We start from the raw sequence: 72,089 nt of genomic DNA, 5'->3' as shown, positions 1-72,089 counted from the left end.
ATTCTTATATTGCTCAGAAGTGGCTCCAGAGGGTTGAGCACCCAACTCTTGGTTTTGACTCAGGTCATGATCTCAGGGTCGTGGGATAGAGACCCCACCTGCTCAGGGAGGAGTCTGCTACAGAGTCTCTTTCCCTCTGCCACACCCCCTTCAAATAAATAAATAAAACAAAAAAAAATGTCTTCTGCTCAGTGGCTTTCTCCAGCAAGTGGATGTACACCTGCTCCTTCCTTGGGCACTCCTGGAAGGCCAAGGACTCTATTTGGGCCTTGCTCTGGATGCGGCTGATCTTCTCATCTGCCGGTTTGTCTTCCTTTTCTGCACGGACTTTCAGGTGCTTGGTATCTCTGGCCTGCCTTTTCAATTCTTACAATGTAATCAGTGTACTTTGGCAATCCTTCATTGGTTAGGAAGCATTCATTACTGAGTAGCCTTTGATCAACTCCTTTAGTTGTTCAAACACCTCTGAGAGGTCGGAAAAAGATTTTTCCATGGAGTTCAGGTCCGCTGTAAGTTGGTCCTTTTCTTTCAGCATCTTCTGGATCTCTGTTTTGGCAAGTTCCTTCTGTCTCTGGGCCTCCTTCCTTGCCTGGTACACAATCCCCCCAAACCTGTCCACGTCCATGATCTTTCCCATCCACAGGCACTTTACACAGACCCGTCACCCTGCTGTTCAGCACAGGCTCTCCTTCTGTGTCCCTCGTGTGGCAGGCTCCCGGTCCTCCTGGTGTGCTGCAGCATGTCCACGAGCCCACCATGGGCCACATGGGCAGCAGCAGGTCCCCGGGCGAGAACACATCAAAGTGGATGCAGCACAGCAAACCCCTGGGGCTCGCAGGTGGCCAACCTCCTCCAGCCTCGCCTCAGGCCGACTCCTGGACTTCGGGGCAGATGCATCCACATCCCATACACTGTCTCAGGGGCATCCACCAGTGTCTGAGGGCAGTCCTTCAGGAGCAGCTGGACTTGAGGTATGTGGGATGTTTCTTCAGGGCCGGGTTTTAATTTTTTTTTTTAATTTTTAAAGATTTTATTTATTTATTCATGACAGACACAGAGAGGAGAGAGAGAGAGAGAGAGAGAGAGAGAGGCAGAGACACAGGCAGAGGGAGAAGCAGGTTCCATGCAGGGAGCCCGACATGGGACTTGATCCCGGGACTCCAGGATCACACCCCAGGCTGGCGCTAAACGGCGGGGCCACTGGGGCTGCCCAGGGCCGGCTTTTTAAAGATGAAGTCCATTGAGAGATGAATGGATAAAGAAGCTGTGGTCTATGTATACAATGGAATATTCCTCAGCCATTAGAAACGAGAAACATCCACCATTTGCTTCAACGTGGATGGAACTGGAGGGTATTATGCTGAGTGAAGTAAGTCAATCCGAGAAGGACAAACAGTGTATGTTCTCATTCATTTGGGGAATATAAATAATAGTGAAAGGGAATAGAGGGGAAGGGAGAAGAAATGGGTAGGAAATATCAGAAAGGGAGACAGAACATGAAGACTCCTAACTCTGGGAAACGAACTAGGGGTGGTGGAAGGGGAGGAGGGCAGGAGGTGGGGGTGAATGGGTGACGGGCACTGAGGGGGGCACTTGACGGGATGAGCACTGGGTGTTATTCTGTATGTTGGCAAATTGAACACCAATAAAAAATAAATTTATTATTTAAAAAAAAAACTACAGCTACTTATGATAAAAATTAAATAGTAACTCCAGTGATCCTGAAAATGAAGAATTAGAGAAGATTAAAAAAAAAAATAAAGAGGAAGTCCTGCATTGCTTCAGATGAAGCACGTCGGCCCTGTTCCCGGAACCTGGGGTCCTGGAAGTCCTCCCTCCTCTCTCAGGTCTGAGGCTGGTGCAGGCCCGGCTGAGGGGACCCGGGCGCCGGCGGGAGCCCGGGAGCCAGGAGCGCATGCGCCGGGAGTCGGCGGTTCCCTTGTCACCCGCGGCTCCTTCAGCGCCTGCGCCGCCCGCACCGCAGGCTGCCGTCCTCTGGCGGGGAGGTGAGTCCTTTGTGGCAGCGGGCCCGGTGCCCGGGGCTTGACCCGCAGGCCTGGCCGGCCCGGCTAGAGCAACCTGAGGCGAGGGAGGGGGAGGCGGCTCCGTGCCACCTCCCGCCGGTTAGCGTTGACCTAGTCCGGGTTGGAAGGCCCGCCTGAGGCGCGGCTGGGGCGGGGGAGGGCACGGGGGTGGGGGGGGGATGGAGGTGGGCTTCCCTGCCTCGTCTTCAGTCTCTTTGACGGAGGTCTGAGGCCGGGTCTTTTCCCCATTTCTTTGTGCCGGTGGCATCATCTAAAGTCAAATTCCAGCCGTGTAGGCTACTTCGGAACGACTCGGCCATTGAACAGGCCGCTGGCCTCTTCCTTCTGGAGAGTTAGGGACAAGGCCCCTCCGAGACTTCCGAGGACTGACTGGCAGGGGTGGTGTTTTTAGGACCTGGAAGTGCCCTCCTGGCAGACTGGGGCTTCTTCTCTGGGCAGGTCTGCCAGGAGTCCTTCTCCGAGAGGCTCGTTTCCTTAAAGCAAGAAGCCATATTAAAGAAGAAAGAGAATACGTTATTTGAATTTCCTTAAAAGATTGGCAGAGGGGTTTAATGTAATTGCCAAGCAATGAAATGTAACTATTAACTTCAAGGTAAGTTGCAGGGACGTGGTGATGGGAAATACATTTGGAAAAGATAATTCTGAACACAGAGGAAAAGAATAAGCACAACATACTCTGTAGAAATCTCCTTTAATAGTCAAAGGGATAGGGAAATCATGCCACACTGAGTAGTGATTATGCCTGTGGAAAGAAGTAGCAAAAAACTGATCTAAAAATATTGTTGTGAGGGATCCCTGGGTGGTGCAGCGGTTTGGCGCCTGCCTTTGGCCCAGGGCGCCATCCTGGAGACTCGGGATCGAATCCCACGTCGGGCTCCCGGTGCATGGAGCCTGCTTCTGCCTCTGCGCCTCTCTCTCTCTCTCTCTGTGACTATCATAAATAAATAAAAATTTATTTATTTATTTATTTTATTTATTTATGATAGGCACACAGTGAGAGAGAGAGGCAGAGACATAGGCAGAGGGAGAAGCAGGCTCCATGCACCGGGAGCCCGACGTGGGATTCGATCCCGGGTCTCCAGGATCACGCCCTGGGCCAAAGGCAGGCGCTAAACCGCTGCACCACCCAGGGATCCCAATAAATAAAAATTTAAAAAAAAGATTAAAAAAATAAAAATATTGTGAATAATAGGAGAAATGAGATAATGCATTAGAGAAAGTGAAAAGGTAAAAACCAACATTAATCTGGTATGCATATAATTCAGAATTGTGGGAGGAGCCTTGAAGATGATGAGGACTTTAGATCCAGGTAACCCATATGTAGTCTGAGAGTCTGGCCTCAGCTTTTGGAGTGGTGACCTCTGGAGTATTAATGTGTTAATTGGGCATTCCAGTAGTAAACTCTTGAAGCAGATGGAGTGGAAGTGAAAAGCCTTACATGTTTCAAGACCGTGTCAAGAAACTTATATCTATCAGAAACACATTTTTTTTTTGCTTTATTTTATTATGGCTCTCAAATATTCATTTAGAATTTATTTTAGTGTTTAAGTATTTGTCCTGCAAAACAGATATTGTTTTCCTAGAGATGGAGGTGGGTTATTTAGTTAGCTATTACCTTCTTCTGAGGTCTTGGAAAAACAGTCATACTCATTGGAATGGGAATCGTTCAACTTATAATATTTTGCAAAATAAAAATAAATAAGCTTTTTGTCTTATAGTGAAAACATTCAGATACATAAATATTATTAGGAGAAACTTCACCAATCCTTAAAGCAAGAAAGTTAATTTTCCATATTGATTTTTTCACATCAGTTATAAACTGGGGCAAATCCTGCCGTATGATACTTATGTCTAGTTTCTGATATTAATTGGTTATAACTTTGGGAACAAGGATGTTCTTCAGGCAATAGTAATTTTATTTCAGCATGTGTTGAAAATATCCACATGAATAAATATACATTTAATAAAATAACAGTATGTTTCTCACAAAGCTATTTCTTGGTGTCTTGACAACCAAGCTTCTTGAAGGGAAAGGCTAAGGGTTGGTGGATAAATTACATGTGATAAATATAGTCTAATGGGTAGAGTTCCCTAAATGTGTAGATTCTTTCTTCACACTGTTCTAAGGAATTTTTGACATCTTTTTTTTTTTTTTTTTTTTTGTAGTTCAGATCACTGTTGAGTCCAGGTTCAGCAAAAACAGCCAGGCCAACAAGTTAGAAGCACTCCCAGCTGCTTGAGCTTGCACATTGAATTCAGTCACTGGTTAATGCATGTGTGTATTGATAAACTCAGCTCAGTCTAAAATTATCTTTTTCCGTATTTGGTCTAGTTTCTTGATAATCCCTTTCTATATGCAACCTTCAGACTTTTATATTTATAAAAATTACATGTGTAATATATGTAATAATGTAATACTTTAATGATAAAGTAATAGTACATATATAAATATACATATTTAATTCCAAAATCTGGTAGTTACTTTTCCATATATAGATATATATATAGCTTATAGATATATAAGCTCATAAACCCTCTCCTTTAAGATTTGACTTTGTATTTGACCCTCAGGTCATTCTGGAAACTGACTGTAGTTAAAGGTGTGAATGAGCTTTAGTGTTTTGTGTTGGCCAGAGTGCTGGTGGGAGTTAATGTATTAAATGGGGACCAGATTTCAGTGGGGAGATCAGAATCACCAAGTGTCAGAGACCAGGTAATGGGGCAGAGACCTTAGTTACTGAGGCAAGAAGGGAAAGCTTAACTTAAAAAAATAATATTTTAGAGAAAGAGAAAGAGAAAGCACAAATGGAGGGAGGGCCAGGGGGTGAGAAAGAGAATCCTCAAGCAGACTCCCTGCTGAGGGCAGAGCCCCACTCAGGGCTCCATGTGAGGGCTAGATCCCAGGATCTGAGGATCATAACCTGAGCCAAAACGAACAGTTTCTTAACTGACTGAGCCACCCAGGCACCCCTAGAAAGCTTATCTTAATAGGTACATGACTTGGATGATAAGCCAAATATGTGACCTTGTGAGATATTTGGCAATGATTACTTGACCACCAAGGTCCGTAAATCCATGTCAATGAGTAGTCCTTTAAGATCCAAACTGATCTGTGTATGCACAAATCTAGGTCTCTGTTCCCTTTTTCATCTTTCCTCAAATGTCACCTACTCTCTGAGACCATCCCTGCTATCCTATTTCATATACACATCCTACCCAGAGCTTTACATGTTCTATTTGTCTCCCTTAATATAAAAGGAGCTCCTGGAAACAGGAAAGTTGAGGCAGGCCACGGATCCCAGGGCACCAGGGAACACAGCCCAGGATCCTGCGTTCCCCTGGGACAGGCGGAGGCCAGGAAGGCACAGGACAGCAAGGATGCTCCTGCCACTGGGCACCCTTGAGCTGTGGAGATCAGCGCTCCCGAGATCCTGGGAGCATCCAGGCCAGTGCGGACTGGGAGACTGCGGTAGTTACTGTGGGAGCTGACTCCAGGGCTGGAAGGCTGGCTGCTACCACTGTTGTTGTTCCTCCTGGTGTCACCCTGTGCCTGAGAGGGTCGGGCTGCCAGGAAACAGCGGCCCAACAGGATAAAAAACTCCCATTGAGCCATGCACCTGGCAGGGGGCGGGGCAGCTCCTCCAGGTACACACACCTGAGAATCAGCACAGCAGCTCCTTCCCCAGAAGACCAGCTGGAAGGACAGGGAAAGAGCAGATTCTTGACCAAGCAGCGCTGGAAAGCCCCAGGGGAAGTAGAGGGATTTACAGTATATAGAATCAGAGGATACCCCTCCTTTTTTTGTTTTTGTTTTTGTTTTCATTTTCATTTTTTGTTCTTTGTTTTTGTTTTTTTCCTTTTTTCCTCTTTTTTTTTCCTTCCTTTTTCCATACAACTTGTTTTTAGCCACTCTGCACTGAGAAAAGTGACTAGAAAGAAGAACTCACCACAAAAGAAAGAATCAGAAATAGCACTCTCTCCTACAGAGTTACAGAATTTGGATTACAATTCAATATCAGAAAGCCAATTCAGAAGCACAATTATAAAGCTACTGGTGGCTCTGGAAAAAAGCATAAAGGATTCAAGAGACTTCATGACTGCAGAATTTAGATCTAATCAGGCTGAAATTAAAAATCAATTAAATGAGATGTAATCCAAACTGGAGGTCCTAACGATGAGGGTTAATGAGGTAGAAGAACGAGTGACATAGAAGACAAGCTGATGGGAAGGAAGGAAGCTGAGGAAAAGAGAAATAATTAAGACCATGAGGAAAGGTTAAGGGAAATAAATGACAGCCTCAGAAGGAAAAATCTACTTTTAATTGGGGTTCCAGAAGGCACCGAAAGGGACAGAGGACCAGAAAGTGTATTTGAAGAAATCATAGCTGAGAACTTCCCTAACTTGGGGAGGGAAACAGGCATTCAGATCCAGGAGATAGAGAGATCTACCCCTAAAATCAATAAAAACTGTTCAACACCCCGACATTTAATAGTGAAACTTGCAAATTCCAAAGATAAAGAGAAGATCCTTTTTATTTTTTAAAAATATTTTATTTATTTATTTATTTATTTATTTATTTATTTATTTATTCATGAGACACACACACACACACACACACACACACACACACACAGAGGCAGCGACACAGACAGAGGGAGAAGCAGGCTCCATGCAGGGAGCCCAATGTGGGACTCGATCCCGGGTCTCCAGGATCAGATCCTGAGCTGAAGGCAGCGCTAAACTGCTGAGCCACCTGGGCTGCCCTAAAGAGAAGATCCTTAAAGCAGTAAGAGACAAGAGATCCCTAACCTATTTGGGGAAAAGTATTAGGTTAACAACAGACCTCTCCACAGAGACCTGGCAGGCCAGGAAGGGCTGGCAGGATATATTCAGGGTCCTAAAAGAGAAGAACACGCAGCCAAGAATACTCTATCCAGCAAGGCTCTCATTCAGAATAGAAGGAGAGATAAAGAGCTTCCAAGATAGGCAGAAACAAAGAATATGTTACCACCAAACCAGATCTGCAAGAAATATTAAGGGGAACTCTGTAAAAGAAAGAGGAAGTCCAAAGAAACGATCCACAAAAACAGGTACTGAATAGGTATTATGATGGCACTAAATTCATATCTTTCAGTAGTAACTCTGAATGTGAATGGGCTTAATGATCCCATCAAAAGGCCACTGGATAAAAAAGCAAGACCCATTTATTGCTGTCTATAAGAGACTCATTTGAGACCTAAGGATACTTACAGCCTGAAAATGAAAGGTTGGAGAACCATTTACCATTCAAATGGTCCTCAAAAGGAAGCTGGAGTAGCCATCCTCATATCAGATAAAGTTTATCCCAACGACTGTAGTAAGAGATGAAGAGGGACACTGTATCATACTTAAAGGATCTATCCAACAAGAGGACCTAACGATCATGAATATTTATGCCCCTAATGTATAAGCTGCCAAGTATATCAATCAATTAATAACCAAAGTTAAGACATACTTAGATAATAATAATACTTATACTGGGAGACTTCAACACGGCACTTTCTGTATATTATGTATCTTCTAAGCACAACATCTCCAAAGAAACAAGAGCTTTAAATTATACACTGGACCAGATAGATTTCACAGATATTTACAGAACTTTACATCCAAACGCAACTGAATACACATTCTTCTCAAGTGCACGTGGAACGTTCTCCAGAATAAACCACATACTGGGTCACAAATCAGGTCTTAACCGCTACCAAAAGATTGGGATTATCCCCTGCATATTTTCAGACCATAATGCTTTGAAACTAGAACTAAATCACAAGAAAAAAATTTGGAAGAAATTCAAACACATGGAGGTTAAAGACCATCCTGCTAAAAGATGAAAGGGTCAACCAGGAAATTAGAGAAGGATTAAAAAGATTCATGAAAACTAATGAGAATGAAGATACAACCGTTTAAAATTCTTTAGGATATACCAAAAGCAGTCTTGAGAGGGAAATACATCCCAGTGCAAGCATCCCTCAAAAAACTGGAAAAAACTCAAGTACACAAGCTAACCTAGCACCTAAAGGAACTGGAGAAAGAACAAATAAAACCGACACCAAGCAGAAAAAAGAGAGTTAATAAAGATTCGAGCAGAACTCAATGAAATAGAGACCAGAAGAACTGTGGAACAGATCAACAAAACCAGGAGTTGGCTCTTTGAAAGAATTAATAAGATAGATAAACCATTAGCCAGCCTTATTAAAAACAAAAGAGAAAGGACTCAAATTAATAAAATCATGAATTGAAAAGGAGAGATCACCACCAATACCAAGGAAATACAAATTATTTTAAAAACATATTATGAGCAACTATATGCCAATAAATTAGGCAATCTAAAAGAAATGGACGCATTTCTGGAAAACCACAAACTACCAAAACTGGAACAGGAAGAAATAGAAAACCTGAACAGGCCAATAACCAGGGAGGAAATTGAAGCAGTCATCAAAAATCTCGCAAGACACAAAAGTCCAGGGCCAGATGGCTTCCCTGGGGAATTCTATCAAACATTTAAAGAAGAAACAATACTTATTCTACTAAAGCTGTTCCAAAAGATAGAGATAGAATACTTCCAAACTCACTATGAGGCCAGCATCACCTTAATTCCAAAACCAGACAAAAACCCCACCAAAAAGGAGAATTATACACTAATATCCCCAATGAACACAGATGCAAAAGTTCTCAACAAGATACTAGCCAATAGGATCCAACAGTACGTTAAGAAGATTATTTACCATGACCAAGTGGGATTTATCCCTGGGATGCAAGGCTGGTTCAACACTCGTAAAGCAATCAATGTGATAGATCATATCAACAAGAGAAAAAACAAGAACCATATGATCTTCTCCATAGATGCAGAGGAAGCATTTGACAAAATACAGCATCCATTCCTGATCAAAACTCTTCAGAGTGTAGGGATAGAGGACACATTCCTCAGCATCTTAAAAGCCATCTACGAAAAGCCCACAGTAAATATCATTCTTAATGGAGAAACACTGGGAGCCTTTCCCCTAAGATCTGGAACACAGCAGGAATTTCCACTCTCACCACTGCTATTCAACATAGTAATAGAAGTCCTAGCCTCAGCAATCAGGCAACAAAAAGAAAAAAATAAAGGCATTCAATTGGCAAAGAAGAAGTCAAACTCGCCCTCTTTGCAGATGACATGATAATGTACATAGAAAACCCAAAAGACTCCAAGATTGGAGAACTCATACAGCAATTGTTAGAACTCATACAGCAATTCGGCAGTGTGGCAGGATACAAAATCAATGCCCAGAAATCAGTGGCATTTCTATACACTAACAATGAGACTGAAGAAAAAGAAATTAAGGAGTCAATCCCATTTACGTTTGCACCCAAAAGCATAAGATACCTAGGAATAAACCTCACCAAAGAGGTAAAGGATCTATACCCTAAAAACTACAGAACACTTCTGAAAGAAATTGAGGAAGACACAAAGAGATGGAAAAATATTCCATGCTCATAGATTGGAAGAATTAATATTGTGAAAATGTCAATGCTACTGAGGACAATTTGCACATTTAATGCAATCCCTATCAAAATACCATGGAGTTTCTTCAGAAAGTTGGAACAAATGATCTTAAGATTTGTATGGAATCAGAAAAAAGAAACAATTATCCAGGAGAATATTAAAAAAGAAAACCAGAGCCAGGGGCATCACAATGCCAGATTTCAGGTTGTACTACAAAGCTGTGATCATCAAGACTGTGTGGTACTGGCACAAAAACAGACACATAGATCAATGGAACAGAATAGAGAACCCAGAAGTGCACCCTGAACTTTATGGTCAACTAATATTCAACAAAGCAGGAAAGACTATCCACTGGAAAAAAGACAGTCTCTTCAATAAATGGTGCTGGGAAAATTGGACAGCCACGTGCAGAAGAATGAAACTAGACCACAATCTTGCACCATACACAAAGATAAACTCAAAATGGATGAAAGATCTAAATGCGAGACAGGAATCCATCAAAATCCTAGAGGAGAACACAGGCAACACCCTTTTTGAACTTGGCCACAGCAACTTCTTGCAAGATACATCTATGAAGGCAAGGGAAACAAAAGCAAAAATAAATTATTGGTACTTAATCAATATAAGAAGCTTTTGCACAGCAAAAGAAACAGTCAACAAAACTAAAAGACAACCTACAGAATGGGAGAAGATATTTGCAAATGACGTATCAGATAAAGGGCTAGTATCCAAGATCTATAAAGAACTTATTAAACTCAACAACAAAGAAGCAAACAATCCAATCATGAAATGGGCAAAAGACATGAACAGAAATTTCACAGAGGAAGGCACAGACATGGCCAACATGCACATGAGGAAATGCTCCACATCACTTGCCATCAGGGAAATACAAATCAAAACCACAATGAGACACCACCTCACACCAGTGAGAATGGTGAAAATGAACAAGACAGAAAACAGCAAATGCTGGAGAGGATGTGGAGAAAGGGGGACCCTCTTGCACTGTTGTTGGGAATGTGAACTGGTGCAGCCACTCTGGAAAACTGTGTGGAGGTTCCTCAAAGAGTTAAAAATAGACCTGCCCTACGACCCAGCAATTACACTGCTGGGGATTTACCCCAAAGATACAGATGCAGTGAAACAGCAGGACACCTGCACCCCCATGTTTATAGCAACAATGTCCACAATAGCCAAACTGTGGAAGGAGCCTTGGTGTCCATTGAAAGATGAATGGATAAAGAAGATGTGGTATATATATACAATGGAATATTACTCAGCCATTAGAAACTACAAATGCCCGCCATTTGCTTCGATGTGGATGGAACTGGAGGGTATTATGCTGAGTGAAGTAAGTCATTCGGAGAAGGGCAAACATTATATGATCTCATTCATTTGGGGAATACAAAAAATAGTGAAAGGGAGTAAAGGGGAAAGGAGAAAAAATGAGTGGGAAATATCAGTGAGGGTGACAGACCATGAGAGACTCCTAACTCTGAGAAATGAACAAGGGGTGGAGGAAGGGGAGGTGGGCCGGGGGATGAGGTGACTGGGTGATGGGCACTGAGGGGGGCACTTGATGGGATGAGCACTGGGTGATATGCTATATGTTGGCAAATTGAATTCCAATAAAATAAATAAATTAAAAATTAAATTAAAAAAAGAAAGTTGAATATCCCTGAGAATGGGCTCAAAGCAGATCCAGCATTAGTGAGGCATTCTTTGAGGGTACACTTTGGGAGGGGGGGCACTAAAAAACTCAGTAATCAAGATAGAAAATATTTTAATGCAATAATCAGAAAAACATCATTAGTGCCAGATAATCCACGATGAATGAGATATAAATATTTTAAATAAAGGGAGGATTCATACATTCATATTAGAAACTGAGGTAGGATGAAAAAATCAGTAATATTGATCCAGTAGTCTGAGATTTTCACAGCAGTGTGAGTTGCTGCACCTTATTCTCAGATCACTAAGAAAAGCATAACGTTTTTATGATATCTTTAGATTTTTTTTTGGGGGGGGGACATATAGTCCTTTGGATGGATTGCTCCATTACTAGATTGGTATCAAATCTACCAACTTTCAATCAGGTTCAGAACAAGAGAAGTTTTCCCACCTGGTTCTGGCAATTGAAGCTATTTATGTCTTGAGGAATAGTTACTAATAAGTTTGTGATAAAGATCTCCAGGGAGTTTGTCGCAAACCCTGATAAAAGAATAGCAGCAGGGGCTCTGGATGTTTGGAACAAAGCCACTAATTATTTGTCAAAAAATCAAATAATTATTCTTTCTCTATCTCTAAATTTTGGCAATATCCTTCTTCTAACTTCAAGACAGAACTGTTGCATGTGCAGTTAGGATGTGTGCACGTGAATTAGGATCTGTCAATCAGATACTCTCACCCCAAAGTTTGATTTAGGATCAATAACTAAAAGAAATAGGTGCCATGTAAAATTCATTTTGCTATGGGAAGAGGAAACTCTTTAGTTTCCAGGGCCAATAGTAGCTGAAGTTCTAAAGACAACCCAAGGGTCTATTTGGTGATAGCAACAGTGATGGCTTTACTGGACAGTTCTGCATTATGGTCAATTCTGATTATGCAAATAGCCTCTTAACCTAGTTCTCTGACCTTCCTAGAAGTTGTGTGAGCTACACAATGTACTTTAATTACTTTTTCTGATTGAAATTATCACGAAATTGTTTCTGTTAGTTATAAAAAAGCCTTGATTTATATACCCATGTATGGATTGCACCACATGAAGAATAAGTGTCAGTTTTAACTTTCAGTAAAGTAGTTTGGCTTGTTAAAATAAAATATATGTATTCCCTTAAATAATGCCTGGAAACGTACTCATGCATTTCTTATCTTCTTCCTTGCTGTGCATAGTGACTTGCACATGTAGCATGAGTTATATAAGTACTGTTGGTTGAATGAGCAATATTAATGTGACTCATGCCATTAAATGAATCACCTATTTCAATATATCCTAGATCTTTAACTTATCACCTATTCTATACTAACAGAATGCAGTAGTGAGTATTTGAGGAAAGTTAGAGTGGTAGTTATCATTATAGCACTGGGTGGTAGCCTGAGACAGGTGAACATATATAAAATAAAGAAAATATATTTTCCTTGGAGGAAAGGACCATATTCTCAAGTGTGGTCTAGAATCTAGGATATCTTTGGAAACAATAACCAAGGACTGCAGAGTTGAGCTTCTTTGAGAAATTGACAATTGTCCCACCGTTCATTGTGGTTCACTAGGTATGAAGAAGCTTTGCAAGCATCTGGGATGAAATTGAGGTCATGAGTCCCTGCTTAGCCACAGATGCCCTTTTATTCTATCTATCTCTAGCAGATCCCTTTGGGCTTTCTCAGTGACTAAATCTGCCTGACCTGGCATTTTAAGGATGGCTTGATTAGAAGGGATAGATAGATGCCAAGAATAAAGGATACCAGCATGGGTGTTGACGGCAAAGGCAACTTCCTCATTTGTGAATAAATCCATGTCTGTTGCTTCAGTGGCATATTTTGTAATGAGTGAAGAAGCTGTTTGGGGAATATCCTAAAAATCTTAGTGAAGACAGAGTATATTGATTTCTATTTGCTCTTTTATGTTTAGCTATGGGTTTTAGTAGCAACAAAACTTCAGAGGCTATAGATACTGGTTAGTGAAGCTGTTAATCAAATATGCCAAGGGAAACAAAAGCACACAGATGAGTCAATAGTGATGTTCATGGAACTTTCAGTGTGTCTCTCCTTCAGTGTTCCCTTCCTTTCCAGGGGATGAAACACATATAACTAGTGCCATGTAATCAGTACCAGAGGTGAGTGTCCTCCTTCTTTTCCCTTTGGGCAAGAAGAAACTAAAGTTCTATTAATGCAACAAATACTTCAACAGTCTCTGAACTTTACGTAAGTAAGATCTAGGATAGGAAGGGCTTTAGCCAGTAGTTTTAAGAGCAAAGTTGTACAGTGTAATGATAACACAAGTGGTATATTCTCAGTTGTGACAAGCATGATGCATGCATCTTTTTTGAAATTTGACCCCCAAAATAGTAGGCCTGAGGGTGGCTCTGGCTCTAGCCTGCTTCTGACAGAAAAGACTTTTTCTTTACACGTGCATATGGCCAACTTTAATCAGCAGTGGTTTCTTTTGGTGATGTTTTTGCAATCGCCAACCCAAGCCACCTCTATCTCATCAGTGACATCAGGTCAACAGAGTACAGGATAATCATTGGAATTCAAAGCTGGCATAAGAGCTGAGATATCTCCTTACGCATCCCCTTATCCTTGCCAATGCAATCAAATTAGTTCTGTTAACAGCTTGCCAAATGAACCAGCCTAGTAAACTCCTCTCTCAGAAAGGAAATATAGACATTCATATTGTTTTTCTCCCCTCAGTGTGATCTTGGGAACCTTGCCAAGGGGTCTGATGGCTGTCGTCTGATGATGCCATGTGAAGTCTTTAATAAGCTGACATTTCCTGTTGCTAAGTTGCCATGTCTGAAAGCCAAACTAAATAGTGTTGGGGTTCTTTGGAAACCAGACTCTGTTTTTGTCTCTTTCTCTTCCTTCTCGTGACCCAGTTCTCAGCTCTGCCCACCTTGTTTCTCCATCTAGCTTGTGTATATGTGCAATACAAAGGTCAGATGGCAGGCACTGCCTCCCAACCAGACTGAACCTACTGAAAAACCTTTGAGAGCATAGCTGCCTGGGCTGCGATGCTGGCTTTGTTATGAGACACAGAGGGAATATTGGCTGGGAGTGTTTCCAGAGATCAGGAGAAACTGTTTCTTGAGAAAGCAAATGAGAGCTTGTCATTTGGGTTAGTGGAGGAGGCAATAAGCTTTTCTGTTTCTAAGTTCTCATGACTGTTAATTGAAACATGAATAAAATGCTAAAGTCAAGGAAGTACAAACTGGGGGTAGGAAATTAAGAAAGGAGTATTACTAGCTAAAGTGGCCTAAACTCTCATCTGAAGTGTCTCTTTATTATATTATAACCAATGACAGATTATATCCTCAGACATAAAAATGAAAGCCCTGTAGAAGATTTTCAGAGTTTGATTTTGTTTCTTCAGAGTTTGATTTTTTAAAAATATTTTATTTACTTATCCATGAGAGACACACACAGAGAGAGGCAAAGACACAGGCAGAGGGAGAAGCAGGCTCCAAGCAGGGAGACTGATGTGGGACTCGATCCCAGGATCCCGGGATCATGCCCTGGGCTGAAGGCAGGCACTCAACCACTGAGTCATGCAGGTGCCCGTTTGATTTTGTTTCTTAAAAGTGTGAGTTAATTCACACTGGCAAGGCTGCTGACTGCTCATTTTTATGGTGGCAAGTAGTGCATCTAGAGTGGGGTAGGCATGAGCTGCACAGTGTTCTGTGGCAGCCCCATATGTGAGCACCCGAGTCAAGCTGGGTGGTAACATATGTGATGCCGACATCCCAGGAAATCGTTTTGCTCTTTGTATGGTTGGGGGTCGAATGAGGTGAAATGTGAAATATAGGAAAATCTAGGGTCTGATTTCCTTCCAAGATTTGATGGTAAGACCTACTATATAACATCTTAGCCAAGGTGTCATAATGCTAAATTACAAGCAACTATTTATCATTTCCTTCAACACTTTTCACCAAAATATCCCTAAACAGGGATATTCAGATTATTCCAGTTCTCTTATTTTGTTCCTCTTTTGTAGAACCTTTTCAAGTGTCAAGAAGTATATTTATTTTTATTACAGTGAGTAATTAGGGTTTCTCTCAAGGATAACTATTTTTTCAGAACTAATTGAATCTGACTCCTCCTGTGTGGGTTCATTGGGAAAGCAGTTTTTGGTCAATGCATCAGCATCAACGGAGTTACTGAATAACTCACATACTAATTATGCTGGATAGTTTTCTCTAAACTTATAGTCTAGGCTACAGTGTTCCTTTTTTTTTAAAGCATTTATTTTGTTGGCGTAGCAAACCAAAATGCCTAAAGGGTCCAAACAAGTAACAAGTTAGTGAAATGAGTTACACAAAAAAGACATTGAATGCTCAATGTGGGGGTTTGTAAACAGTAGACAGGGGCAATTTCAAGGATCTATTTATCAGCCAATACTTAATTATGACTTCAAAAAGGTCTATACATAAGAGAGAGAAGCCTCTTCCCCCAGAGGAGAAAAATGAGAACAAGGCTGACAGTGAACTGTATGGGAACAGATTCATGGAGTGGCCACAGACCTAGATGGACCTGGGAACAGAATAGACCAGAAACAAAGGAATGAGGATATAGGCAGTCCAGTAGATGAAAGTTACCAAGATTTTCTGATTATTGAGCCTCAAAAACTATGTGGAAACAGGACTTATTTTTGGATCAAGGATCCTGAATCTGATTTTCCATGAAGAAGACTTAAGTAAATGTGGGCCACATGGGCACCAGGAATGACAATTAAGCAGTAGGATTCTGGGTCAGTGAGATGTCACTCAGTTTCATATTTGATTATATGAATGGGTAGAAGAATGAAACAGATGTATTTTTATTGTTTTTTGGTCTTGTTACCAATTTATTATGTGTTAATGCTTTAAAAAATAGAAAATGAAGAGGGAACATGAAAGACTCCTAACTCTGGGAAACGAACTAGGGGTGGTGGAAGGGGAGGTGGGCGGGGGGTGGGGGTGACTGGGTGACAGGCACTGAGGTGGGCACTTGACGGGATGAGCACTGGGTGTTATTCTATATGTTGGCAAATTGAACACCAATAAAAAATAAATTTATAAAAAAAAAGAAAATGAAGAGGGACAGAAAGAAGAAAAAACAATTAACCCAGATCTGTATTTCATATACATCCCATAAGCACTTCAAACTCAATATAGCTTAAGTTAAACTAATTTTCATCAAATGTACTCATCAAAATAATAGTCTCTGATCCTTAGTTAATGATATTGCTATCTAATCACCCAAGGCAGATAGCCAACATTCATGATTTCTCTTTTCTCTTTCCTTAGTCACCACCAAGTTGTTCTATTTAATTGTCTAAATTCTGGAATTATTTCACTTCTCATTTCCCTGCTACTGTCTTTTGTAAGCATATTACCTCTCACATGAGTGATTATAGTCTCTCATTGTGATCTACGTGCAGTAAGGCTCTCACCCCTAAATCCATTTCAGTCAGTATCACTGATATATGTAAAACACAATGTTAATTATATTTCTCTCCTAAATGCACTTTAGTCTTTTTGTTAATTGCCTAGAAGTCACAAACTAGCTGCTGACATGCTTAAAATATCAGGGCATTGTGTATTGTTTGACCTAAGCAAAACAAATAAATAGGATATAGAAAAGCTTGCTAGAAGAGAAAATATTGTTTTCTTTCTTTTTTTTTTAATTTATTTATTTTTTTATTTATTTATGATAGTCACAGAGAGAGAGGCAGAGATATAGGCAGAGGGAGAAGCAGGCTCCATGCACCGGGAGCCCGATGTGGGATTCGATCCCGGGTCTCCAGGATCGCGCCCTGGGCCAAAGGCAGGTGCCAAACTGCTGCGCCACCCAGGGATCCCGAAAATATTGTTTTCTAAAAAAGGAAATAATTACTTAGACTACCTTAAAATAAAATCAAATACTTTCAATTATCAGAAAATGACATTAAGAGAGTGAAGTGGCAAATCACATAGAATAAGGAGATATTGGCAATTCATATTTCTGGCAAAGGACTCATATTCAGAATATGTGAAGTTCTCCTAAAATAATTTTAAAGGACAACCAATCTAATAAAACAAGGCACAGTCTTTGCCCAACAAACATGAAAGGGGGCTCGAATTAAAAATGGTAAGCTATTACTAGGTACCTATAAGACAAGCTTAGATGAAAAGAAAGAACATAGAATAATAGGTTAGTGGAAGTGTAAATTGGTAAATTTACACTTAGTGTAAATTGTGGAAGTGTAAATTGGTAAAAACTACTTTAATCAATCCATTGTACAGCAGTATTCTCTAAGCTGAATATATGCATATCTTATGACACAGCAGTTCTACTCTCTATACATACACAATAGAAATTCATAAGAATTTGTATTAGAGATAGCCAAAATGTGTATGAACAATAGGATAGATAAAGAAATTGTGGAATTTTATACACCAGTGAAAGTAAGAAAATAACTTCTATTTCAAAGATCAATGAACTTTAAAAATGTAATGGTTAAGTGAAAGAAGTAAGATGCAAGAAGAGTCTGTGCTGTATGATTTTTACATATGTACATTTCAAAAACCACATAAAACAAATCTGTTTCATTAGATCAGTTGTTACCCTTCAAACGTGGGATGGGTAGTGATTAGAAGGGAGCTCAAGACATTTTAACATACTGATAGGATTCTATTTGTATCTTACTTCTTGTTACATGGGAATGTTCACCATCTGGGACTTCATTGAGCTTCATGTTTTTGATAATTTTTCTATCATTATTTCTTTCAGTACAAAGCTATAGAAAGTATCATTTAAGAAATAAATAAATGAATACAGGCACACACTTGTAATAAGACAGAGAACAAGTAAAAAAGTTTCTTCTTGCTTTTGGATGATTTTTTTCTTAGTATTTAATTGAATTTATATTATACAATTTTGCCCTCACTGATCTATTTTCTTACATATATGTTACACTGCAGGCCTTTCAAGGGCCTTTACATGATCTGTCTTATTCACCATGCATTTTACAATGGTAGAAGTACCCATTGAATCAATGACAAATTACTTAGCATGCTGTCTTCTCTATGCCCTATTACCTAGAAAAGGGGAATTTTATAACCCATTAACATTTCAGTACCCACTTGATATAATTATGAAATCTGTATTCACAGGAATTTTGTCACTGATTTGTTTTCACTGATATAAAAAGACGAATTAGTATAAAAATAAATAAATGTTTTGGCTTGGGTCATATATAACAATAGTACTGAACAAATTAGAATATATATCATGTCATTTTTGTTACTATTTTTTTGGTATGTATTAAAACAAGAAATGACACGTCAGTATAGAACATTGAGATCATTATGTATAGAACATATGTAAGAAGTAACTATTCAACTGAAGCTCACCAATTTGAGATTAATATGTGTACATTGGAAAACTGAAAAAGCAGTAAGCAAAACTATACTTGCATCTAAGTTTATTTATGAGGAAGAAATCCCTGTGCAATTATACCCTTCTCCAAGAAAGAGTAAATTTCTGGGAGTTATCAATGAAAAATCTTACCATGGAAAGGTATTTTTCTTACGGAATAAGAATGTATTATCTCTGTTCCTGACAATAAACTTTAAAAATATAAAGGAGAATTTAGCCTGAAAATTACTGTATAAAGCATAAAAAGTCAGACATAAGCTCTGAGAAATTTTTTTTTTAAGCTCTGAGAAATTTTGAAGGAGACAGCAATAGGTAGGGATCAAATCCTACTTGTTGCGTAAATCATGTTTTTTTAGAACTTTGTGAAACATTCATAACAAAATCTGAGACTCACCTGGTTCCAGTTTCAAATAAACCTGAAACTCAGGGAGGTTCAACAAAAGTTTTGCCAAGGTTCATGAACTTTCATCAAATGTGTGTGTGTGTGTGTGTGTGTGTGTGTGTGTGTGTGTTGGAAGTTAGACTAGTCAATAATTTTCACCATGTTTAGACTAGATTTCTTTAAAAATGAAAACATGCAGCTTAAAGTCAAAGACAGCTAAAATTAAAATGCAAACAATCTTATTCTTACTTTTTATCAACATCATCTGGTGCAATTTTTTTCTGTTTTTTAAAAATTGTTAAGTCAATTTTGGCAGGGCAACAATATACCTAGTTTGCTTTTCTATCTTTTCTGTGTAGAAAACTCACCAAAGTTAATATTACCTGTGATGCTACTTTTCATGAAAAACCAATTGCAGTGAACATATATGTACATTTATATAGTAATAATGTTACTGATATTTTACTCAGTTACTGTTTTACCTTGTGGGTATTATATAATTTTATTCCTACTGCAGTACTCTGTAGAGACAGAGAAAAGACAGACAAAACTAAGGTTTAGGGGGAGGTTAAATAATTTATCCAATATCATGCCACTAATAAGTTGCAGAACAAAAAATCTAACCCAGAGGAAGTAATTACAGAAACGGAACTCTTAACTGCTATACTATCGTTGTAGTCACTGTTAGCCACCTGACCCAAATCTGTTTTCCTTTTTGTTTTTCCCCCTAAGATGTGAGCAATGATACCTGAGCCTTTGATTACTTTGTTGATCCCTACTGGTTCCTCCTCCTTGTTAATTGAGAAAAAGAAATGCCTTTACTTATTTAAGCTTTTATTCATCTCTAAAGAGGATAATGCTACTGCTTTTCACATTGACCTATCTTAATTATGGTGTAAGAAAGACAATCATTCAATATCTAACAAAATCTAAATGTACTCACTGCTTGCTAAATCAAGCAAAGTTGAACTCTTTTTTTTTTTTTTTTTAAGGTGGGAGGGGCAGAGAGAAAATCCTAAATAGTCTCCATAGCCAGCAAGGAGTCTGACATGGGACTTGATCTCATAACCCTGAGATCATGACCTAAGTCAAAATCAAGTGTTGATTGTTTAACTGACTGAGCCACCCAACTGTCCCAGGCAGAGTTAATACTCTTAAGGCACAGTTTTTCTGAGAAAGCAGAGACCTAATTTTGCCTAGGGGTTTGGGAATTGGGTGTTCAAGGATTGATGGACTTTCAGAAGTAGGAGTAGAATTTAGGGATTGGTTGATCTTTTTTTTTTTTTAAGCTACAAAAATGGTTATTTGCATAAGACTATCACTAATGACTTGTGTAAATACATGCACTTCGGTGAGGCTGCTGCTAGTTCGCTGACTTTAGAAACAGCTGCTTGTCACTGATTGGCTGGCTTTTCAGAGGTTTGGTGACAGAATGAGTTTTTATTTATTTGATGGAATATTTAAAAACTTGGTTCTGGTAGTCACTTGTTGCTATGGCAAAGGACAATCAGCCCTTTCTTAGGAGGATATGATTGTTCCTCAATATGATTGGTAAAAATAGGAGGAAAACCACTTAGAAGTCATAGTCATCCAGAGGTTATTATTCAGATTATGAGTATATTTATTCTTATATTTTCAATTTATGATAAACGTTAAGGGGCTTCCATATTGTTTAGTTTCGTTTTTAGGATACAACATATTGGGATCCCTGGGTGGCGCAGCGGTTTGGCGCCTGCCTTTGGCCCAGGGCGCGATCCTGGAGACCTGGGATCAAATCCCACATCGGGCTCCCGGTGCAAGGAGCCTGCTTCTCCCTCTGCCTGTGTCTCTGCCTCTCTCTCTCTCTCTCTGTGACTATCATAAATAAATAAAAATTAAAAAAAAAGGATACAACATATTTATTTTTATTTCGTGCAATTGATGTAAACAGCCCAGTTACGTAAATAGAAAACTGAAGTGCAGGGACCCTGGGGAAAAAAGATTTTTTTTTTTTTAAAAAGATGTTTAAAAGTGTTTTTGAAAAACTGAATTCCAACAAGTTGAATTACTTTTATTTAAAAAAAAATCTCAGATGTTTTCTAACCTATTAATCTAACATATTTTTCAAAACCTCAAAGATAAAATGTTTTTTAATTACTTAGAATAAAATAAATAAGGAACTGTGATATGTTATGTAAATGAGTTTTGAGATGTTTATTTTAAAATGATTCAAAAGATCAAATAAGTAATTAATTTAGCTATGATATGCAATTGTTTCTAAAGTATACATGTATACTTATTTTCACTTAAATCTATCAATATATTGTACAATAAATATGTAATTGTGCACTTTTACAATAACTAAATTTAGTGTACAAAATTAGCCTAGAAGAAATAATTTTCCACAGTAAACTGTGGAATAGGATTTGTTTATAGTGTGTTATGTCCCTGAAGGTTGCTTCGATATGTATATTGCTTTTAGAAAGAAGAATTTCCTTTTTTTAAATAAATTTATTTTTATTGGTGTTCAGTTTGTCAACATACAGAATAACACCCAGTGCTCATCCCGTCAAGTGCCCGCCACCCTGTCACCCCGACCCCCCGCCCACCTCCCCTTCCACCACCCCTAGTTCGTTTCCCAGAGTTAGGAGTCTTTCATGTTCTGTCTTCCTTTCTGATATTTCCTACTTATTTTTTCTCCTTTCCCCTTTACTCCCTTTCACTATTTTTTATATTCCCCAAATGAATGAGACCATATGTTTTTCCTTCTCCGATTGATTTATTTCACTCAGCATAATACCCTCCAGTTCCATCCACATCGAAGCAAATGGCGGGCATTTGTAGTTTCTAATGGCTGAGTAATATTCCATTGTATATATATACCACATCTTCTTTATCCATTCATCTTTCAATGGACACCAAGGCTCCTTCCACAGTTTGGCTATTGTGGACATTGTTGCTATAAACATGGGGGTGCAGGTGTCCTGCTGTTTCACTGCATCTGTATCTTTGGGGTAAATCCCCAGCAGTGTAATTGCTGGGTCGTAGGGCAGGTCTATTTTTAACTCTTTGAGGAACCTCCACACAGTTTTCCAGAGTGGCTGCACCAGTTCACATTCCCAACAACAGTGCAAGAGGGTCCCCCTTTCTCCACATCCTCTCCAGCATTTGCTGTTTTCTGTCTTGTTCATTTTCACCATTCTCACTGGTGTGAGGTGGTGTCTCATTGTGGTTTTGATTTGTATTTCCCTGATGGCAAGTGATGCGGAGCATTTCCTCATGTGCATGTTGGCCATGTCTGTGCCTTCCTCTGTGAAATTTCTGTTCATGTCTTTTGCCCATTTCATGATTGGATTGTTTGTTTCTTTGCTGTGGACTTTAATAAGTTCTTTATAGATCTTGGAAACTAGCCCTTTATCTGATACGTCATTTGCAAATATCTTCTCCCATTCTGTAGGTTGTCTTTGAGTTTTGTTGACTGTATCCTTTGCTGGGCAAAAGCTTCTTATCTTGATGAAGTCCCAATAGTTCATTTTTGCTTTTGTTTCTTTTGCCTTCGTGGATGTATCTTGCAAGAAGTTACTGTGGCCGAGTTCAAAAAGGGTGTTGCCTGTGTTCTCCTCTAGGATTTTGATGGATTCCTGTCTCGCATTTAGATCTTTCATCCATTTTGAGTTTATCTTTGTGTATGGTGCAAGAGAGTGGTCTAGTTTCATTCTTCTGCATGTGGCTCTCCAATTTTCCCAGCACCATTTATTGAAGAGACTGTCTTTCTTCCAGTGGATAGTCTTTCCTCCTTTGTCGAATATTAGTTAACCATAAATTTGAGGGTCCACTTCTGGTTTCTCTATTCTGTTCCATTGATCTATGTGTCTGTTTTTATGCCAGTACCACACTGTCTTGATGATCACAGCTTTGTAGTACAACCTGAAATCTGGCATTGTGATGCCCCCAGATATGGTTTTCTTTTTTAAAATTCCCCTGGCTATTCGGGGTCTTTTCTGATTCCACACAAATCTTAAAATAAAATTTGTTTCAACTCTCTGAAGAAAGTCCATGGTATTTTGATAGGGATTGCATTAAATGTGTAAATTGCCCTGGGTAACATTGACATTTTCACAATATTAATTCTTCCAATCCATGAGCATGGGATATTTTTCCATCTCTTTGTGTCTTCCTCAATTTCTTTCAGAAGCGTTCTGTAGTTTTTAGGGTATAGATCCTTTACCTCTTTGGTGAGGTTTATTCCTAGGTATCTTATGCTTCTGGGTGCAAACGTAAATGGCATTGACTCCTTAATTTCTCTTTCTCCAGTCTCATTGTTAGTGTATAGAAATGCCACTGATTTCTGGGCATTGATTTTGTATCCTGCCACACTGCCAAATTGCTGTATGAGTTCTAGCAATCATGGGGTGGAGTCTTTTGGGTTTACTATGTAGAGTATCATGTCATCGGCAAAGAGGGAGAGTTTGACTTCTTCTTTGCCAATTTGAATACCTTTTATGTCTTTTTGTTGTCTGATTGCTGAGGCTAGGACTTCCAGTACTATGTTGAATAGCAGTGGTGAGAGTGGACATCCCTGTTTTGTTCCTGATCTTAGGGGAAAGGTTCCCAGTGCTTCCCCATTGAGAATGATATTTGCTGTGGGCTTTTCGTAGATGGCTTTTAAGATGCTGAGGAATGTTCCCTCTATCCCTACACTCTGAAGAGTTTTGAACAGGAATGGATGCTGTATTTTGTCAAATGCTTTCTCTGCATCTATTGAAAAGATCATATGGTTCTTGTTTTTTCACTTGCTGATATGATGAATCACATTGATTGTTTTACAAGTGTTGAACCAGCCTTGCATCCTGGGGATAAATCCTACTTGATTATGGTGAATAATCTTCTTAATGTACTGTTGTATCCTATTGGCTAGTATCTTGTTGAAAATTTTTGCATCCATGTTCATCAGGGATATTGGTGCATAATTCTCCTTTTTGGTGGGGTCTTTGTCTGGTTTTGGAATTAAGGTGATGCTGGCCTCATAGAACGAGTTTGGAAGTACTCCATCTCTTTCTATCTTTCCAAACAGCTTTAGTAGTATAGGTATGGTTTCTTCTTTAAATGTTTGATAGAATTCCCCAGGGAAGCCATCTGGCCCTGGACTTTTGTGTCTTGGAAGGTTTTTGATGACTGCTTCAATTTCCTTCCTGGTTATTGGCCTGTTCAGTTTTTCTATATCTTCCAGTTCCAGTTTTGGCAGTTTGTGGTTTTCTAGAAATGCATCCATTTCTTCTAGATTGCCTAATTTATTGGCATATAGCTGTTCATAATATGTTTTTAAAATTGTTTGTATTTCCTTGGTGTTGGTAATGATCTCTCCTTAGAAAGAAGAATTTCAAGTTGATTAAAATAATCTTTAATTTTCAGTGAAACCAATCACTTAATATGACATACCTATTTTCCTAGAATAATAAAGGATATAAAAAATTAGGTAAAAATTTTAGAAGGCATATATTTCTAATAAAATAAAATTACATTTAAAAGCTTTTGAAATCAATTTGATTGCTAGTTAAACATTTGTAATCTGCATACAACATGTTACTTTGAATTTTTGCTATGATATCCCACATTGTTTCTGAAGTAAGTTGACTTAATTAGTAGCTCAAGCAATATGAGGCCATCTACCTATTTTGGTCTTTTGAAATGGGTATGTATAGTTCTATATCAGATGTTTCATTTTCAGCCAACTTTGCTGTATTTCAGATTGTAGAGAACGATAATTGTTCATTAGTGTTGATCTGTGAGAATGACTAAAATACATCATGAGGAAAAGCAGAGTACTAGGATGACTGGACTCTTCCTGATTAAATCTTTGAATAAGTGTGACAATTGATGGAAATTAGTATGAAGAGGAAATTGAACTATTAACACACATAAGTCACTAATTGAAGGCATAAATTATTTCTAAAATCCTCTGGTGTTCATAATAAAGATGCTCTTGGCTTGCATACTATCTGCATGGTACATGAAATTTGTCATAATTGCAAACATATTTAATAAGTACTTAATAATTTTATTCAAATTCAGTTTTCTAATAGGATGCAAGCACCTGAGATATAACACATACATGAATATCTGCATACACATTTTCTTACGTGAAAAAAAATTACAAGTTAGAAAAAAAAGAAGACCCACTCCAATCTTTTGGGCAGCATTCATAAGTAGGAGTATAACACATATGTACCATTTTTAAATCCTATCCTGTTTTCATTTACCTATCAATTCCACATTACAGATGGGAGTATATAAGAATACTGTATACAAACTAGATTAACCTTAAATTTTATTATTCAGAAAAATTAGTGAATATTTAAAGATGACCTATATAATTCAAAATCAAGCTAAGGACAAATGTTAACAATTTTAGAACAGCAAACTCACGTGACTGCCTTCAGAATTGAGTTTTAAAACTTGAACATTATAGTAATAGTTGTGTCGTTAGAACTTTTTCTATGGCCATAGAAATTTAGTACAGAAGGCATATTAAATGGTTAATAAACCATCCCTCAGTGGAGCAACTCTAGAAATTCACAGCTGCCTGAACATGAGTTCAGTAAGGTTTATAATAAGAAAATTATAGTTATTTACTCAGGAAATGAAACTAGCCAAGTGGTAGAGTAGATCTCTAAAACAGATGCATCATTTTAGTCTGCTATTTATTGCATGCATATTCTCATTTATCATGATGTCCTAGCTGCTTTGTAGTTCAACTCTGACAACTGTAAATCAACAGAAAAGATGAGACACAATGGTAAATCAAAGTGAAGAACAAATCCTTAAATAATTGGAAAACACACTTAGTATTATGGTTACAAAGAATGTGTATAGAATTTAATAGGAAAATAGTATAGCTTCTGATTATGACAAGAGTATAACCAGTAGCATTTTCAAAATCACAAGACCATTTAGTTATTTGGCATAACTACATAGAAGGATAATTAATGTATGGAAACTATCAATTGCATTGTGCCTATTAGTAAGAAGTCTTTTTAAATGAAATCCTTAATCTTTAAAGCTATTTCTTATTCATTCACTTAATTAATTCCTGGTTTTGATAGAGAATTCATTTTTTTTTGCTGGTCAGTCCTATCCAATATCTTGGGTTTCGTTTGAGATCCTACACTTGGTCAGAACATTCATCAAAACTAAAAACATTCTGTTCTTGATAGTGATCCAATTGCTTAGCCTCTACCCTAGAGGATTTGTATTAAATATAACACCGTTGTACACTGGGAGATTTCTCTTCATTTAAACAGTACTTGAAACATATTCTGTATGTAATATACCAAAGGTAAGTAGTGGTCAATCACATGTTCTTGAAGACTGCAGGTCTGTCAGACTTTAATTCAATCACAATCAGTATCTATATTTGCTATGTTTTTACACAAGAGAAATATTCTGAGCATACTGCTGGCTCAGTAAAGCTACAGAATGTACTGTGTGGCTTCTTTCTCAAATATGTTGAATCCTTAATATCAGTCAAAGCTAGACAAAAGATAGTTTTAAATACTATTATAAAAAGCCTTTCCTTTGGTCCTAAATTTTGCAGTACTAAGATGAGACCAAGACAAACTATTATTTTGACCTGTCTGTCATGAGTATCCAGAACATGTCCTTCCAGGATTTTCCATATTATTTGACAGGCTTTTTTACACTTTGTTGGAAAAATACAACCTAAGCTTTGCAATAACACATGTGAAATGAAATCAGTGTAAACACTGACTATATAAACTTGACAAGTTCAATTCATGTAAGAAGCTAAAATGTCAACAAGGTCTTGGTCAGAAGGTTACAACACTTTCCTGCCTAATAATAATTATTATTTTATCTCTGTTAGCAACAGATTATGTCTTATATAAGCTAAATAATTCTTTAGGAGCCTGACATTGAGTGGATTTAATGCATAATATGGCTTGTGCTTGTTAAACTACAAAGAATTAATCCTACTAGATGTCACAAATACCACCTGCTTATGCCTGCTAGAGTTGTCTGTCTACATGGAATGAATGCATCAGGCAAACTCTGACAGAACCAAAAGACTGTATTATCAAAAACTTGAATGCTTGCTCTAAAATAAACCTGCTTTCTTTTTGTCACTGAGTATTTGTTTAAAAATTAACCCTGAATTTACCAATTTCAAACCACTAAGTAATTACAACATGATTTTAAACACTGTGAGATATACAATAAGTAGTATTAATTGCTCTAATAAGAGTCTCCTAAGACATCTTTTAAGAGGAATTCAGAGTCTTCTACAGTAACTATGGACACAGTAACAAGTACATCATTAGGTATAGGTGCCTTGTAAAGAAATATTAGTCAAATTGTTATAAGGCATTTTGCAGGTTTAGTAAGAAGCTTTATTCAGTTCATGTGTAAATTGATCTTTCCTTTAATTAATCCTACTAGATGTCACAAATACCACCTGCTTATGCCTGCTAGAGTTGTCTGTCTACATGGAATGCATCAGGCAAACTCTCTCTTTATCTCTTCTTAAAAGGGCACTAATCCCATGATGATGGCTCCAGCCTATGACCTTATCTAATTCTAATTACCTCCCAAAGGCCCCATCTCTTAATTCCATCACATTGGGCATTAAATTGTCAACATAAGATCTTGGGGGCAGAAACATTCAATTCATGACAGCACATATATGTATATTTGATAGGAATGTAAAGATTAGAAATAATTTATCAATGAGAATAGGCTTCCAAAATATAGTAATCTTCAGGGTGCTTAATAAAAAGTCATAATGTTAGAGCATTTTTCTTATTTCTTTCATATTTCTTGTATAAGAGCCATTATTTTTCTTTACAGTAAATGTTGTTTGTTTTCTCTCTAAATCTTTGTTACAAATACTCATAGTAGTATTTGTTAGTAGTGTTTTAGGGCAAATGATTCACTTACTGTAGTACTAGAATCAAAGATTTCACTCTAAAAAGTATACTTTTCTATAATTTAGTCCTTGTTTCATTTCTAGACTCAAAAAAATCCATGTGGTGTTAGTCAAGAATGACCTATCTTCATTTTCTATTTATTTAGTTCTTATGAAAGAGGTTACAAAAGGTGCTGAAACTTTTGGTAGACATTCTGGTGTAAAGTCCACACTCTGTTTGGTACACAGTGTAATTAGCATGTGAAAAAATATTGGGACTGAGTACTTCTATTTACCATATTATTTACCATAAGGTAAATAATTTAATTTTATGTGAGAGGGAAAGTTTCCAATGTTCTTAGTGTTAAACATAAAGATGATTTGTTAATATGTGGTATAAAAAAATCCAATGTTAAAATATATTATAGCAAGTCCATCAACAAATAAAATACCTCATAGGTATAAAAATACAATGTTATTATCATAGGAACAGCTTCTTTGGCTTGTTTTATATAAATATGATGATTAGTTATTAGATTCAATTTTTTTGTATTTATAAATTATCTAATTCCATATGTTTGAATGGTGCAATATATTTTAGGATATTAACTTGGGCATAAGAAAAATTGTTGGTTCCTGAAAAAGAAAACAAAATGCACACGAACTAGTCTCACCTTGAAAATACATCCTTGGAATATATTCCTTATAAATAACACTATCACTCAGGAAATACCTTGGGAGATTATCTATCTATCTATCTATCTATCTATCTATCTATCTATCATCATCTATCTCCATCCCACTTATGGTATCTAAGAGCTCTATAATATATCCAGAAGAAATAATTTGGATAAGACACTACTACTTATAAGAAAAAAATTGGTATATAATTCATATACCATAAAATTCAATATTTTAAAGTATACAATTCAGAGACTTTTAGTATATTCACAAACTTGTACAAACATTGCTATTACCCATTTCCAGAACATTACATCTCCCGTAAGTGGAACTCCATACATATTAGCAGTCACTCCCCATACTTCCTTCTCCCAAACCCCTGGCACCCACTAATCTGCTTTGTGTCTCTATGGATTTGACTTTTCTAGACATTTCATAGAAATGGAATCATGCAATATGTGTCCTTTTTTTTGTCTGATTTCTTTCATTTAGCATGTTTTCAGTATTCACTTATGCTTTAGCATGTATCAGTACTGCATTCTTTTTTATGGTTGAATAGTATTTATTGTGTAGATATATCACATTTTGCTTATCCATTTCATTAGTGATGGACATTTGGATTGTTTCCATTTGAGAGAGGGTACTATTTTGGATAATGCTACTGTGAACATTCACGTATAAGTTTTTGTGGTCTTGTGCTTTCATTTCTCTCAGGTATATACCTGGAATAGAAATTACTGGGTCATATAGTAACATGTTAAGTTTTTTGAGGCGACTCAAACTGTTTTTAAAAAGTGACTATACTAATATGGTGACATCACTGATTAAGCAGATTAGAGAATTCCAAAACTTTGTAATTCTGCAAAAGCAACTAATGAACTAGCAAAAATGGTCATAATTAACTTTTTTAAAACTCTGGAAACTTCTCCAACGGGAAAGTTTAATGAAGAAGCAACTTGCTGCACTGCAGCAGGAGTGCTCCAGCATTTTAAGTTCTTGCTCATTGTCCTCACTCCTACATCAGTGGTGGCTGTGGGGATGGCAGCCTGAAATGGTTGCTGGTGCCAAAGGTTGCTGGTGCCAAAGCAATATAGACCTTATTTTCAAATAATTGTGGCTGTGGATTTCAACCTGTTTGGCTGCTGCTTGTAGGACCAGCACAAGGGTTTGCCATTGTTCTGCCTGCTTTGGAATATTCCCAGGGCTAGGGTGGCTTCCGGGAAGGTGTTTGTAGAAAATATACAAAGGCAAAAGTACTGGCCACAGCAGCCTGGGGCAAGGGTTTATAGTCAAGACAAAGGACAGATCAAAAAGGCTGGGAAAGGAGATATGTGAGGGAATGAGAGCTTTTAAAAGCTCCTGCTTGTGTCAAATAATCAAAGAGGCCTTGTACATGCTCAGGGCTGGACACATGCTCAGAAAAGGCCTAAGAGAACCTTAAGCTGTTATCTTTGGCTCATCTTCAGGCTTTACACCAAGCACAAGTAAGGGCCAAGGCAGAGTTGTAAATAGTCTGGTTAAGTTGTTGAACAGTGCCCCAAAACAGAGACAATGTGTAAAGACAGAGGGCATCTTCCTCGCCTCCCCTCTTTTTTTTTTTTTTTTTTTTGGTTCCAAAGGTTGAAGGGAACTCTATTAAACACTAGCTGACCACAAAGTTAGCAGAACACAGATTTCAGTGCTCATACATAACAAAGAATATAGACTTTACAAAAATAGTTTAGAAAAGTCACTAAACAAATAAAAAAAAACAACTCACAATAAACAGCAACAACACTGGGGAGTGAGAATCTGATTTCTAGAGCTATTACATAATAATATTCAAAATGCCCAGTTTTCAACAAAAAATTAGAAGACATGCAAAGAAAAAAGAAAGTATGACCTATTCATAGGTGGGAGGGGACATTAAAAGAAAATGTCCCTGGAATATCCTGGGTATTGGACTAACTAGACAAAAATTTTAAGTCACCATTTTATTTTTTTTTATTTTTATTTTTTTTTTTACCATTTTAAATATACTCAAGGAGTCCTGTGAAACTATGGACATAGAATGAAAGGAAACCAGAATAATGTCTCACCAAACAGAAAATGTTAATCGAGTGTCATGACCACACTATGAAGGCACACACACGAGTTGTGTCTTTCCACAGTGTCAACTTTATTCAATTATACAGGAAAGTTAAATCACAAGTACAAAACAGGTGCAGGATTCTAAACTCAATGGTATTTCACCATGTGATTAAACTTGCCCTTGGGGCAGCCCAGGTGGCTCAGTGGTTTAACACCACCTTCAACCCAGGGTATGATCATGGAGACCTGGGATTGAGTCCCATGTCGGGCTCGCTACATGGAGCCTGCTTCTCCCTCTGCCTGTGTCTCTGCCTCTCTCTCTCTCTCTTTCTCTCTCTCTCTGTCTGTCTCTCATGAATAAATAAGATCTTAACAAAAAAAATCTTGCCCTGTTGCCCTTGTCTTGCTAGCATGCCAAGCAGGACAGAAGACAAACCACACAATATACAAGATAACAGTTGCAGGAAGTGAACAAACCAAACGCAGTCAGTTTGTGGGCACGCAGTTGAGATAAGGCCTTGGTCTGGTGTGGGTCAGCTCTCAACACTTACTGCTTCTTATGATCAAGCAGTGAAGGATCTCAGTTCTGTTTGGAGATCAATCAGACAGAGCCTTTGAAAACAGTTGCCTTTTTTAAGTGGTCTGACATAGAGGGGTCATGTCTGAAGAGTCTGATACTTTGCTGCCAACATCCTTCCCTTTTTAAAGGAATTTAATTGGTTTTGGGTCCTTGCAGACCTCCTGTGGTTCTGCTTGTTATCAGTTCTGGGGTGTCAGCTGCTGTTGGTCCCAGCAATATCTCCTAGCTTCAGTACATTCACTACTTGCATCACTGCTTGACACAGGCCCCTGTGTGACATAGTCTCCTGCTTGACTTGAGAGCTCCATTTTGTTCTCTACAAAGAGGTAGAATTTTTTCTTTTTAAAGAGCCAAATAAACAACTGGAGCCTAAACATACAATAACTGAAATGAAAGGTTAGTCAGTAGAGGATTGCAACAGCAGATTTGAGCAGAAAAAAGAAATTTAGATTATCCAGTCTGAGAAGCCAAAACAGAAAAGGCTGAAGAAAAATGAACAGTCTAAGAGATCTATGGGACACTATCAGTTGGATCAACATATGCATATGGGAATCCCAGTGCTAGAGGAAAGAAAGGAGCAGAATGAATGTTTGAAAAAATAATGATCAAAACATTATTTATTTGAAGAAATATGTAAATCTACACATACAAGAAGCACAAAAAACTCCAGGTGGGATACATTTAAAGAGATCCATACTAAGACACATTATAGTCAAATTATCAAAAGCCAGAGAGATTACATCATTTTACTTTCCCACCATCGATGTGTGATCTCTACATCCTCATCACTTGTTAATTGGCCCTCTATTTTATTATAGCATACAGCTGAGTGTAAAGTGATATCTCATTTTTAAAATTGCATTCCTTAATTGACATTGAACATTTTTTCATGTACTTTTTTATTTTATTTTATATTTTTTTATTTATGATAGTTACAGAGAGAGAGAGGCAGAGACACAGGCAGAGGGAGAAGCAGGCTCCATGCACCGGGAGCCCGATGTGGGATTCGATCCCGGGTCTCCAGGATTGCGCCCTGGGCCAAAGGCAGGCACCAAACCGCTGCGCCACCCAGGGACCCTTTTCATGTACTTACTAAGAAAACTTCCTTAAAGTGCCAGTTGGAGCAACACATAACAGCTTTTGATCAAGCTAATAAGAAGATGATTCAAATAACATTCAATGAGACAGATTCATTTAGCCACCAAGTACAGTCAAGGATAATTTTCACTATCCTGTTGGCAAAACTGGACTTGAAGTCTTTATGTGAGGACAGGCTGGTGAAAAACAAAAACAAACAAACTTAGAGCCTTTGAAGAAATCCTAGAGAAGAAAGGAAAAGAAACATCATCATCCAAAGATCCAAGGCAAAGCATATCTCTTGGGGAAAAGAAAAGAAAAGAAAAGATTTACTACAAAACCAGTATAACATTTTGGAAGATGTTCTGCATTTTCAATATGATATGAGAAGGCCTGGACTTTAAAGTAAGAACAGGAAAGTATAATTTGAGAACCCATTGAAGTGACAATGTGAAGAAAATGAAGATCTCCATTTGAGGTCATAAAAAACTTACATGACATTACAGAAATTTGGCAGGATGGAGAACAAACCTAAGAAACTTAGGAATTAATGGAATTAATTGAAAAGTGACAAAGATGTGAAATGATAAGGTAGTTTATGGAAATTAAGGAAAGAGACAGGAACCAACAAAAAATTGCAAACATACCTAAAGAAGAAGTTTCAACAACCTCTTAAAAGACACAGTTCAGATGATTGACACTATTCCCTCAATTCTTGAGAATTTTAGTTCCTGGCTTACTTTACTTCTAAGAACTACTTTACCTCTAAACAATGGAGTGATTCAGAGCTCAAACTTTGAAATTCTTTGTACTAATTTCAATCCAATAGTATGCCCTAAAAATTCATGTTGTCCATCCCTAAACTCCAAGCTCAACATCTTATACATATATCTAATGAGTAAACTCAAATTTTAGAAACTGATACACTGGTTTACTTTCACTCAAAATCTACCTCTCCTGCAGTCTTCCAACATCCCATGAGTTGTTCAGACAATGTAGTAATCAGATTTAGGTTTTAAAAAAGATCACTCTGTTTATATCATGTATTAAAAGAGAATGACAGCAGACTTGAGGATATCAGTCACAAAACTAAGGAAAACATGAAACTGGCGAGAAAGACTATATTATTCAAAAGAAAAACTGATAGGAAATTATTTTTTTTAAAGATCATGTTAGATTCTCACATCACTATAAAACAAAATACATCTCAAATATATTTAACAATAAAATGGAAAAATAGAATCATCCAAGCTTTTATTAAAAGTGTGCTGCATCTAAGCAACGTTGTCTTATTTTCATTTAAAAATGATATTTTCTAACAATATTTAACAACATAGAAAAAATTGAAAAGATGAAAGATGCAAAATTGTCACACATTTTGTATCAATCCAATATTTTCATTTTCCTCTTTAAAAAAATGCACCAAATATACAAATTGAAACTTTGCCTCTAGGTAGAGTAGTTTGGTTTACACATTTTTTCCCACTATTCTTTCCTCAATTTTTTATTTTGAATTTGTATTAATTTTAAAATAGAAAGTTTGCATTATGTCTTATAAGGGAAACGATTTTTTTTAGAGAAGAATTTTTAAAGGCAGATTAAATAGAAATACAATGAGCAATATTCCCAGCATATTCCATAATAATGAGTAAATTCCCAGTATTACTCTAGTTAGGCCAATATTATGAGCAGGTTCTTTTTGTTTTAAGTGGAACCGAAGAAACTGAGGGACGCTCAGGGAAGGTTTATAGTCAGTGAATTAAGGCTTTTAGAAGTCCCTGAGTAGGTGTCTTATTAACTTGAGAATAAATTTTGTGGAAGATAATGAATTTCCTCAATTCCCATCTTTCTATGAATGAGAGGTATGAACACAGTAAGGAATACAGAAAAGTTTTCCCTGCTTTTGGGAATGCTGAATAAAACCAAAAGCAGCATTTAAATTCATGTTCCACTTGAAACAAAGGTCAGTATTCATTATATTTTGGATTCATGGGAATTAAGAAAGTTTATTTTTGAGAATAAGATAATAAGTGATATGGTTTGAAGTGGTGAGATTCAGAGCCAACAGCCAAGAAGGAATTCTTGAGTGGTCTTTGGTGCAAAACGGTGTTTTTATTAAGGCTTGGGGACAGGACCCATGGGCAGGAAAGAGCTGCACTGGGGTTGTGCAGAATGGTTATTAAATACTTGGGAGTTGGGGAGGGGGCTAAAGACCAAGGGAAATTTCCTAAAGGACTTTCACATGTTAAAGAAGACTCACAGGATCCTGGAGGCCTAGATATCATCAAGCTATGGTGGTTTTTCCCTCTAGCAAAGCATTAAGGGTAAGACAGTTGGGAGATTCTGGAGAAATGTTATATACTCTGCCTGACTCAAGTATTTGTCAACAGGCTGCAGGTTGTAGGAAATTTAATTTTATCTACATTTCCCTTTTACCTTTGTTCCCCATATCAATAAGGAAAAATCTAAGATGGAGCCATACCTCTCTATGGGTCAGGATGGGGAGAAATTCAATGGGTTTACTTTAGGTAATTAATTTCTGAAAGAATATTTCTTCCTTACAGTGCAACCTTCAAGGTACAATGCCTTTCACGTGTCCTGAGACATAATGAAGAATGAAAATGGATACAATTTAGCAATCAATTATGATTAGCAGATAATAGCAGACCAATTTTATTTTCTTCCTTATGAAGAAAGAAAAACAATAGTCTGAGATCATTATTTATTCAAATATAACTCTTGATTTTGTCCACCATAAAATTTCATTGATGAACTACTAACCAGAGCTCTTTAAGATAGGGGCCATTATGCATTATTACTCTCTAATCCATATTATATGATACGGATTTTATAACATACCCTAGATTTCTACTGAACACCACGTGGAAGTGGCTCATTTTTCTCTAAAAATTAAATTTTAGAGAATTAAATCAACTGTGTTGTCATCTATTGAAATTTACTTAATATTCTGTGCATTCCAGTTTACCCAGTTCCATCATAAGTGAACTGTTGAGAAACAAATATGCTATCTACCCCAATAGCAATAAAATTTACTAAGTGCACTTAGGAGAATTCCCCAGTCCGTATGTGTTCTGATTACATCTCTATCCCACTGCCCAGACCCAATGTCTTCCAAAAAACAAAACCAAGTTGTTTAGGGAAAACGTGTCCTCATGGTACTGCCAAGGCCTGAGGAAAGTGTTTACTCTTAATCATACTTCCTTGAAATCATACTAAATCTATGACATAGTCTCCTTTCTTTCCTTCCCTGCCCCTGCCTCCTACAACAGAGTATAAAGAATTTAGCACATTATGTACTGATTTTAAGTTAGTATGTCTGTTTACAGATCTCATCATCATAGTGATAGGTGTCTTGGAAATTAAGAGACTGTTGCCAGATGCAGTGTTTTCTCCTTCTTCCTTCCCCGCCCCCACGGATCACTTGTGGTGCCAACAATATATCTTATCAACACTTGTCTCTAAGCTTAATACACGTCCTGACAGTTACCATGAATGCTCCTTGCACATTCATCAGTCAGTCCAGTGAGTTAAAAAAAAAAAAAAGCTTCCTGATCCCAGGAATTCTGACTTTCAAAGTAAGGTTTCAATAAAAGAATCTCTAGAAATATAATTTAAGTAACATGAAACTGCTGAATATGTTTTATTCCATGAAATATGCTACAGCCACAGTAACTTAAATGTGCTTTCATTGGAAATATTTTTTATCTTGAACTTCAGATCAGGATAACTTTAGATCGGGACTTTTGATCAGGAAAGACTAGGCAATCTAATCTATCCACATAGAACAGAATTCCCTAAAATTATTTAAAAGTAACTGCAGTAATACCATCAAAAAAATTCTGATTTTTTTTTTTTAAAGTTAGCTCCATTTCATTTTAAAGTTAGCTCCATTTCTAGCTCCTAAAGTTCTTCTAGGCCAAAACATAAAATCAATACTTTAAAAAAGAAAAAAAAAAAAAAAAGGAAGAAAGCAAACAAATGAAGAGAGAGAGAGAAAGAGAGAAGAAAAATCCCCAAACTTCCACAATTTAAAAAAAGTATTGACTTGGTCTTCCTTAAGTGCTATCTTGACCTAAAGTGCATCCTGTGACTCATATTCCAATTGCTGCTACAGTCTTTCTGGTCCAAATTGCTGGGAGGAAGGGAAGTACTGCTCTAGACAAAGTGGTTAAATAACCTAGTGTACAGAACCTTATAAAAGCTGCACCCTGAGAAAGGTGCAGTGTTTCTCCTTTCTTTGTTCCTATTTCACTTTTATGATCCCTTCTTGGAAGAAAGGTACATTCTGTCTCTTTTTGAAAAAAAGATCTAAGTAACAATAACATCGCCAGTGTTGAAAAATGTGTTTTTCCATATACTCCCCATGAGACTGGTTTATTTTAAATGCAATTGTACTGGGTCTTTATTCAAGATTAATACTATTAATCTAATACTTTAGATTAATATCTCTTTGCAAGCAGGTGAGAATAACTGTTATGTCCCTTATTTTGGGAGATTCAACATTAGTGGTTTCAGCAATCATTTTCTGAGGCCCTTCCATTAGGTCTGTCATTAGGAAGAAAGCAGTTTGAGGACAATCAGAAGTGGGAGCTGCCTGTAGATAGCAAAAGTACATCAACTTGAAAATGGCTGTGAAATAAAATGGAGATTTCTATGAGATAGAAGTTCAAAGAAATTTTTTCCAGCCATTTTCAATTTTAGATAGCTCTGTTAATAATCACTTAATTGATCGGTTACAATTGTCACAACATGGATTTCCCTGTTTTTCATGTTTGAAAATAAGTGTGCTTTGCTTTAAAAAATTCTGTCAGGGTTGCCTGGGTGGCTCAGTTGTTTAAGTGTCTGATTTTTTATTTTGGTTCCTGTCATGATCTCAGGGTCTTGAGATCAAGTCCCACATGGGCTCCATGCTGGGTGTGGAGCCTGCTTGGGATTATCTACCGCCCCCCCCCAACCCCTGCCCCTCTCCTCCCTGCTCACACATGCCTATTCTCTCTTTCTCTTAAAAAAAAATGGTGGTTGGGCGGCCTAGTTGGTAGGCAGCTCCGGTCATGATCCCAGGACCCTGGTATGGAGCCTGGCATCAGGCTCCCTGCTAGATCCAGAGCCTGCTTCTCTCTCTCTCCCTCTGCCGTTCCCCTTACTTGTGCTTGCTTTCTCTCTGTCAGACAAATAAGATCTTTAAAAAATATATTGTCAGAAAATTATCACAGAAAATGACAAAACAAAGACAGCAAGAAAGCTCTTCGTTTAAAGAAGAGTCCCATACAATTCTTTAGATACCATACATTTAAATATTCAAATTCTGAAAGTTCACTTTATATGCAGCTGTTTATTAGCAGGGCAGTTTTTGCGTTGCTTGATGTGAGCCTTAATCTTTTAAACTGTATATCTTCCATAAGAGTAGCTTGAATTTAGTATTTTAAAGCTACATTTTCCAAAGTAATATGTTCCATCTCTTTTTCAAAGCCACTTTTCTATTACTAAGAAACACTGTTTGCCTTTAAACATTATCTTGAATATTTTTGCACACATCTACTAGGTTATTTCTAACTGATTTCATTAAGTCACCCAGGGGCTGTCTGGAATATATTATTTTATCAAGCAGGAATATGTGGGTTACCACTAATAAAATGATCTTGTGAGTAGACAAAAATATTTAGCCAGGAGTACAGAGTTACCTGTTTTTTGTTATTGTTGTTTTTGGTGGTGGTTTACTTCAAATTAGGAGTTTGTAGAAACTGAAGAATCAGGAAAGTATATGTGTATATATTATATTAATATACATACTTATATACACACACATATATATATATGTTTGTGTGTGTGTTTCTATATATCTATATATTACTATTTTTGTGTTAACTCCCACAGTGTTCTTAAACTGGAGGCAGACTCTATAACTGCTGTTCTGTTTTCATCCAAGCAGTCACAATCCAAAGAGACAAGAGAAGCAGATCAAGGATTAGTTGCTTCTATACTCATGAATTTTTAGAGGCTTATCTTAGACATAGGGATATATGCAATTCCCATATTGTCTGATTCAAAACCAGTTTGGTCAAAACTTTTGTTGACTGTGTAAAAATAAGGAGGACTTGATTACCTTATTTTTTAGTAAGTGTAAATGCAACCAAAATATAAACCAGGTTTAGTTTATTATTTTAAAAAAAACCTAAAAACACATATTTACATGATTTGTACAAGTGGAATTTCCTTGCCAACATCTCTGGGATACTCCTAACTATTGGTAATGCTTTTAATAAACAATTTTTAAGAGGAAACCACACACAATTTTGCAGGATTTGTGCGGCCCCACAGAAACTATTCTGCCTTAGATTCTGAGCCAGGCCACCCCCAGAATGTCCATTCCAGCATGAGAAGTCTGTCATCAAGCATGCTGAGTAAATAAAGGCTGGTTTATCTGCTGTAACAGTAGGAAATTTCCTATCATCCTGGCCTTAACAAGGGTGAAATCTTCTCTGAGTATATTCAGTGTGTACAGACATTGAAATACCATTTCCTCTTAGAAATGAGTGGGAGGTAGGCCAGTGTATGTTGGGGGCTGAGGAGGATGTTAAGAATAATTTAAAAGTTTAGAAAAAATGGGAGAGTTGGGTGGATGGGACTATAGACAGAACCATGGTTTTTACACACAGCAATGTCGGAAGTGATGATTTTTTAACCTCCTAAGCTTTACATGAAAATAACTCCATTTGTGAGAAGATGAAGGGCTTTTGTTACACCTTGCCAGTACGTACATAATCAAAATGATCTCCCCCAAACATATTTGCTGGTCATTATAGAAGATTCATATAAGTTATGGTAAAAAGTTATATTGATAGACATTGATTCTCTAACTTCTTTGGGACTTAGAGTTAACTGTTTAAACAAGACTCAGCAGCTTCAAGTATAGCTCTTAAGATTTAAGTAGGCCATTGTCCAGATTGTGAAATTCTGCAAAGTAGCATGCTCTTTCCTTCCGCTCCTTATTTTGTTTTTCTTTTCCTTGTTACTGCTTTAAATCATCCCCTGTCACAGCTTGTAAAGGGCTTCAGGCTAGTCAGTAGGTGCTATATAAATTCAAAAGACTGATGTCTACCCAAAAGAGCTTGTCCAACACACTCCAAAAAAGATCATACTATTCATTAGCTGTCACCTGGTATATATATATATATATATATATATATATATATATATATATTCCACTATAGATTTGATAAAAGGTTTGTTTTTAATTGATTGTTTCTTACAATAACTGTGTTCATCTTACGGGAAATATATTAACTAATTTAATCTTCACAGTAGTTCTATGAGGTAGCTTCCATTAATATCTCCATTTCACAATGGAGAAACAAGGTACATAGAAATTCAATAACTTTCCCAAAGTCACACAGCTAATAAGAAGCAGAGTTGGAATGTAACCAGGAATTTGGCTTGAGTCTACTGCTTTAACCACTATACTATGTTGCTTAAAAGCCATAGGTGCTATATATCCTAACTTTAAATTAGAGCCTTTCATAAAATCTCCTGTGTTCATTTTCATTAGCATTTTTTCTAATGTTAGTGGCTGTGACTATATTTCTACATTTCCAGTTCTAATAAAAACTTTATTATCCATTAAATAATCAATAAATATCTAAGTAAACAACATATATGGAAAATGTGATATAAGATTGTCAAAATAATGCTTACGCATTGTGAAAAATAACACTTAAACTGGTACTACTTTGAATTATCTAAAATTCTTTTTTTTTTTTTTTAAGATTTTATTTATTCATGAGAAACACAGAAGCAGAAACAGAGGCAGAGGGAGAAGTAGCCTCCCTGCAGGGAGCCCGATGCAGGACTGGATCCCAGAACTCCAGGATCATGCCCTGAGCCAAAGGCAGATGTTCAACCACTGAGGCACCCAGGCATCCCTGAATTATCTAAAATTTTTATCAAGGAAAGTTACTGAATGGCTACACTGATTTTTTTTTTTTAATGACCCATTTTCCAGTTAGTGGTTCTCCTCTTGCTTGTTGTACCTGGATTTTATATCACTTTGGGCAGGAAGTGTTCAAGAATTCCATTCCCATTGTGAAATTTGGCTCACAGATTCAGAAAATTAGCAGCATCCACCGCAGGATGCTGAGACCAAATGGCAAGTTCAAAAGGAATCGCTTCTCTAGCAGGTTGTTTTTGCTTTCCTAATAGATATTTCTTTACTTCCTTTTGAGGAATAAATTTAAAAGCAGAAATTTTAAAATTTCACAAGATTCACAGGATAAACTTTTCTAAATAAATCACTTTAGACGGTAAGCAGTGAGAAAGCTTTAGCAAGACCAGTTTTAAAGACTTAAGACTTTAAGATAGTTTAGATAAGGTTTGAATAAGCAGCCAAATGTTCTGAACCAAAATTCCAAGTCTGTTAGTAATGATAATATTATTTAGCACTTAGATAATTCTTTGCAGGCAGTAACTATTAATCATTGGTATCCCACTGTGTACTATGCAAGTTTTAAGATTATCAGTTTATGGAGGCAAATATTAAAGTTGAGAGGTGAAGAGTGTGTTTAAGGTCATAACCTGGGTTATTGCCTGAGCCAGAGTTTGACATGTACTTTTTTCTGACTCTTTTTCCCTATCGTATTCCACAAGCTGTTACCTTATTTTTGTGCCAAGGTTTCTTTCTTTCTTTCTTTCTTTCTTTCTTTCTTTCTTTCTTTCTTTCTTTCTTTCTTTCTTTCTTTCTTCTTTCTTTCTTCTTTCTTTTTCTTTCTTTCTTTCTTTCTTTCTTTCTTTCTTTCTTTCTTTCTTTCTTTTTCTTTCTTTCTTTCTTTCTTTCTTTCTTTCTTTCTTTCTTTCTTTCTTCTTCCTTCCTTCCTTCCTTCCTTCCTTCCTTCCTTCCTTCCTTTCTTTCTTTCTTTCTTTCTTTCTTTCTTTCTTTCTTTCTTTCTTTCTTTCTTCTTTCTTTCTTTCTCTTCTTCCTTCCTTCCTTCCTTCCTTCCTTCCTTCCTTCCTTCCTTCCTTCCTTCCTTCCTTCTTTCTTTCTTTCTTTCTTTCTTTCTTTCTTTCTTTCTTTCTTTCTTTCTCTCTTTCTTTCTTCTTTCTTTTTTCTTTCAAGTAACTACCTGAATATACAAAGATAAACTGTGTTTGCAATACCCAGGTTGTTTATAGGAGACAGTGAAAAGGAATTACAAGACTTAGATTAGACTTCTTATTCAAACATGTACTGACTGTGGAATCTTGGGCAAAATTCCGATTTTTTTTTGACCCTCAATATTCTTATCTGCCTAATACGACTAACAGTTTTTACCTCTTGGGGATTTCTGAGGATAAATATAATAATATATGTGAATAATTATTGATAACCGTGATTTTTGAATGTCCACTGTATGTAAGTCACTTTAGTTCAAATTCTCAGCATCTAATTTACTTTTAATCTAATTTTATGAATTTATTTATTATTCAACAAGTGTTTATTGGATCCCTACCATGTACATTGTCTCATAAAGTAATAACCAGAACAAACTTCCAGGTCTCACAGAACTCAAAGTCTTTGGAGAGGTTGGCTTACAATAAACTAATAGGTACATATAAATGTGAGGTATAAATTCTATGTAGAGAAATTATGTGATAAATTTCATGAAGAAAAACAAAGCCAGTAGGAGTAAAAAGGAGTGATTCAAATTGGGTATTATTTTATAGAGGGTGACAAAAATGTTTACCTGTAAACATATTTGAGGAAAGACCTGAGAGAACTCTGGGAGTTGGCCTTCTAATATTGGGCAGAGAGTGCTTTCTAAGTAGGGCAAATAGTAAAGGATTGATCCCTGAGCTTTCAGTGCATTTTTAGGACCAGCAAGGAAGCCAGCTGGAATGAAGTCTGCAAGAAAGAGAATAGAAAGGGTGGAAGAAAAGAAAGGGTAGAAGGACAGTAGATTTCAGATCATTTAGGACTTTGTAGATCATGAGAAAAATTTTGGATTTTACTCTTAAGACTGAAAGACTTCAGAGGGATTGAGCAAGAGTGGCATTATTTGGTTTATATTTTAGGAGGCTTGGGTAAAGGCCAAGAGACAATGTAAAAAAGTTATTTGTGATGGTCTAAAACAGGGTGTCAGCAGTGGAGGCCAGATTAAAGGCATGTTGACAGATAATAAAAATTCAGTACATAAGGTTAGAAATGAAGGTATAAGTTTACAGGTTGTCACCATGTAGATATATTTAAAGTCATGGGATTAGATGTGATCACCTAGGAAGGAAGTATAGAGAGAGTAGTCCATGGAAAAAGCTCAGGAGTATTGCAGCTTGCTAGGGGGCTAGGAAGAACCAGTCAAGGAGACTGAGGAGGAGGAAAATAAAGCATTGGCAGAAAAATATTTTAAAAAGAAGGGAGTTATCAATATCAAATGCTGCTAGGCAGTTAGATAAAGTTAGTGATACTTGAGTATGTGATTAGTCAATGTGGGGTCACCCATGACCTTAAAAAGAGTTCTTATGGAGATGTGTGCAGACTAAAGCTTGGTTGTCTCTCCTCTGCATTGCTGCATTAGCCTCTACTTTCTCTATCTCTAATCCATTCTCCACTTTGCAGTCAGAATTACTTTTTCAAACACAAATCTAATAATGTTTCTGCTGCTTTAAAAATCCCAGTGTTAAAAAAAAAAAAAAAAAAAAAAATCCCAGTGTCTTTCTATCTCTTTCAGGTTGAATACCAAAACCTTAACCTTTTTTCTAAAGCTCTGCTCTCTAGGATTTGTCGCACTGTGTTTTTTTGAGTTCCTTATACTTTTCTCTCCTCAAGGCTTTTGTTTTTTTTTTTTTTTTTTTTTTTTTTTTTTTTTTTTTTCCCTTTTTTTTTTCCTCAAGGCTTTTGGACAGGAGAGCCCTAATTTCCTTTCCTTCTTCTGGTTACTTCAGATATTAGTCCAGTGTTAATTTTTTTTACTGAGCCCTTTTTTGACCACACTATGCTAAAACCCCTTTGTGCAGACTCATTGGGCTCTATAGCATAGCATTCCCTCAGAGTATTTCACACAGTTGCAATTTTACATTTCTGTGTGATCATGTAATTAATGAACATCTCCCTGATTGATCAAAAGCTCCATAAGAACAAGAACTCAGCATGATTATTTTGCTTAACATGTACCTCCAGCACTATGTCACAGTGCAATGTGAGTAGACACTCCATAAATATTGTCGAGTGAGTGAATGAAATTAACCCAAGTTTCATTATTCTTTTTTATCTGGGAATTTTACAATTTCTTTTAGGATCCTGAGGATAATGGATCTTGGATGAGACTATTAAACATGTACTATAATTGTCTACTAAAGTTCCATAGTCTAATTACATTGACATAATTTGAAAGGCTCCTAGAGAATAACAATAATATCTAGATTTTCTTGTAATTTTAAAGTAAAGCATTAGGAAAAGTGAGTCTTCATGAATGCTAACTTTAGATATGATCATTTATAATGCTTAGAACATAATGACTGCCATATAGCAGAACCGATTGTTACAGGACAAGAAATTTAGGTAATAAAATGCTTCTCTTTCCTTATAGCTTTCTCAGGATCCTCCTATTGCTAATCTAACCCCAAGGCCAGCCTTACCATAGGGTTTTCCTCTATTAGATTTTTTTAAATAATTAAACTATTTAATGTAAGGATATATGAAGCATTTAAACAGACATATTTGTTAAATATATGATATTAGGTTAATATAGTTATTTTCCCATGAAGCCCTTTAAATGCTGTTCAATTGTATAAATGTTTATACAATAACAATATCATAATTTCCATTTTAAAGAACAAGTGTCTTATTTGAAAGGTAGCAATAAAACTAAATCATAAAAGGAAGACAGAAATGCCTATCTAGTATTGTGTATTCAGCTAGACCAGTTTCCTCCAGAAAATAGTTATCCTAGGGTGTTTACCCATTTCAACCCCCTCCACTTAAAGTTCTCTGTACAGAGTTGGCTAAGAAGTCATAGAATGTTAAACTGTTGCAAAATATGTAAGAAACAGGATCAAGGTAATAGGCAGTTTGTCCAGAATTAAACATGCATATAAAACGACAAAGTTTGTTTAGTCTTTTCAGTAAATTTCTAAGGGTATCTTATTTATTTTTTTACTCATAAATATCATATCCCATATGGGGATTGAGGAGAAGGGAGAAAGAATTCAAATACTTAAGGACAAACTTCTTAGAGAATGTTCCAAAAGAAACCACATATCTCAGGCTACTCAGAAACAGAAGTATTTTGCAGTGAATATGCTACAGAAGAATTTGTTAAAGTAATCACCTTTACTATTCGGCGATTTCCATAGCAACCACACACTAACTCATACACAGAATCAAGCTTTAATGAAAGGAACAGCCAACTTACTGTGCCAGATTATTATATATCCCTGTCTTCTTTCCATGTAGAATTAAAGCCAGATACTGTATGCAACTATTTTCTATAGACTATTTAATAAGCATTTCATGGTTATTTCATTTAGTCTTCCCGTCAGCCATTATTACCTCCATTATATGGATCAGGGAAGTTTGAGAGTTTAAATAATTTGACTAGTGATACCACCAGTAGATACTAAAACATGATTCTAGATCTGCCTAACTCTCTAATTTTTTTTCTTTAGTATTTCATGCTGATGAAAGCCTCTCCAAGAAGGGGTTGTTTCTGCTTATTTTAGTTTAAATATCACATTTTTCAAGTCACAGTGAATGAAACTAGATCTTATTTTAGAAAACAGGGTCCAAGTAATATGGGAACTGGAGGTCTTTGGTAGGCATTTCCTTATTGTCTATCATCATATTGACTGGTAGCCCAGGTAATGACATGCAGAATCCAGAGTCACTGAATATGGTAGTTTCTCCTGTGTTTTACATAGGGGCACTTAGCCAGACAAGCATGATTGCTAAAACCCAGGGAGCATTCTCCTTGCCACGCTCTGTGTCCCGCCTCTATCCAGTCTGGGAAACTGCCTTAGGTCCGAAGAAAAGAAAATATACTTTCCCTAATTGACATGCTCAGAGGGGGCAACTCTTTGCAATGTTTCCCATTTGTGCCACAGGAAAGAATCTCTTTCTAGTTTGCACAGTGACCTGCCATCTCTAGCAACAACAACAGTATAACTCGATACTGTTTGCATATTAGCATTCTTAAGAGCATGAAATATTTCACCGGTATTAATCTCTTATTTGTAGGGATTCTATGAGACAAACAGCAGAAAGGTGATAATAAAGGCCACCAAAGGATAAAGAAAAATTCTTGGTATCTGAAGTCATTATGAATAGACTTCATCATATATTTGGAAGAGAAAACTACAGATCCTGATATTGCTGTTAATGAAAGTTCCATTATGTTTTAGATGTTTTACAAGGGAACTACTCAAAGTTGCATTAAAACTTGTTTTATGTACATGAATCCAAAGGAATATTTAAATTAAGAACTTGAGTTTTGGTTAAAACATATTTTATATCAAACACACTGTTTAGAAAAAATCCTAATTTGGAAAGTAAGCATATGCTCTCTAGATAAAGATACTACATAGCTTAATGTATTGGATATGTTTCCTATTACTAGATGAGTATTTGTCAAAAAATAAACTAAAGCAATGTAAAATATAAAACTTGATCTGCAATTTATATTCTATGAATTGTATAGTTTTAGAAATTACCAGAAATGCTTGTTTAAACTATGTCTTTTTGTTTATTTGTTTTCAGTTTTCGCTGTTATTATTGTCTTTAGTTTGTTGCAAGGTATGAGAAATTAAAGGCTTGAGGAGATAAAATCTAAGAAAATAGAGATAAGTTAGCTGCTTCTTCAAAATATATGTATTTTTTTCTCATTGGATGACCAAATTTGATTTCCTTGAATTGGGCATTTGGAGCTTTTTTGAGGAGGAAATTATTCCTTTGAGAAACTTATGCCTTTGATGCTCTTAACCAGGCTTGGCCTACCATATTGGAAAAAATCAGGACCACAGCCTTGGTGAAGTTCTCTACAAGTAACTGATCTTTTCTCTAGTGGTATTCTGTGACCTGTGTTGATTTCTGTTAAGCTAAAAAAATATGCCATTGAAGGTTTCGGATGATTTCTGCTGACTTAAATTCATGGTAATATAAATCATATGTCATAAAGCAAACATATAAATGGAATTCATAGAGGAAATCAAAGTGATTCAGATGTCTATGATAGGCATACTTCCACCAATTTCTAAAGCTCTCACTATTTGACAGGCATCATGAATATTTGCAGCTACACTTTTCCAGATCAACTGCCTTTGAATGATTTTCAGAACTCTTAGCCATTACTAAATGCCAAGGAAAGAAATTAAGCAAAGAAAAATTGGACAGACTTTCAGGGAAAGTTTCCTAATTGTGAAATCTATTAAAATGTGGAACAAATATTCTCTTAGGGAGAGGATGGATGCCCATCTTTGAGTCTTTAAAAATAGGGCTAGACTAACTCTTAGAAAAGAGAATTGAGGGCAGAATTCATTACTGGCAAGGAAGTGAACTGGATGACATAATGGGTCTTTTCCCTCTGTCATACTAATGCTTCTTTGATGTTTTCATTTAAGTGGTAATTTACTTTCAAAAGCAAAGTTTTGAATGCCAGTAGACTAAGGTCTCAGGGAACGTCTCACTAGAGAAAGTCAGGGATCAAGGCCACCACTGATCATGTATTGGGCTTACTTTTATATTTGACCATGGAAGACCATTGGATGACCACCCTAAGTGCATTTCCCACACAGCCCTGTTGTGGTTAGTCTTCTTTATCTGTATGTCTATCTTGCTCAGTGTGGGCTTCCACCTGTCAGATAAATAGAAATATTTTTCTGTGCTTGTTAAAGCTGTGTATGCAATTGTACTCTTTACATTTTTCCAAGACTGCTAGTCTTTTCTTTTTCCTGCTTGCCCTGTGTCCATACCGATAAATTCAGTATAGCTGGGTTGAAGGAACATAGTAAGCAGTTCTTTAGCATTAAGAATGTGATGAGAGAGACTGAGGTAGATTTGAACTGTCACCATCAATCAAAGCCAGTGAAAAACAGCTTTCCAGGTTGTACAATGGCCTCTTTTTGCTGGTACAGTTTTTCTCCTCTCATCAGGTATCTAGTGAAAGTGTGATGGATTTACACATGAAACGATCCCATGAGAATCTTGAATGAATAAAATTTTATAAGTGGGATTTTATTGAATGTAAAGACCTACCCTCTTAAAAAAATATTTATTTTAATCTCAGCAATCTTGATCTAGTAGACCACCTTAACAGATTTCCTATCTTTGGTCAGCTGTAGGTAATGTAGGGTTCTCGGACATTCAGTAGTCTGTCACTTATTATTTTCTAAATAGATACAGGAATAAAATAGTGTAAAGACATGAACCTCAGTTTACAAAGTTTTAATTATTCAATAATTAAAATTAGGAATTTAGTGAAAATACTTTGGCTATTTCTGGCTGGTTGATATAAAATTAACACAAAGGCCTTTATGATTGAATCACATAAAGGTATGTTATTTCTTATTTTTTGTATCTGGAAGAATCATAATGTGTGTGTGTGTGTGTGTGTGTGTGTGTGTGTTTAAGATTTTATTTATTTATTTGAGAGATTGAGAGAGAGAACATAGGCAGGGGGAGTAGCAGAGGAAGAGGGAGAAGCAGATTCCCCAGTGAGCAGGGATACTGACATGGGGTTCAATCCCAGGCCCCTGAGGTCGTGACCTAAGCCAAAGGCAGATACTTATCCAACTGAGCCATGCAGGCACCCCCATGTATGTGTTTCTGTTGTCTCTTGCACCTCAACAGAACTCTGTCCTGTACATAAATTTTTTTCTGGGATTTATGAAATGAGCAACTGCTTATCTCATATTCACTTTCTTAAAGTTTTAGGATCAGAAGAACATCTGTCAGAGCAACACAAATAACTGCTAATATGTAATATACATTAATATAAAGAAATGAACAACTATTTTATATAGTAACACTTTAAATATAACATGGTTCTCCTGTTTGGAATAAGGTGAAATATATAAAATCTATTATAAATTCTCAATTTTCTCAGATCTTTCCATTATACCACTAAGATTTTCATATCCCAAAGACTATGATAGGATATATGCTTTTCCTAGAGACTAGGGTTACTCCAGAGTATAACTAAGTTCAGACCCTTATAGATCTGATCTGCCCTTGGGAGAAGAGCCAGCCAAAACACTTTTTCTTGACAACTTCAGGGTTGAAGTTCAGTATAGAAATGTAAACATGTTCAGACATACCAAGGAACAAATAAATCACAATGAAAAGATGGAGAACGGATCTGCCAGAGGGACCAAATGAAAAGGCAGATGCTAAGGAAAGGCACAGGAAGGAAAAAAATATAGACTAGTTGCGGCAATGTGGACTTGTCAGACATGGAGGAGCTCTCAACTTATAAATTGCTTTGAGGGATGCCTGGGTGGCTCGCGGTTGAGCGTCTGCCTTTGGCTCAAGGCCTGATCCCAGGATCCAGGATCAAGTTCCACATAGGGCTCCTTGCAGGGATCCTGCTTCTTCCTCTGCCTGTGTCTCTGCCTCTCTCTCTCTCTCTCTCTCATGAATAAATAAATAATTAAAAAAATAAATTGCTTTGAAAACTATTCTAAGTATCCTGACATAATAAAAAAGGAGCATATCTGAGTTCAAGTCCTGATTCTATCTTTCACTGGTTGTAGGATGTTGGTTAAGTTACTTCTTTCTCCAGTTCTCCAATTCTGCCTCTGTGAATTAAGAAAATTTGAATTAGACACTCAAGCCCCTTTGCTTTCAGTTTTAATCTGCAGTAGCAATCTGGTGGGTTGTAATTATGAGAATCAGCAGGGAGTAATACAGACAGACTGTGTTGGGGTGTACCCATTGGTATGGGTCTTATTCTTAGTGATTTTATGAGAATATAGAATGTGAATGGCATAATTGTGGTACTGGGAGGACGAGACTCAGGATGTGAGACAAGATTTTGGTTTTCAAATGGAAACCTGAATGTTGCTTGTTTGATTAAACTCCTGGTGTACAATTTAGCAGTAAGACCTCTAGCATTTAGTAGAAGAATTGAATTGGAAAAAAAATAGACTTTGGGCTGAGGGAAATACTGAAATGGTAGGCTAATAATGCTTTCCAAGACTATTGAATTTGAGTAATACAATGGAAAATATTGGCAGTTATGGTAATCTTAGGTATTAAAAACAGCTAAGTTTTGTCCTTAATCTATTATTAATTATTACATTTTATTTCAGTTGATCTTCCAAACCAACAAATGTTTTGAGTATAATGAATTATTACAAAAGATGGAAATAGGATTGGTTATCCTCGCTCATTTTTCAAGCAAGATATTTCTCAATATATACACCTGTGATAATATATGTACTGAAGTTAGCAAATTAAAAATTTTCTAAATTTTAATAATAGTATTTTACACACACACACACACATACACACACATACACACACACTATAGCTTGAATAGTTTACTGTCAGTAATTTTTGAATGTATTGGTTACCTCAGTGAGTTAGAACCTGGTATATTAGGGCCCAAATTTGTGTTCAGTTCCAGGGAATTCTCACTCATTTCCCAACTGAAGCACTTCACTACTGGCCTACCTGGATGATTACAAAATGTTATGAATGATTGTTCCCCTATGGGGTCTGCGGTGTGGGGGGGGGGTGAACAAAGGTCTGTTTTCTGAGTTAGCTGTTTTGAGAGGTTTAGTTACATGGACATAAGCTTTAAAAGACGTTTTGATTCTAGCTGTGGTTCTATAGCATCTTCTTTTAGAACTTGGCGCTCATGCAAACTTCAGTATGAGTTAAGATGAACACAGGGCTTTTTTGAGATAAAACTTGACATTTGTTGTAGTGACATTGAGGTAGGATTTGTTATATTCCTTTTACAATTCATAGTCTCAACAATTCTTTTTGAAAATTCTCTGGCCTCTTCTTTAGTTAGAAATGTTTTCCAGCTGGAAGATATATATATAGTGACTTTTGCATGTCATCCTGCTGGTTTCAAAACATCAAGGTCCAGCCAATGTCTATGATATCATTTATTTTATTTAGTCTTTTTCTTTGAATTTGTATCTTGTTTTGTGCCTGTCTTGCATCCTAGCCCAGTGGAAGAAAAAATGTCCTGGCAAGCTGCCATCTAATGAAACAGCTGCTTTTGGCTCTGGAACCCTGTAAGTGGGACTGAGCACTACAAATGGAGCTTACTACTTCTAAAACTTGAACATTCCTTTTGCTATCAGTAGATCACATAGGTTTTAATTGAGGAAAACTAAGTTGAATATCTTTTATTTTTGCATTCCTTATCTTTACTAACATCATTGTTCCGTTTGACACTGTTGATCCAATTCTCCTTAAAATTATTTTTCTTTGGCTTTTACAGCTTTACTCCTTTCCGACTTACTGATGTATATTTTTGCGGGTTCCCCTATCCAGTTCTGAAGCTTCTGAGTCCATGTATTTTTGGGGTGGAGACCAACATCTATTTTTTAAATTACTTCACAGATGATTCTTCATGAACTTTAGGTTTGAAAATCCCTACCTTCATGTATTATCTAGTCAGATAGGCCAGTGATTTCTGAGTATTCTGATCCTGAGCTTCAGACTCATACTTCATATCTTCTTTTTTTTTTCTTTTTTTTCTTTTTTTTTCATATCTTTTAAGAAACATCTTCACGTTAATTACCCAGTTACTTCAAATTCTACCTACTTATCAAAAATTAATCAGCTCAGGAAGGCCTGGGTGGCTCAGCAGTTGAGCATCTGCCTTCAGCTCAGCGTGTGATCCTGCGGTCCCGGGATCAAGTCACACATCAGGCTCCCCATGGGGAACCTGCTTCTCCCTCTGCCTCTGCATCTGTCTCTGCCTCTGTGTGTGTGTGTGTGTGTGTGTGTGTGATTAATAAAATCCTTAAAAAAATTATTCAGCTCTATCTCTTCCATTCACAGTCTATCTCCTCTTTTTTTCTCTTACTTCTGATAATGCTACCTTCTGCACCAAGGGGAAAAACTTATTTATCCTCAGCTTCTTGCTTTCCTCATTCTTCATTACATACCTGTGGTAGTTAATTTTATGTAAGTCATGGTGCCAGGTATGTGGTCAAATGTTATTCTGGGTGTTTCTGTGACAGTGTTTTTGGAAGAGATTAATATTTAAATTGGTGGACTTTGACTAAACAGATTACCTTCTATAATATGGATGAACCTCATCCAATTAGTTGAAGGCCTGAACAGAACAAATATCTGACCTCCACAAGCAAGGGATAATTTTGTCGGCAGGTAGCTTTTGGACTTGTACTGCAGCGTAGGCTTTTTGTTTCTCCAGCCCACTGGTCCACCCTGCAGATTTTAGACTTTTCAGACTCCATAACCACATGAACCAATTCCCATATATATATATATATATATATATATATATAGTATATTAGAGCCCTTAAAATAACTTTATATATATATGGTATATATATTAGGTATATTAGGATGCACACACATCCTATCAGTTCTGTTTCTCTGTAGAACCTGCACTAATACATGTACCTTTCTGCCTAGATCTTTCTCTCAAATCTGTATCTCTTCCTTCCATTTTCAGTTTCTCCTTATTTTTTGTTTTTATCAACTCTTGCCTGGGATGACCCTAACTGGTGCCTCACTGTTATCAGTCTCATTTCATCCATTGATTTGCCATACTTCTTTGAACATGACCTTTCTACATCAGTAAGTCTATTTATACTATCTTATTACTTAAGACCCTTGGGGGGGTGGGGGGAAACCCTTGGGTATTTCACTGAAGGACTAAGCTCCAAATCCTATGCACACAATCCATCTCATGGCATTTCACATGTATTGTTTAAGCATTAGCTCTACTCAATTCCCAATCTCTCCTTATATCAGCATACATGGACACTTGTACACATGTGTGCATTTGTATGTGCATGAGTACACACATACACTCACATACTTCTTCAGCCAGGAAACTATTTGCATTCCTTTAATTTGCCATACTTCTTATCAACTCAATGACTGTGCATATTTTTTCTTCTCTCTAGAATGTGTTTCCCTTGCCTCCAGTCTTTACAACTCTATTTCTTTCTTTTTTTTTTTTTTAATTTATTTATTACAGTCACACAGAGAGAGAGAGAAAGGCAGAGACACAGGCAGAGGGAGAAGCAGGCTCCATGCACCAGGAGCCCGACGTGGGATTCGATCCCAGGTCTCCAGGATCACGCCCTGGGCCAAAGGCAGGCGCTAAACCGCTGCGCCACCCAGGGATCCCTCAACTCTATTTCTTTCAAACCGGGAGCAAATATCACATTTCCTTTGACCTACACTTCCTGGAGTTAACCAGACATGAATTAACTTTTTTACTTCTGTGTTCCAGTAGCACATCTAAGAGCGTGATTGAGCTCAGTAGACACTGAGTTTTACTAAGAACAATATAATGCAATATCTCCGTTAATCTTCATTATTGTCTTTCTTTAGGGAAACAGAGGTTTGGAGAAGTACAGTAACTTGATCAAAATCATACTCAGTAGCTAACAGATACAGGGACTGAAAGAATCCAGAGTCTGTGTTCTTAATCACTAAACTGCCTCTACTGTATCACTGTATAGTGTAACCATTCTACACTGCTTATAATTATTTATAAGATGTCTACTGATTGAATTATAGGATTCCTCCTATATTACCAAGTGTCTGGGCAGAATAAATAAATAATTGGACTGATGATGACAATCTGTGGTGGTATTGAGATGTTTCTGTAATCTCTGTGAAAATTTTCATGTATTTAGCTTGCTGTATAAATTGCTCAAATAGTGAACAGTTGTATTTTAAATTATATTTTATTTTTATTGACTTAAAACTCACATTTTAGAGATAGAAGGAAACTTTAAGATCATTTAATATAATTCAGTCATTGTATATATTTGTCAGCTAAAGAGTGGACCAATTAAAGGATTATTCAGTCATAGCTAAGACAGAGATGCTAGATCAAAGCAAGTGTACTGGAGTTTCCTATATTTAGATTAAGTTAGTTTCTACTAAGTTTTCTACTAAGTTAGTTTCCCCAAGTATTTTGGGCCTTAGTAACATATTGCTTCAAATCTTAATTTTAAAACATGTTCTAGGGCAGCCCGGGTGGCTCATCGGTTTAGCACTGCCTTCGGCCCAGGGCGTAATCCTGGAGTCCTGGGATCGAGTCCCACGTCAGGCTTCCTGCATGGAGCCTGCTTCTCCCTCCTCCTGTGTCTCTGCCTCTCTCTCTCTCTCTCTCTCTCTCTCTCTGTGTGTCTCTCATGAATAAATCAATAAAATCTTTAAAAAAGAGATGTTCTATTGTCCTTTATGTTTTTTAAGTACATTTTATCTGTTATATACTTGTGCACACTTCTTACTAAAATATAAGATACACTTGCAAGTTATTTTTTGGGATATTGTGTTTAATATCATTTTATGAATATTAGATAAACCACATTTTATGGTTATATTACAAAAAATTAGACATTTATTTAAATACTTTTTTAGATAGTGGAAATCAAACTCGTTATTCAGTTTAAGATGTGACATTGTCCCTTTAAAGTAAGGGACTGTAGTAATTTCAGCATATTTGCCAAATGACTACCTGATAGGAAAACAATTCCCACTTCCACTCAAGGATTTAGCTACCTACAGTTAGCCCCCAACCCCTCTGCATGGCCACAGGGTGAGGAAGAACAAAGCCTCATGTCATATGTCCAGTCAATAATGCCCCAACCAAAGTAACTACAGTTTCTTTAAGCTTTAAACTTTAGTCTACCTTCTAATGAAAAGCCATAAAATCTTTTCCTTCCAAAAATACGAGTCACAACTGTCAAATCATTCTGTTTATTTCCAGCTGTGGAATTCTGTTAAATTCCTGCAGTGTTGGTACTTATTCTGCAAAAAGTAGAGGGAGAAGATGGTGATTGCTTGATGAAGAAACCCCAACATTGGAAAGTTTCCCAGTTCATATATTGACTACAGCAATCTCTAGGCTTCGTGTTATTTGTAAGGAATGAATAGACATGCCAGTTGGAGGCTGAAGAAACATATTTCTCTCTCATCCAGGGCACCTGGATGGCTCAGTCAGTTAAACATCTGCCTTTGGCTCAGGCCATAATCCTGGAGTTCCAGGATCGAATCCTGCATCAGGCTCCCTGCTCAGCAGGAGTCTGCTTCTCCCTCTGCCCCTCATCCCGCTTGTGATCTCTCTCACACTCTGTGTCTCTCAAATAAATTTTAAAAAAATCTTTTAAAAAACCCTTCAAAACATCCACAAAGGATTTCTCTTTGCTAAATGCAAAACCCAAGGGAAAATGTCGATATTGAAAATACTACTTTCAAAAAAAAAAAGAAAGAAAGAAAGAAAGAAAGAAAGAAAGAAAGAAAGAAAGAAAGAAAATAGCTACTTTGTGTGTGTGTGTGTGTGTGTGTGTGTTTTACCACACTGTGTACTGTTGTATACAATCTTTTAATTATCATTCAACATATCAAAAAACATTACATTTCTCTTTAATTCCAAGCCAACCATTTTGCTCTTTGGGGACACCAAACATACAAAAGTTTTAGCAGTGTTTATTTATGCGTTCATTTATTTGGTTAAGAGAAAAACTGAGAAGGAACCTCAGAATTCTACTTTCATAGCTGTGATTAGAGAAAAATGAAAATCTGAAGCAATGAAATACATAGAATTATAAATTACATTCCATTTTCAGAGTCTGAAAAATTACAGAGATGAAGCAGCTTGATGAAGAGATGTTCATTACTCTTTCACATGGACAATCATTTATTGGTCTACTTATGTTATCACAAAACTTCTGAGGGTGCCTTAGTGGGTCATTCAGATGACTTTATGCTTTACACATCACTTTGAGAAAGTAAAGATTAATAACAGGTGTTACTGCTGTGAGATATTGTGTAGGCTGAAAATGCAGTCCTATTTTAGAAGAAATCTTTGACTTCTCAAAAATATATATAAAAGCAGCCCCCAAATGGTTCTGTATTTCAATTGATTTTATTTTAGAATTGTTTATGTTACTAGGATTTATGAGTGTTGCTCCCTTGAACGAATGACATATTCTTTATCTTTCAGTGTGGATTTTAATAGAAATAGTGTGCTTTTTATGAAATAAAACCTCTCTGAAGTCGTGCCTAAGGCTATTTCAAACCAGAACCTCTACATTGTATCTGGAAAATCACTAACAGAGAAACAGACAGAAAGAGAGCAAATCTGTTTTTTAAATTTTCTTTCTGAAACTTCCTGTGCAACTTTCTTGCTAGGATTTTTATTCCATGGTAGCTGTAGGATATCAGTGATTTGCATTTTGGAAAGTTACTCTGAGTTTTATTTATATCCCATATCTCTGTTTCAGTTATGTATTCAACAGCTGCATTCCACATGACTGTTAAAGGACCTGTCAAAAGCAAAACCTTTTACAGATAAAGAGTTATAAAACTACAGTCAAACCTTAATTACCCTATGGAGGTCATGAAGTGGCTGATATTCTTAAACAATGGATATTTCTAGGTATTTAACATTCATAAGCCTACTATAAGTTCATACAGAATATGCACCTTTCAAGTTAACTTTAAATTAGATCATTAAATGTATCTAATATTCCCTGAATACAACAGTGGAGACGTAGTGTAGAATTCTTGGGTTGTATCAGATGGAATAACCTACAGCATCCTACACCTGCAGATAACAGAGGTATTAGTGTTCCACAAAGATTTTCTTCATTATCCTTTGGTTTAAATTACTCATTTTGAAGGGTGCTTGGGTGGCTCAGTCTGTTAAGCTTCTGACTCTTGATTTCGACTCAGATTATGATGTCAGGGTTCTAAGACCGAGCCCCACATCAGGCTCCCTGTTCAGTGCAGAGTCTGCTTGGGTCTGTCTCTCCTTTCTCTCTGTCCCTCCCTACTGCATACTATCTTTCTTTCTCTTTCTCAAATAAATAAATAAATCTTTAAAAAATGCAAGGTGTTCCCTCTCCCTTTGCCCTTCCTGCTTGCATGCTCTCGCTCTCTCTCAAAAAAATTTCATTTCAAATGTATATATTATTTTTAGTCCAAGGCAAATTCTGCATACTTTATACATTTACATCTATTTTCTAAGAATCATAGAATCTTATATTTGTTACAAATCTCCATTACAATTACCCCAATATGTTATCAGTCATTTCTTTTCTGTCCAAGGATGAGTTCACCAACTCATAACCTGACCATTCCCATGAAGAATAATTTAACTTCAGAATCTGCTGTCATGGCAGGTTAAATTTATGGTATATAGATCTAAAGAAATTCACTCTCAACCTTAGTTTAAAAATGTTAATAATTAGTTGAATTGAGTATAGCTCTTATTTTTTATATAATGGTCTGCATTTCTTATACTTTACATAACATCATATAAAGTTTATAATATTAAATCTAACAAAGTAATTTATATAAAATTATAGAATTATTATTTAAAAATGCATTTGTTCTTTTTTTCCCCTTTTACCCTCATATAATATGATTACTATACTATTATATAATAGTACCTACCACATGAAGGGCAATTTGAAATAAAACACCATGTCAGTTTCTGTTATATGAATCATTTGTCTCATTTGCTTATAAAATGAGAATTTTTGTTTAGATTCTTATGGTTTTCTTAATTTCATCTTATCCTCACCAAACAAATTAGGATTTTTTGCTTCATATATCTCTTTTCTCCCTCTTCCATTCTTCCCTAGTCTCAACACCAAATAGCTTTAATTTATTTTGCTTTACTGAGTAGATTCAAGGTTTTTCTTTCTCAACTAAAAATAATCAGCATTATTGGTTGAATGCACTCTATGTATTACTTCCTGTTATGTGCTAGGATCTAATATATCTAGGTTTAGCAAGCCAGAAGCTTCCCCAAAATAATGCTTAATAAATCAGAGAATACATTTGAGGGAGACCAAGGAAGTAAACACATTACATTCTACACCCAGCTGTAGAACCATGGTCTTTCCTTTGTAACTCCCTATAGTTTGAAGTTATTGAAGAAAATTGAAAGGAAGCTATATAATTAAATGGTAAAATATTTTAAAATTCTAAACGTACTTTTTCATGATTTTTCATTTATTAACATATATATATATATCTTAGGGGAAACATCAATATAATTACTTTCTGCATATCATGAGACACAGGAAAAGTGTACATTTCCCCATGAAAAAGAATTTTAATGGGCAGCTTTTTGCTTGAAGTGTAAGTAAACTTTTAATGTGATTGCTTTTTTTCATATGTACCAAGTTTTCATATGTAGTACTTCCCCTAAATATATGAGCACATCCTAATCCCTGGAACCTCTGAATATTCCAGGAAAAAGTGTCATTGCAGTGTAATTAAACACCTTGAGCTGAGATTACCCTGGTGGGCCCTAAATTTAATCTTGAATGTCCTCAGAAAAGCAGAAGGAGATTTATGACAGACAGAAAAAGAAAAGGCACAGACATGGGAAATCGATGTGAAGACTGAGGCAGAGCAGAGGGACATCACCACAAGCCAAGGAATGCCAACTGCCAGCAGAAGCTGAAAAAGGCAAAGATCAGATTTTTCCCCTGAGTCTATAAATGGAGTGTGGGCCTGCTGATGCCTTGATTTTGAACTTCTGGCCCCCAGACTGAGAAAATAAATTTTTGTTGTTTCAAGCCACTAATTTGTAATGACTTGTATAGCAGTCCCTGGAAGCTAATACATCGTATGAGTTCAATAATATAAATGTTTTCCAACTTACTGACTACAAATTCCATGACAGAAGGGACTACTAAGATTGTATCGATTGCTGTGTTTTGCACAAATAGCCTGGTGAGGCAGATTAACCTGGGAGGAAGAGTATCTCTGCACATGGCAGATGAGAAAAAAAAAATGACTGTGTTTCCCACTCTTCCTTGCAACTGGATGTGGCCTAGGAACTATTTTGTGTCAAAGGGATAAAAACACAGTGAAGTGATAACTACAGAGATGTGCCCTTAACAGGAAAGAGCATCACAATGGAGGACAGGGAGCTACCTATTTATATAAGAAATATATATGTTTTGGTACAAGATGAGGTGAGATAGAGAACAGAAGAAGTGCCTGGAGGAACATGCCATAAAAGTGCTATACAACTCCTGAATGCCTACACAAACTTTTCTATAAAGAGAAGTAAAAAAGTTATATTGCTCTTTTGTATGCTGGAGCAGGGTGGAGTTCTCTAACAACCAAACTTAATCGTAACTAATATATAAGATAATTGACCCATAATATTTGTTGCGTGGGTTGAATGAATTTATATAATTATCTGGGGGTTTTTTATCATTCATTTTCTTGAAGAAAATGAATTCACTTGAAATATTCATCAAGTGAAATATCTTTATACTCTTGTCTCCTACTCACCTGTATTTTAAGATATGAAGAATGATCCATTTATAAGAATTTAATGGAAATGTATATATTGTGTGTATATATATATGTATTATATATTTTTTTCTCCTCCTCCTACATGCAAGCCATGAAATATTTTTATTGATTGCATTAAAATGTTCATTTCAAATTCATAAGAGCCAAGTATCAATTTTAATTCCTCATTAGTTATAGTACTAGATTGTAAATGTTTATTGAAAAAAATATAATTATATCGATGCTTATCATTTCAACTCTAGAATTAAACCTTTTATACATTGTTGTCCATAAATCTACCTTATCAAAACATATTTGAAAAAAAATTTAAAGATGTTTTATTGAAGCATCCAAGGTATGTACTTATTATCTCCATAAAAATGTTGGCTGTCTAGAATTAAATTTTTACTTCTTTACTCATAGCTTTATGATGATCAGTTAATATATGTCACACTGATTTTTATATTTCAACTCTTGGAGAGAACTTTCTACCAGCAATACTGGATGATTGTACCTTTCTGGAATTTAAATAAATTATATACCCCGCAGTTCATCTTGTTGCATTTTCGAAATGCCAACTTAATGTGTTTCTGGTAGATGATGTTTTACCCTCATTGTCATAGATCTATGGAAGATCTTTCTTCCAGTTATCTCTTCTTAAGGTGATTTTGTCCAGATAAATGCCAGAAGACAATGAATTGAGACCTGTTAGTGAAGTTTTGTGGAGTGGTACATAATAATACATAAAGAAAGCAACTTTCTCCCTCTCTCTTGACTTTTTTCTTTCCTATGTAAGACTCAGGATTATCTTCTCATCAAAATTAAGATCACTTTTCTCTCAGTGAAGAATTTCCTGACCTATATAAGCAGAATTAATCATTTATTTTTTATTTCACCACTAAACTTAGTAGTAGCACCATTTGTATAAATTTTATTTTTATGTGGGAAATTGAAAAATGAGAACATTCAGGACAGTTCTGATACATGGTAGTTTCTAGAAACAACTGATATTTCTGAAAAAATTTCCTTTAACAGAGTCCTAGGTGCCTGATAGGGCGGATAGAGCCAAAGAATGATCGCTCAGTGTTGAAGAAGCAGAATGCTTGAAGAGTGAGGATAAGGTGCAGAGCATAGCCCAAGGTTGCCCAGAGAGATGGGATGAATTGCCATGATATCTAGTGCAGATGTTGAGATGGCCAGTCTCTGACTAGACCTGATGGAGGTTAACTTTATACAAATAGTTACAGAAGCAAAAGTTGAGAGTTCTGACTGAATCATCATAGAAAAATTACCCTTGAAGGATTCATTTATTGTGAATAAGTTCAGGAAAGAAGGAAAGTATCAACTTCTCCATCCAAGGATGTTCAAAGTGGATAAGAGTAAGTTTGAACACATGCAGAACATTGGAGCCTTTTACATCAGACTAAAGAACGCTACAGTGAGGCATGCACTTTTTTTGCTCTCTATATTGGTTGAAATCACTAGGTAGATATTAAGAATGGCACTGCTTAAAGTGTAGCCTTGAATTCTGTGATTTATTCCTTTTTTAGATCTTTTTTCAGGAGTTTTCGTATGTGCAATCAGTGTACTTGCCACTTTTTGAAATATATTAAGACAGTGTCCTTGTCTGATTTCAGCAATCTGTCTGATACAATTAGCAGTAATTTTTATTTCCCATTATAGAGCCATGGATTATTTTTCCACATCAGTCTCTAACTGAACCAGACATTAAAAACTGGTTCTTGTCGAGCTATACAAAGCAATGTTGGGAGTTATTTTGCAGCAAAGTACTGGTGATGCTAACCTTATTTATAGCTCAATCTCCTTAATGTAAAATTCAGTATGGTCAGTTTCATAAAAATCGGGGCAAGAGCTGCAGACAGACTGCTTGATTCACTCCTGACCACAAGAAATGGACATGAGTTTTCAATTCCGACTAAGCATTTAACATCTGCATGTTAGGGCCTTTCCAAAAACCTGACAGAAATGTCATCAATGAAATTGAGAAGAAAATATTTCTGACAGACTTTTTTCTTTGGCTTTCCTGATATTTTATTTGCCAAATTTATAAAGAAAAAAATCTTACTCTCCTGTACTTTCCAGATATTTACTTTTTTAAAAACAAATGAAGAAATCTGGGATCAGTGGCAGAAGATGGAATTGCAAAATGAGCTGCTGTAGTAATCAGAACTAAGGAATAAGTTATATTCTTGGCCATTACCATCACCTAGGGTACTCACTTGGCTCTGAAATAATGAGAAGTGAAGTAGAAGGTCTTTAGTGATATCTAAAATTCTGTAAACCACTTGACAGCTTAAAATGTCAAGTCTGTATCTTTTAGAAAAAAAGTTTAAGTAATGTATGTATGTATATATTATATATGTATATATTTAAGTTCAGGATACAGCATTTAAAATTACTCATCTTAATGAAATGGACCTGGTTCTTTTTAAAAAGGAAACTCTGGTTTCCTGTTATATACTGTGTCTAGGCTCTTAGGGTAAAAGTTATTTATTGGTTTAACCACATAACCACATAACTGCATTACCTTCAGTTCCTGCCATGAGGCAGCTGCCACACAGCTATTAAGTTTCAGAGCTAGAATGTGAACCCAAGTCTTATTTAACTCCAGAATCCTTATGCCTGATGGCTACATTATACAGATCTAGAGAAAAAGTGAAATGCATGTGCTAAGACATAATGTGAGCAGGGGATAATGTGTATTGATTAGTCAATAGTCTATCAACTAAGTCTCCCACACCTCTGCTACTCTTCCCATACACCCAGCCTCTTTTCAATGCATTCATTACACTGGATCCAAAAATAGGCTTATAATAGGCACATCAAATTATTTTATTCTTTTTGTTTTGTAATTGTCTATTATGCAAATTTCAACCATATCTGCAATAGAACAATTATATAATGAATTCCCAGTTATGTAGCTTTCACAACAATCAACTCATAGCCAATCTTTCCTCCATATTACCTTGAAAAAGTACTCTCAAACAAGAAATCATTTCATCCGTAAATATTTCAAATTGTTTCTCTAAATACAAAGACTTAAAAAAAACACAACCACAAGAATATTGATATTAGCCTAAATAAATTAATAGTATTTCCTTAATGTCACCAAGTGTCTTATTAGTGTTCAAATTCTCCTGGTTGTTTCATAATTTATTTTCAAAAGTTGATTGGTTTGAGACTGGATCCAAATCAGTTCCATATTTTACTGTTGTACTATTGGTTTATATATGTCTTTAATCTTTTAATCTATAGGTCCCCCCTCAGCATCTCTCTGTTTCTCCTTTCTCCATCTCTCTCCCTCTCTCCCTCCCTCAGTCTCCCCATCACCTTTTCCCCTTTCTCTCTCCCCCTCTGCCCTGCAATTATTTGTTGAAGAAATTGAATGAGATGTCCCTTAGTCTGGATTTTTTTGCTTCTTCATGGTATTTCTTTGTTCCCACTATTTCCTGTGAATTGATAATAAGCTCTAAATGGCTTTATCAGATACAGGTTTGACAAAACTACTTTTTACTTGCACTTGAGTTACATAATGTTTGAGAGTCTTTGTTGTATTGATGTTAGCAGTAATTTGTAATCACTGTTTGGATCCATTAGTTCATTAGGGCTTGGAAACAGTGATGTTCTAATTTTCTCAGTTTTTTTCCTTGCTTTACTAAGTGGTGTATCTGTGTGTGTATGTGTGTGTATTTGTATATAAGTGTGTGTGTGTACATATAATCTTCCTCTTACTATAAGACATTGGAAATCACTCAATAGAGTATATGAAGATAATGCTTATGATGTGATCCCTTAATTTCGTATGTCAACTTGCCTAGGCTAAAGAATACCCAGCTATCTGGTAAAACATTATTTCTGGGTTTGTCTTTGAGGGTATTCCTGGAAGCGCTTAACATTCAGACCTATAGACCGACCGCCTTCAGACAGCTGCTTCCCTTGGTTCTCAGGCCTTTGGAGTTGGACTGGATAAGCACCACTGGTTATTCCGTTTTAGACAGCAGAACGTGATGCTGCTCAGCCTCCATAATCCCATAGGTCAATTCCTATAATAGATATCCTCTCATATATATGTATATATACATATATTTCCTTTTGGTTCTGTTTTCTGGAGAACCCTGTCTAATATACTTCTCGTTTATTTAGCTGCATAGTACTCCTTATGTAGAAAAACCACAGTTCACCCAACCAGTTCCCCATTGATAGACATATTTGTTTCCAGTCTTTAGCTATTTCAAATAATGAAAAATCAGTAGTTTTATGTATTCAGCTCATTGTGTCCTTGCCAGTGTGTCATTGGGAGTAAGATTCTTAGAGATAAGATTTCTGGGCCAAAGGATAAATATGTCCCAATCTGAGAATAGCCCCCTCTGGTACTGGAACTCTTATCTTCAATGTTATCTATCTATTACTCCTAGGGGGTAAGAAATTAATCCTTAAAATGAAAAAAAAAAAAAGATGTTGTACATTCTTCTCCTAACTAATTTTCCAGCTTCGGTGCCACCAGGAGCCTGCTCATTCTCTGCTCCAACCATACTCCTTCTTCAGTTCCTCAAAATGGCATATTTTCACTCTCCAGTGTTCAGATTAGAAAGCTCTCCATCTCTCCCCCTTTTGCCTGATTAACTGCTATTTATCATTAAGAACTTAGTTTAAAGTTACTACTTCAAGGCAGCATCCTTGACCCTAGGATCTAGCAGGCTCCTTTTTTTTATTCATTCTTATAAAACAATGTTCCTTCCCTTCATATAACTCATCTCAAGTTCTAACTATAAACCCAATTTTTAATTATCTACCTCCCAGTCATAAGCTCCATGAATGAAGAACAGTAGTCTTGTATGATTTTTCTTAGTTCTGTATATCCCCAGCATCTTTTTGATCTAGAACATCATTGGCATTTAATAAGTATTTTCCACATGAATTAGTAAATTAGTAATTAATAAATAGTATATGCTTATACTTTGACACTGGTGACCTGTTTTCATCAAAAGTACTTTCACATTGCCATGATGCTAAAGTGCCCATAATCACAGACTCAGTTTTTTATACTAGTAATTTCATAGACATTTATTCTTTCAATTAATATTTATTGAGTAACTACTGTAAATAACAGATCTGGAATTGTGGTGAGTAGACCCACCTTTTATTGTCTATAACCTATAATGTGTATAATATAATATATAGAATGTATTACAAGGAATTATGCACACATTTAGAATGATTTGAAATAAATGCTAGGCATATGCAGAGTACTCTGATAGTACAAAGGGAATGCATTCTATCCCGGGTTTGGTGTGACGGATAGAGGAGTGCTGCAAAAGAGTTCTCAAGAATATGAAGGAATTAATTGGCCATGTAAAGAAGAGGAAGAAATGTATTACAAACATAAGAAATTTGAACTGAAAATTAGGTAGGAGCTTCATCAACCACAGAGTGACTTGAAATTTTATTCTATGCTAGTTAATGAATTTGATGTGAGAGCTGATATGCAACTATGCTAGTGTATGTATATCTATAGGGTCCAAAATCTTAAATTATGATATGACCAAACTTATAAAACTTCAGCTCTTCATGTGTCTTATTACTTCCACCATCCCCTTACTGAAAGAACAAAGGGAAGCTAAATAAAAGATGAATTTTATGGTGTTATTATTTCAGGTCTAGACAAACTGCTTTCAGGATCATGTCCTCCTTGGAGAAGAAAGCATTATATATCTCAACTTGAGAGCAAGTATTGTGTGAGGTAGTATTATATGAGTCTTTTACTATAAAAAATCCCTATATTGCACTTAAAAAAATTAGAACTCCAGTTTCAACCTGTTAGAAGGCTCCAAGGCCCATTTTTATCACCTTATTTGAGCTGATGGCATTAGTATTGGCAAGATAGGGCAAAAATTCCATTTTATTTTACTTTTTTTATTTATTTATTTATCTATTTATTATTTATTTATTTATTTATTTATTTATTTATTTATTTATTTAAAGAAAGAGAGAGGGGAAGGGTGGAAAGAGAGAGAGAAAGAATCTTAAGCAATCTGGAGTCTGACATGGGGCTTTATCGCCAACTGAGCCACCCAGGTGCCCTTAGATAGTGCAAAAATTCTTGATAGTGAACACATATACTGTTGATAAGACTGTGAGAAAATAAGACATACATTTTAGGTAAGGATATAAAAAGATATAAAACAAAATAAAAGAGGTAAAACATTTGAAAATATTTAATAAAGTTACATATACCTTTACCACTTGATCCAGAAATTCCACTTCTAAGAATCCAGCAATAGTGGAGGGTTCCTGTTAATCCTAGACTAACCAGAGCAATAATTATCCCAAATTGGAAGAAGACTTCTAACACTCTGATATAGAGAGAACTTTCCTAATCTTAAATGGGAGGAGTATAATGATCATATTTGCTGTTTAGGAAAAATGTTTTAACACCAGTATGGAAGAGAGATTAAAGAGGGTCAATTTATATCAGGATCAACAAAATTTTTCTATAGAGGGCCAGATGGTAAATCTTTTTGGTTTTATGTGACATATGGTCCCTGACAGTTACTAAACTCTGTTGTTGTAGTATGAAAGCTGACATGTATAGTAAGTAAATGATGGGGGTAACTGTATTTTAATAAAACTTTGTTTACACAAATACATAGACAGTTTGCCCATAAGCTGTAGTTTGTTAACTCCTGGTTTAAAGGAAGGGACAGCAGTTATGATATTCTTGAATTTACCTAAATGAGAGAACAATAGTGGTAGCCATGGGAATGAAAAGAAATGGCACAAAAGAAGTGGCTGGATCAAAATGAGTTGATGTGAGATATTTATTTATGTGATATATAAGTGAGAGAAAGGAACCAAGGATAATGTAGGTTTTATATTTGGCAAATTCTGAAGATCAAAGATGCCACTAATCAAGGAATAGTTTGTTTTGACAGGGAATATGTTGAAGTCAATTTGGGTGGGACATGTTGAATTTGAAGTGTCTGTGGGATGTAAAACTGGAGCTGTCTAGTGGACAAATGGGCATATAGGTGTGTACTCCAGAGATAGATCTGAGCTGAAGAAAAAGACTGGAAATCATCATTCTTTGAAACAGTGAAAGTTAAAGGAGATGCATATGGCCATCAGGGAAAGCCTGAATTAGGAATACCTCTTTGTGCTCCCATAATATCTGGTACTTCATTTAATATAGCACTCAATTATAATCATGAAGATTATATCATCAAGAAACTTTCTATGTCTCATTTACTGTAATTTAATTTATAATATTAAGTTTCAAGTATTTTTGACTGAATAAATAGCAAGATAACTGGTAGGAAGTTCAGAGGGTACTACTATAATAAAAATCAAAGAAGGAACAGTTAAATGACAACATCAAGTGTTGTAGATGAGAAGAGGAAGACAAATCCTTCCCTTCATAGTAGTAAGTAGTAAGGCTATTGGTAACCTTAGTGAGAATAGTTTTCACTGATAATAATAGAGGGAATAATAGCGTTAAGTAGGATGAATGGATGAAAAGCAAGCTGAAGTACATATATTTCTTAATAAAGAAGAAGCTAAGTAAAAAGAGAAGGCAATAATTAAAGGTGTATATGAGAACAAATAATTTTATTATTCTTGCAAACTTGACCTTTCCGAGATCTTTATGTTTTATTGGTTTAGTTTTTTTGTTTTGCTAGTTTTTAATGACAGGAGAGATATGAAGAGAAAGCACTAATAGAGTAGAAGCAAGTGCAAGCCTTCAAGTGTCCAGAGAATAGCGGATGACTTGGCCTGAGTGACAAGGCAAAGGGAAATGTTGTCCAAGGAGACGAGGAGACATGAGTAGACTTGGGTCGTCTTATGGGTGGGAGAATACATTTTTTCAACTTAGGGGCCTCTCTCTTTCTCTTCCCAAAGAGAAGACAAAGTCTATTCCAAAAGGAAAGCAAATTTCAGGGGAATAACCACTGGAAAGTATCAGAGCACACTATTGAGTTTATTTTGGATGATGTCCAAGACATTGTAGTGAACTCTGTTTAACATTTGGAAAACAGATAGTAGAAGCTTAGCAGAATGCAGACATGGAATTATTTTTGTTGTGCTTTAGAATTCATTTCCTCCATTAACTACCTTTGTGATCATGCATGGCTTATTAGCTTTCTGAGCCTCAGTATCTTTTGCTGTGGTCTATCTCCCTTATTGGTTTGTTGGAGTAATTAAATAAAAGTAAGTAAAACACTTTTGTCAGCACTTGGCATATAGGTGCTATGTAATGCAAGTGTTTTCCCCTTGAAATACCTCTAGAATGAAATTCTGGAAAGGAAGGTGAGTCCTGGGTACCATGATTGTTTTGGTTCAATTTCAATTTGAACATCGTATTTTAGTCTGGAGTTTAAGAAGATGAGTGATAATGGAGAAGGATTCTAAAAGCCCAAAAAGTTTAGCACCTCATTAAAAACAAACAAACAAACAAACAAAAACCTCAGAATCATTTGAATCTAGTACTGCAAGACCAAGTGAGCTATAAGGTCTTGTGATTCACTTATGGCAACAGAGAAATAATGATACATCTAAAATGTAAAAATTCAGTTTATAATTTTTGAAGCATTTCATTGTGTCATTGAGTTCCCAGTGAAAGGAAATATGCATATGAAGAATTTTTAGCAGTAGGTTACACCTATCAAAAAAAAAAAAATCTGGTCCACAGAGAAACGTCCCATTATTACTAGATCACTGCAATAAGTTTGCATCTGTTAGAGGGAATGAGGCAGGTTTTCCACTGACTTGACCTTATCTCCTTTAGTCACCCTGCACAGCTGTAGGCTCATACTCCAAGTTTTCAATTTATTGCTGGTTTTTCTTTCCCAAATACAAGATGTAATCTTGATAATTTATCATCCTGTAACAATAGCCAGAAAACATTATGACAATAAAAAAAAAATCTCACTTTTAACAAATGTCATCCACTACTCAAAGTAACTTTGGTTTCTTGTGACCAGTGGCATAACTGTATTAGTTGAATTACAACTATGACTTATAATTTATGTAAGACAAGAGAATATAAAATGTGATTTCATCAAACCATAATATTTTTAATTGGAGAACTTGAGAGGAATTCCACTCTACTGTAAGAGTGTGGGCATTGGAGACAGAAGATGTGCATTAGGGACCTGACTTTGTAATTTGCTAGCATTGTGATCTTGGGCAGGAAACTTGACCTTTCCAAGCTCTTTATGTCCTCATGGGCAAAATTGGGAAAGTGGTAAATACATTTCAGGGTTTTATGACAATCACAAAAATGTGTCAAAGTACTTTGATAAGAATAAATGCTCCTATTTGTAATCTAATCATATAATTATTTACTACTATTAGGAACATGGTAGGAAATAATAAACTTAGATCTAACATATTGAGGAATAAAATGTGTTCTCTTTTAAACATTATGTAACTACGAATACATTAACACATGATTAAAAGTGTACATTTTATTATATTTTAACAGAATTAATAATGTTAATAATTAATAAATAGGCTTGTATCACTTTCAGGAGCAAATAAATATTTACAGAAAGCAATAGAAACTTTTCCAAAATTATAATAACAGTAAATGGGCACTTATATTTTATATGCATAAATTTGACACCGAACATAATTGAATTGTGACTAAAAATTGAAGAAAATCTTCTTGGGTTGCATATTTGATAGAAGTAGAATCTATTTAATAAGTAAACTGTTTTATAGTAATAAGATTATTTACTTAAAACTATGGCTATTTTGTTTTATTTTTGTTTATTATACTTATTTATATGCAGCTCTAGACAAGACTAATATTTTTTTTAAGACTAATATTTTTAAGGGTAAAATTGAAATATGTCTCTAAGTTACTTCAGGATTATAATTTCCTACATATTCCATATTGACTAGATATAGGGAGAATAAAACATTTTGATCAATGAGGAGACTGAGTAGTTTTGGCTATTCTGTGAGCTAATAGAAACTATCACCTTGCCAGGTAAGTGTAATACAGCATGTCTAACCTTTCCCCCTTAATTCAAAGTAAAACTTATTCTTAATTCTACTTATAAAATAAACTATAGTACAAGAAAAATGATTTAATATTCATGAAGGAAACCTTAGTACTTTATTACTGCATGTCAAAGATAAAAATCACAGAAAAATTAAATGTGGGAAAGTATTTTGTTTTACCATTTAAAAATGTGTCATGTAACATGATCCCGCAGACTATGACATGATTAGGGAAATCTGCCCTACTATTCTAAACATAAAGAAATGTCAGATGAAACATAACCAAATTTTAAAAAGTACTCACTTGAGTTAGAAGTTAAGAACATGGGGCAGCCCGGGTGGCTCAGTGGTTTAGTGCCACCTTCAGCATTTATATGTAAGCTACATATAGCTTGTGAACCTGGAGTCCTGGGATCGAGTCCCACATCTGCTCCCTGCATGGAGCCTGCTTCTCCCTCTACCCGTGTCTCTCTGTGTGTCTCTCATGAATAAATAAATCAAATCTTTAAAAAAAAAAAAAAGAAGTTAAGAACATGAAAGTCCTAGATTGCAGAAAGGAAAGGGAGAGTAAAAACCAAACAATGAGAAACACTTAAAGCCAAATATCCCACAGTATATTGAAATCAGGTATTCAAAGTACAGTCTTGAGCAGTGCTTCCGTAATGCCTAGTGTGAACAAACGTAAGTTCTGGCTCTTGAGTTGTGGAAGATAATAGTCCTGATTTAGATTGAATGTATATACATGCAGCCTAGATATAAGGCTTTTGCCCAATCTATGAATAGGAGCTAAACCTAAGTACCCTACATAAAGGTAAGAGCCTATTTTCCATGAAATAGAAGTCAGAAAATCTTTACCTGATAGTGTCAAGATGCTACAAGAAATAGGAAGAGAGCTTACTTTGTATTTGAGGCATATCTGGAAAGAATTACTCATCCAGAAAAAAAACTGGACTCATAGCCCAGACGATTCATTCAATAGAGTAACCTAAAACTGAGTAATTAACATCAATAATCATAAAAATACCACTTTTCCCAAAGTGAAACATGTTCGAAATTGAAAAAGGCGATGTAAAACCACATCATAGGAGTTCCTTCCTATTCCAGAGAATCTATAAATCCCGCTGTAAATGCTCTGAAGATGAGTTCAGTAACAGTTTATAAACAGCCAAGAGAACAGCAGATACAAAAATGGTAGAATTCATACACAGAGAATTGCAGATAATAGAGATATTCTGAAAGAAATACTTGTAAATGTCTACAGATTTTTCATAAGGCAAAGGAGGACATTATGGAATAAGAATAGTTGGGTTTGCAAAAGAAAGTAAATGTACAGTAATGGAAAATATGGTCATTAAAACACAATAGATATTAAAGTAGAGCAGAAGAGAGAATTGGAAGATAGATGTCTAAAGAGATGACTCAAACACATCATATAGAAATTGAAAATGAGAAAGACAAATTAAGATAAATAGGATAAAAATGAGTTGACCAATATGTAGTTAATTGGAGTTCTAAAAGGAGACACAATAGTTGAAGAAATAATTGACCAGTGATACATATCTTTTTTCCTTACTTTTTCTTTTTCTTTTCTCTCTTCTTTCAGAAAATTTCTTTGACTTTTCTTGCCAATTCTACTAAATCTTTTATTTTAGCTATCATATTTTTAATATTTACTAAGATCTTTTTGAGTCCACAAAAAGTCATTTATTAAGACAGTGTTCTCTTTTATGTATTCAGAATCATTCTCTATCTAAATAGAATTTTAAGATATTTTTGTGTTTTATGAAATACCTGTTTGCCTTAACATCAGTTTTTTTTTTAAATTTTTTTTTAAATTTATTTACGATAGTCACAGAGAGAGAGAGAGAGAGAGAGAGAGAGAGAGAGGCAGAGACACAGGCAGAGGGAGAAGCAGGCTCCATGCACCGGGAGCCCGACGTGGGATTCGATCCCGGGTCTCCAGGATCGCGCCCTGGGCCAAAGGCAGGCGCCAAACTGCAGCGCCACCCAGGAATCCCTAACATCAGTTTTTTTCTCAATCCTCATCCTTTCCTTTGTGTGTACATGTGTGTATTGTTGGTTCTTTAAATATCTAGTGATCCTATGACTAGGCTGATTATAGTTTTCTTATAGTTTCTCTCTGACTTGAGATTTTACTGTATGACATGGGCATGAATGTTCAGGTTACTTAGACTGACAGTCATCACCTGGGTGTGAATACACAATATGCAGACAGCCTAAGTCACCCTACTTCACAAATGTCAGAATAAGCATCTCCTTAATCTAGACAGGAATAATGCATGAAATCACTCTGGCTTCTTTGAATAGTTTGTTCCATTTCTTTAGAGAGTAATTCTCTAGTAGTATCCTAGGAGCATAGTTGTGTGTGTTGGTTTGGTGGCCTTTTAGTTCAAAATATTGGATCTTCCAGTCACCCCCACCCCAAAATACCCATTAAAAAGACACCTAGAAATACAACTTGGGGATTACATTTGTGATTCAAACCCATAGAATTTATTCTTTGTATTTTTTTTTTTGGTTGTAGAGGTGAATGAACATTTATCTTTTTCCTTTTTAATCTGAATTAAATTTGTACTGTGTATTATGGTATCTTTTCTTTGAAAAATAATGGATATAGTTGGCATATAGTTAGAATCAAATATGTTACCCCTTCATTTGAGACAAATACCATTTATAATCTCACTTCAGATGATGATGAACATTGATGATATATATGAACATTGGTGATCAGAAACAACTGTTTATTAACATTATAGTTGAAAATGGACCTGAAGTGTGTATAAATTGTGTAACATCTTGGCATCTCTGACTCTTTATCAGTAATATGATTCATTGCCTCAGCCAAGTATCCTCATGATCAATAGATATTTACTAAAGATCCAGAAGTTGTAGGATCCTTTTGCTAAGTTCTAAGTATGCATTAAACAAAATAAGAGGGTGCCTGGTTGCTCAGTAGTTGAGCGTCTGCCTTTAACTCAGGGTGTGATCCTGGAATCCAGGATCGAGTCCTGCATCCTTGTGGGAGGCCTGCTTCTCCCTCTGCCTGTGTCTCTGCCTCTCTCTCCCTTGTGTCTCTCATGAATGAATAGATAAATCTTTAAAAAAAAAAAGAAAGAATGTCTTTACTTATGAATCTTTTATATTCTAGTACTAATAGGACATGATTGCATATCCTATATACTTATTAGAAAAAGAG

At 36.2% G+C, this 72,089-nt stretch overlaps 2 long non-coding RNA genes across 2 annotated transcripts; both read left to right on the top strand.

Annotated features, from left to right (window-relative positions):
* The first annotated feature begins 2,220 nt into the window (after positions 1-2,220).
* LOC125753045 (uncharacterized) lies at positions 2,221-4,355 on the top strand. The gene is made up of 2 exons (XR_007403932.1): positions 2,221-2,637; positions 4,212-4,355. It is a non-coding gene; the product is annotated as an uncharacterized LOC125753045 (long non-coding RNA).
* Positions 4,356-41,851: 37,496 nt separating this feature from the next.
* LOC112642763 (uncharacterized) lies at positions 41,852-59,539 on the top strand. The gene is made up of 4 exons (XR_007403931.1): positions 41,852-41,966; positions 55,807-55,961; positions 57,572-57,673; positions 57,788-59,539. It is a non-coding gene; the product is annotated as an uncharacterized LOC112642763 (long non-coding RNA).
* The last annotated feature ends 12,550 nt before the right edge of the window (positions 59,540-72,089 follow it).

This window comes from Canis lupus, chromosome 19 (assembly GCF_003254725.2).
Source record: "Canis lupus dingo isolate Sandy chromosome 19, ASM325472v2, whole genome shotgun sequence".
NCBI lineage: Eukaryota > Metazoa > Chordata > Mammalia > Carnivora > Canidae > Canis > Canis lupus.
The sequence above is the reverse complement of the archived record's forward strand: the minus strand, read 5'-3'. Positions and strand labels throughout refer to the sequence as shown.